The sequence below is a fragment of the Pinus tabuliformis genome, chromosome 9, assembly GCF_031772625.1.
Source record: "Pinus tabuliformis cultivar Carrire ecotype Pingquan chromosome 9, CPIR1, whole genome shotgun sequence".
NCBI lineage: Eukaryota > Viridiplantae > Streptophyta > Pinopsida > Pinales > Pinaceae > Pinus > Pinus tabuliformis.
In genome coordinates, this window is record NC_142307.1 from 1,594,338,333 (window position 1) to 1,594,410,421 (window position 72,089).

Consider the following 72,089-nt stretch of genomic DNA (forward strand, 5'->3'; position numbering starts at 1 on the left):
TTCTTCTCCCAAAACTCTCAAAATTAGAGGTTTTATTAAGCATTTCCATGTAATAGTCTTGATCGATAATGGTAGTATGCATAACTTTATCCATCAAAGAGTCGCTGAAGCAGTGCATTGTTTTGTTAGAGCAGTCTCCAATTTCCAGGTCCAAATTGCTGATGGGGGAAAAATGAAATGTGAAGGCCGTTGTGAAAATTTCAAACTTCAAATGGGGGATTATCAATTAAAGACCCACATGTTTTCCATACACATGGGAGGGTGTGACATTGTCTTGGATGTTGAATGGCTCCGCACACTCAGCCCAATCACAATGGATTTCTAGGAGTTATATGTGAGCTTTAAGTAGAACAACCACACACATACCCTCCGCAGACTCTAAGCGGGTGCTCCCTCTATCATTAGCTCGCATAGGATGGAAAAATTGTTAAAAAAAGGGCCACCATGGAGTTATAGCCCAATTTAATGCCATACAGGCCTTTGAACCCACTTCTCTTCATATTCATCCTGATATGCAACAGATCTTAAACAACCATCTGCCAGTCTTTGACAAGCCTCATGAGCTTCAACCCTCGAGAGGGGAACATGATCATAGCATTACTTTGGTCCCAGGGGCCCAACCACCAAATGTGCGCCCATATAGATATCTGTTCGCCCAAAAGAATGAAATTGAAAAAATCATCAAGAAAGTCCTGGAAGTAGGCGTCATTCATCGTAGCATTACTCCTTATTCATTGCCTATGGTCATGGTGCTCAAGAAAGGTGGGGAATGGCGTATGTGTCCAAACTTCAGGAACCTCAACAAGTTGATGGTCAAAGATAAATTTTCCATCCCGGTTGTCGATGATTTGTTGGATGAAATAAATGGGGCTCAATTCTTTACTAAGCTTGACCTTCGCTCAGGTTATCACCAAATTTGCATGAAAGAAGTAGACATTCCAAAGACTGCTTTCCGAACTCATGAAGGCCATTATGAATTCCTGGTCATGCCATTTGGTATTTGTAATGCCCCATCCACATTTCAGAGCCTCATGAACCACCTGCTCAAACCATATCTCAGAAAAGTTTTCCTTGTTTTCTTTGATGACATCCTCATCTACAGCCACACATGGGCCACACATCTTCAACATGTAGATATGCCCTTGCAACTACTTTGGAAGCATAAATTATTTGTTAAGATGTCCAAGTGCTCTTTTGGCATGGAAGAAGTTGAGTATTTGGGCCACATTGTGGGGTGTGAAGGTGTCAGCGTGGACCCCAAAAAGATCTAGGTAATGCAAGATTGGCCTAAACCAAAGACCTTGAAGAGCTTGAGAGGATTTTTGGGTCTCACTGACTATTATCGCAAATTCATCCGCAATTATGGTCGCATTGCTGAACCCCTCACTCACCTTCTCAAGAAAAAAACATTTCTCTAGAATGATGAAGCACAAAAGGCATTTATAGCTCTCAAACATGCCATCTGTTCCACTCCCATATTAGCACTACCCAACTTCACCAAATCTTTTGTGATTAAATGTGATGCTTCAGGTACGGGTATTAGGGCAGTCTTAATGCAGGAAGGTTGACCCTTGGCCTTCACAAGCCAACAACTAAGTGGGACAAATCTGGGACAATCTACCTATGAGAAGGAGATGATGGCCATCTTACATGCAGTAGATACCTGGCAGCCATACTTATTGGGGCGACGTTTCCAAATCCGCACAGACCATCAAAGCCTTAAATATTTTTTGGAGCAACGCCTATCCTCACCACAACAAAATAAATGGCTCGCCAAGATGTTGGGATATGATTATGAGATAATTTACAAGAAAGGGTGGGAAAATATTGTAGTAGATGCGTTATCATGCTAATTTGAAGAGGAAAGCACCCTACTCACAATCTCCCTTCCAATTCAAGAATGGATTGAAGAGGCTCGCAAGGAATGGTTTTCACATACTTTGCTCTCCCAACTCATTAATAAATTGCAAGCAGATCCAAGTTCCACAGCGAGCTACTCTTGCCAGCATGAGATTCTTTGCTATAAGGACAAAGTCGTGATATCACCAACATCCACTCTCAAAAGTCGCATTTTAGTGGAGTTGCACTCATCTCCCACTACAGGCCATTTATGCTTTCAAAAGACTTATGCTCGCACTCGACGTTCATTCTTTTGGATAGGCATGAAAAATGAAATTCTTACTTTTGAAACTAAGTGCGACGTATGTTAGTGCCACAAAGGTGAAACAGTAAAATCCCTAGGCACATTACAGCCATTGCCCATCCCGACCTCAATCTGGATGGAGGTTTCTATGGACTTCATTACGGGTCTTCCGAAGTCAGGCAACAAGTCAGTCATCATGGTGGTTGTGGAAAAACTTTCTAAGTATGCTCATTTTTGCGCCCTACCCCACCCTTTTACACCGAATTTGGTGGCTCAATCTTTCATGGACCAGATCTTCAAATTGCATGGCATGCCCATGTCCATTGTGTCTGATCGTGACCCAATCTTCCCCAGTAACTTTTGGCAGGAATTCTTCAGGTTGCAAGGTACCCAACTACAACTCAGTACTTCCTATCATCCCTAAACTGATGGTCAAACTGAAGCAGTGAACAAATGTTTGGAGACCTACCTTAGGTGTTTCACTTCAGAAAAGAAACATCTATGGGTACAGTGGTTACCTCTAGCCAAATGGTGTTATAACACTAACTATCATGCCACCACCAAAATTCCTCCATATGAAGCAGTTTATGGTCAACTCCCTCCTTCACCTACTTCTTATATCCATGGATGCTCAAAGGTACAAGTAGTGGATCAACTCCTATAGAACCGCACAACCATGCTAGCCGGCCTCATGGAGAATCTCCATCAAGATCAAAAATGCATGAAGCAACAAGCAAATCAACATCATTCAGAACAAAAATTTCAAGAAGGGGATCCGGTATTTTTGAGGCTGTAACCATATAAGCAAACATCACTCAAAGATAAGGGTTGTAAGAAATTATCTCCAAAATTCTACACACCATATCAAGCTTCAGCGCATCGAAGAAGTAGCCAACAACCTAGCTTTGCCACCCACTACAAAAATCCATCTAGTCTTCCATGTCTCATGCCTCAAGAAGGTGATTGGGAACCATTTCCAAATTAAAACCAATCTACCAGAATTGGATGAAGAAGGTTCAATTTGGCTCCAACCTGAACAGGTTCTTGACACACGAAAACGACACCTGCGCGACTGCACGATCAAGGAAGTCCCCATCAAGTGGAAAGACACCTCTACGGAAGATGTGACCTGGGAACCAGCCACTGTCCTTCAACAGTTTCTGCAGCTTCAGCCTTGAGGACAAGGCTATTTTTATGGGGGAGGGCATGTTAGGGTCCAACCCTAACCCCCTTGTTATAGACATTTTTGTGCCTTACAACTCTAAGCATGGAATGTCCATAAACCAAGGGATCTGAAGTCCCTAAAAGTGTTGTTCCGACCCCTAAAGGAACAAGGTCAACAAATTACAACTTCTCCCAGAAGTTCTCCACCAGAAACTGCTCAGAATCAGTCAAATCAGGATCATTTCAACTGCTCCACTGGCTAGCTGCGTTGTATAGCACCCAAATACACTAGCTAGGTGCGTTGCAACGCACCTAAATGCACTACCAGGGTGCGTTGAGCGGGAAATGACAAATGACAATGTCATTCTGCGAGGTGGAAAGACAATGGAAGCTTCCAGAATCTTCTCCAATGACACTTGCCTCACTGAGTTCAACCAAGGATGAGTAAGAGGCTCTCAGTCTCCAAGTGGAAGCAAGAACTGACAGAGAGAAGCCACTAGTCAAGTCATAAGCTGACTCATACTCCTTTCATACATCTATATATTGATCCCTCATCCCAGAGATCTAGAGGCTAGAATTTTGTACATTGCAGAGAATTCCTTTTGGTTTTGAGATAGATATCAGAGTATTGGGTGATTTATGCTTTGTTGGAGGTGAAGAGGGGGCTTCTTTGCTGGGAGGTTGATGTTGGATCAGGAATCATCGGTTGTAACTCCTCCTGGATCTTCTTGTTATATCAATAAAACTATTTGAGTTTCTCCTACATGCTTGTGTATCATTGATGTTTGTTACATTTGTATGTTTAGCTTAAATCTGATCCTAAGCTTTTTATGAATATAAACCCATGTCTTTGTATAGTTTCCTTCTTCTGTGATCTTGCAGGTACTTGGTGAAGCTGGGAAAGTAAGGGAGCAGGTAGCTGGAAGCTGTCAAAGAGGAGAGAGATTGGATCAAAGGACTAGCGCAAGACACAGGTTGGTTCATCCTATTTCTCTTTGTTTATAGTACATAAAGAAGAATACAAAAGTAGTTTTCTCTGTTTGTTTCTAAGGTCACTGTCACACCTTAGTGGGATAGGGTCGTTCTGAATAGACATTTTTCCCGTTAACACCCCTTATTTATTTAATAGGGTCTAGTCATTGTTATAGTTAAGTAAAGATTCAATAAAGCCCATATTAATAATTGTAAGTGGTTGACCCATATTTAAAGAAGGGACCACGGTTAGTTGCAAATGGGCCAAGGATAATTTTAGGGGCGAATGTTCGCCCTTTGGCGAAATTAAGGGGTTTTAAATTTTTAGTGGACGAATATTTTGTATCATAGTACATTTTTACAAATCACCTCAAATAGCCCACCTTATTTTAAGGGAGAGGGTAAAAAAGGTAAATTTAGCCCTTGAAATTAGGACTTACAACCTTCCATTCGCCCATTTTCAAGAATAGGTTTTATTTAAGTGAATCCATTCGCCCATTTTCAAGAATAGGTTTTATTTAAGTGAATCCTATGGGCCAAATACCATATTTATAAAAGAGGTATGGTAAATTAATAAAAATATAAATAAATGAGAGGTATGGTAAATAAATAAAACATTTTTTATATTTACTCCATAAGTCACCTTATATACATGTAAGGGTGTAAACAAATAAAAATATAAGTAAATTTGAGGTATGGTAAATAAATAAAAGTCTTTTTATACTTACTCAAAAGGTATAGTAAATAAATAAAAATATAAATAAACTAGACGTATCGTAAATAAATAAAACCTCTTTTTATATTTAGTCCATAACCCTCGTTCTATTTATGAAGGCTCAAGAAGGAGGTTTTATTTAAGTGAATCCTATGGGCCAAATACCATATTTGTAAAAGAGGTATGGTAAATTAATAAAAATATAAATAAACGAGAGGTATGGTAAACAAATAAAACATTTTTTTTTATATTTACTCCATAAGTCACCTTATATTTACGAACACTCAAAAAATGGGTTATATTTAGGTGAAACCTATGGCCAAAATACTATGGGACAAATACCATGGACTAGATTGTTATTAATACCATGCAAAAAACCATTATTAACCCTAATATTAGAATTAATAAAAATAAAAATGGCACATGGTATTGACCCATGGTATTCACCAAAATGGCACATGGTATTGACCCATGGTATTCACCTCGAATGTAGACTATTTAAATGGGGGAATTAAACCAGCATGTAGCCTATGCTAAGATTCACTAGGACTTTAATTGAGTAAAATATTCGCCATGCCTAGTGAGAGATTCGCCAAAAAATTATATATACATATTATATTATTGATAAAATCGCCTTCCATTTTTCCTATATACCATGGAGATTCGCCCATTTATTATATTTATAAATTTAGGGGGGGTTCTTAAAATTTTCCCTGAAATGGGCCATGGTATTATATAGATGGTATTAATAGGAACCATGGTATTGACCCATGGTATTGCATGTATGAATCTTATATAAAGGATAGAGAATCCCCTTGAGAAGCATCATTTCTTATTTTTTAATTGAGCCCAGCTCTATTGGAGGTTGCCCCCTTGAAGAGGAAAGTGAACATTGCTTCCCTTTCTGAATAATAAAATACTTGCTGTTATTTCTTATTGTTTTGTGTTCTCGGTATATTTCTTCGCATATTTGGTATTCTAGTATCTTCTCAGGTCAAGAGCATAACATAGATGGTTGGATGGTGTGGGAGACCCTTGGGAGGCTTTTGGTTACTTCCTAGAGGTTTTCCACCAACTTGGCCTCAAAATAGGCCATTTCAGGAAAACCTACAGGATGTACTAGAAACCTATAGGATGATCTTGTAGGAATTACAGTGAACCTACAGGATATAGTTGAGAGAAAAATCTGAGGTTTTTGAGGTGATGGTAGGCCTAGGAAAGGTGTGTGATGGGTGGAATGGAGTGGAAAAATTCCTAGGATCACTCGGAACTCAAAACCAAAGTTGGTGGATGGATGGATTCGCTCAAAAAGCTTGGAGAAGTTTCCTTGTGAAATGATGAAATTGGTGAGGGTTTAATGACCAAGAAAATCAAATCCAAATTGGATGGGACAATTTTTTTTATTAAATAGGATGTCTTAGGTCCCTATTCCAACTGGAATCACTCAAAAATACATATGTTAACCCATGAAAAAAAAATAAAAAAACATTACTAGTCGAAAATCTAGAAATTTTAGAACTAGTGAGCTAGTAAATCTAAGAAATGTCTAACCAAATCAAGTGCAAATGGAATGGGTTAATTTTTTTTATGAGATAGGATGTTTTTTTGATCTAATGCAGTTGGAATCAATTCTATTGAAGCTCATTAGTATGCTCTAAAAAATAGTGGAAATTTATTGTTCTTTGCTAAAAGGGAGGTCCAGCAATCTAGATTTGGGAATAAGGAGACTAATCCAAGCAGCTCAATGATTACTATGAAATTACAAAGCTATTCCAAGGATGAAATAATGCTTTTGATCCTGCAAAATAACTTACATCAACCATTTAACTCAATCCTACAACAAGAAATTATTAATCTTAAATGCAGAAATAGAAAAACATAAAAACTAGAGATGCATGTGAATAAGCAATGAAAAGAAGGAAAGAAAACGATACAAAAGGGCTATGAGGTTCTTGGGATGGCCAAGCCCAAGGAAAATCATAGACTTATGGAGGAGAACAAAATTTAGAAGCTGAACATGACACCAATCTTCATTACTTTCATCAATAGAATTACACCCCTACAAGAAAATACAATGGGGCTGCAAGAATAAAAGCTCTTTCCACAAAAACACTAATTAAAATCCCTCCTAGAGGAAAAATTAGACTTGGTATTTATACAAAATGATTAGGAATAATTCCCCATGAATGGAGGAAGCTTTCCCCACCAAAATCCCTTGATTAGTGGATCTAGTCCCCAATACTAGGAATTTGCATTAAATGGTAGGGAACACATTCCTAGATTTTCTCAATCATTCCCTAGAGGCAAATTCATCTTATTAGTTATAAAAAATGATTAAGAATCATTCCCCATATATGGAGGAAGCTTTTCCCACCGAAATCCCTTGATTAGTGGATCTTCTTCCTTGATTAGTGGAACACATTCTTAGATTTTCTCAATCATTGGAGTTCCACAATTTGTGTCATAATTCCATAATATCTTGTTGAATTATTATTTATTATTGATCCTCCAGTAGTAGGGAACAAGGCCCTAAATTATCTCCTCCTCCAACTCTTCATAATCTGCCCAATATTCTCATAATATTCCACAAAAAATATATAATACTAAGCACAAATATTCAATTATTCATAAACCTTCCTAATGAATATATTAAATCTAAAAATAAATTATATAATGCAAAAAGAGAGGTTTAATGTACTGAAGGATGGTCATGGGCCTTAATTTATGTGTAATTTAGAGGCCCGTCAATACCTCTTTATTTTTAATCACAATCTTGAGGAGGATACCATATGCTTGTCGTATAAGTTCATCTTTCGGATGAATCCATCCTAGTAAGTTTAACAAGCCCTAGGAAGGAGTAGCTCAATCTCATCATGGTGACAAGTCTTGCGTCATTTAAGTTTTACGAGTCTGACGGAGGGGTAACTCGACATATTTTTCATGTTTAAAGAGTTTGAAAAACAGGAGGAAAAGAAAACTCCAAAAGTTCCTTTTCGAAGATAGTCTGTCGAATCCGAAAAGGTAGAAAACAATATTCAAGAGAAACTCTTAGACATTTTTGACTAAGGTATTCCTTTCTTGCATCTAGTTTATCTCAGTCCAGAAAAGGGTTAAACTTAGACTGAGCAGATGTTCTTTCATTTACTTTTACAAGTTCAAAAAGACAAGTGCTCGAAAATATTTTCAGATTTTTGGAGTTTGAAAAGAGTTGAAAGAGGACTCCACCTGGAGGAACGAGTCGTATAAAAGGATAGAAACTGATTCCAGTCATTATGGAATTGCTCAAAACATGTAAAGGTCAAAAGGTTGGCTAATAATACCACTCATCGCAGATGTTCCCCAGGCAAGGATAAAACGATGAAGTGAAAATGTATGATCAGTCAAAGAGATGGTGATGATGGAATGGAAAAAACCAAGGCTCATATAGTAAAAAAAGTTTGATAAAATGGAAATCACAAGAGGTAAAAATGGAAATGGTTTCATTTTTACAAAAGCTTGAAACATGGGAAACTATGCTTGAGGATACTTGAAAATGGTTTCATTTCTTCACAAGCTTAAAACATGAGAAAAAACTATGCTTGGATTTGGTTTCATTTTTACACAAGCTTGAAATGGAGACAAACCATTCTTGGATTTGCTTTCATTTTTACACAAGCTTGAAACAAAGATAAATTATGCTTGAGATGATTTTGCATGCCCCCAACATAATGGCTCAATTTGAGGTACATGTCCCCCAAGCTTCATTTCATTCACCTAAGTAGACTACCGATTACTAACAGGTGGATGGAATGAAGGTTCATTTACGAGATCAAGTGAAAGAATCGACTAGGAATTTATGCGATCTAATCAAAGACTCTAATTGAAAGGTGATTTGTTTCTTTTTTTAAACAGGAAAAGAACCATGTTGATGACACCTTGTTTCATTTTTTAATGAGTTTGACACAAGTATGGAATTTTTCTCATGACACCTTGTTTAATTTTTTAACGATCTTGACACAAGAAAAGAACCATGCTCATGACAACTATTTCCTTTTTTGACAAGCTTGACATAGTAAAAGAACTATCCTCATAGGGACCTATTTCATTTTTTAACGAGGTTGACATAGCGAAAGAACTATCCTCATGGGGACCTATTTCATTTTTTAATGAGGTTGACATAGTTAAAGAACTATCATCATGACACCTATTTCATTTTTTAACGAGGTTGACATAGCAAAAGAACTATCATGATGACACCTATTTCATTTTTTAACGAGGTTGACATAGTAAAAGAGCTATCCTCATGAAACACGTTTCATTTTTAAACGAGGTTGACATAGTAAAAGAACTATCCTAATGACACATATTTCATTTTTTCATGAGGTTTACATAGTAAAAGAACTATCCTCATGACACCTATTTCATTTTTTAACGAGGTTGACATAGTAAAAGAACTATCCTCATGAAACCTATTTCATTTTTTAACAAGTTTGACATAGTAAAAGAGTTATCCTCATGGTACCTTGATTACAGCCTATAAGAGGTCATAGATTCCAAGAGGTTCTCATTAGATGGGAGAACAACACTCTTGAAGGGATACATGTCAAAGGATATAATGGAAAGGTTAGGTTCCAATGCCCCCCGTACGTGAGGCACTATATCACTAACTAAATCATTTATAGAGGTGGGCATGGAACATGTGGCCACATAATTAACCTATGGCAGGGGTGATACCACTTGCATACAAGGACTATTTAGGGAAAATGGTTGATCAGGAATCACATTAGAACCAACAAACGAAATTTGATCAATGGCCACAATTATTCCATCACGCAGGAAACATATGATAGAAAAAAGAGAAGAGACAAGAGCTCCCATGACATAAACATAGTCACAACCACAGATTAAATTAAAATCCAAAGGGCCTTGAACAACCATCACATCGAGATAGATGATTTTTCCTCCCAAAGTAATAGGCAACTTAGGAAGGATCCCTAACGGTTGATTGGTTCCTTTGTTAAAAGCTAACAGATTCTGGGTAATGGGCACAAGCCATGGAGAACCTAAAGATTTCCAAGTAGTTGATGATAGAATAATAACAGAAATACCTTCATCTATGATTATGCTAGGTAAATTTATATTATAAGAATGTAGTGTGATCTGAAAAGGCACATAAGAAGGAAGATGAAATCCTGCCAGTCGATTCCAATCAAAGAAAGTGACTAAACTACTTGGAGAGGGAGCCATCTGAATGGGACTTTCCTCTTTCATTGTGAGAGCATGAGGATAACCCCCATATATCGTGGGAATAGGAGGATCACCCCCATGTATCGTGGGAACAAGAGGATTGCCCCCTAATTCTTTGGAATCTGAAGAAACTAGAAGAACTTGAGTGGTATGAACTTCACTCTCTAAAGGATAGATATGATCAACCGACAATAGAATTGAGTAAACCACTTTCTTGACCAATGGTTGGTTAGGAACAGACTCATTGGATTCATTTTTAGAGAGAGCGGGATTGACTGAAGATGAGTTATGATCAATAACTTGATCAACTAGTGGAGGGTCAAGGGAAAGCTTCTAATAACTAGTCAAAAGACGAGGTTGAGAAGCAATAAGGTTATCCAATACTTTCGAGGCTTCATCCATATAAGGAAAAAGGTGAATAGGATGATTCCCTTCACATAACCTATAGGTAAAATTGACTTTTTCCTTTTTCCCATGGGCTTAACTATCACTAGTTGAAGGTTTATCACTAGTATGATCTCCAAATGATGATGACAAAGATCAATGTGAACTTTTGGACTATACTTCTAATGTCTTGGGAATACCAGGACATTCTCAAAGAATGTGGTCACCCTCACAAAACTTGCAATGGAATTTCACTTTACGGGGTTGATTGGAATATTTTTCAACATCAGTTGAATCTATAGCATTGACTACTTGCTTTCCCCTTTGCTTATTTGTCTTCTTCTTAATCTTCCTTTTCTTCTTCTTCTTATCCACCTGGTTACTAACTTGCATGTTTTCATCAGACAAAGAAGAAGAAGAGGAAGAATACCGAATGAGCGAATAAGGAAAAGGGTAAACTTTTAGATCAACCGGAGGTTGAAATGGTTCAAATAGAGGAGAGCACAGTTGAGGAGAAGTTTGGACATTCAGAACCATAGGGGTCAAAAATAACCAAACTGGTAGACCAATGGTAAATCCAAGAGGGGACAATGTTTCCATATAGGGAGCACCAACATTTCCAAAAGAAGGAAAAGGACTAGGATTCCCATCAGAGGGGTTTCCTTTGTTGGTAGATTCAGGAACTATTGCTATTAGTCTCAACCTCAAATCTATTAAGAAGAATTTCCACAAGACAGATGTTTTTTCCATGGTTAATTATTTGACTTTGGAACTTAAAAAAAATAAATCAAAAAGGGGTAACTAGGAACGAAGGTTTGCCAAGCAACCATGAATTGGAATATACACTTTGGCAAACCAAGAACTTAACATATGACAACTAATCTCCTTGAATGATGTGTTCGATGTATCATGGTATACAAGGCAGCAGAATCAGTTAACTATGGATGGATAACAACCTATTTGGGACTCCCAAAATATACACGACGGTACATGGGAGTGCAGTCTGTAGTAATGTTGTCTAATGCGTAACCATTCAATCTGAGCGTTCCCATATACTTACCATGTGTGGCGTTAGCCTCCTGCTGTAGCAGGTTAATCATCTTTCATGATCGACATTTTTACGTGCCAAATATGTCGTACTATGCATGCTGCAATGCTCCATATTTTCTACAGATGGCCAAAGAACTGTCCTTGAAAGTGTGCTAATCTAAGTGCCACTGCTGTGTTCCAATTTTGGTAAGCAATTCATTTTTAGTTTGAGGCAGTTTTTTCAGTTGGAGGATTTCAAGCGAGGCATGTCTAACTTCCCCTTCTTCCTCTTTTCCCAAATCTCTCACTAACTTCCCCTAAAATAGGTCAAGATCTACTTGATACCTCTTAGTTTCATCATTCTCCATATCATTTGCCTTGGTGAAGATCTGCTTCACTCAAGGAATGTACACACTTCTTCTATCAGTCATTTTCCCCCATTGATAGCCTAAGATATCATTCTTAGCACTTTTTCTCATCATTGTCATATTAATTATTAACTTTACTATGTAGCTCCCTATTTATTTCCCCTTCCCCTACTAAAACTATGTATATTACTCCCCTATATACTTATCCCCTCCCCCTGGTTGAAAGATAACCATATACATCCTCGAGAATTGCTAAGTTTATCAGGAACTCAACAAGAACCCACACTTCCCTCCTCTAACCATCTTCCAGATGCATTTCAGACTCCTTCTGATGCATAAAGCCCTTCATCACTCTATAAAACCCCTCTAGTGCTTTTTGATTCCTTCACAAAGCATAAATTCCCTTCATATGTATAAAAAACCATCTTTGGCCTTGTTTCTACCTTTTCCAAGGCACAAACCCTTTTAAAGGCCATTAAACCCCTCTCAAAACACATAAAAACCCTCCCAGGTGCCTTTGGAATCCTTCCAAGGCATGAATCCTCCCTTTTTGGCCATCGGACCCCTTCCGATGCCCTAGAAGTCCATTCCAAGCACTTAACTCACCCCTCCAAATTCATTTGCCTTGCCTTTTTTTATAATAAATTGCTCCGATGTAAAAAAGAGTCTTTCATACCCCCTCCGATGCAATATCACAGTTGGGAGGGAGGTCTTGTGTTGAAACAACAACAATGTTTGCATGTCCGATCAATGGCCGATGTGATATCGCTTATCGGCAAATCACAAATATTCGGGGTTATAAGGCATGGGTTATAATGGGCCGTCGATCGCCGATACAGTGACCAAATCACAGCCATCCATTTTTGGGCCCCAGATCAATGGCCCATATTTAATCGCATCACTCCCATATGGCTCCGACCAGCGGAGCCGAAAAGTAATAAAGCGCGGCATAAATATATTTCGGGTCCGATGGGTTTCGGTGTTTCTATGTGGCAGCCCTCATGTCCCCGCCGATAGCGAACCTCCGACTTAGCGCCAGCGGTTGGATCGCTCTCCTAGATCAACGACCCATATGTAATCGGCGGTCACCCCTTATGTTTGGCTCCGATATTCCGGAGCCGAAATATTATAAAGGTGAGTCTTATAAAAGCTATCAGGTCCGTAAGGTCCCCGGGCACAGCAAAAAGGGAGGTCTCCGATTTTCCGGAGCTGATAATTTATAAAGGGTAGTTTTGAAAGGGATTTCGGGTCCGTTGGACCCGTTTCAAATGTAAATCCGCCGATATGATGGGTTCCGATGGTTTGGACCCGATCTCCATTAAAATGGGCACAAAGGCATTTCGGGTCTGTAAACCAAATTTTTGTAAGTCCGCCGATATGACATCGCCGATGGGCCGGACACGATTCCAAATAAAAGGAAGGGCCTATAGCATATCGGGTCCGCGCAGTTTCGGCGATTGTTTATGTGCCACCCCCCGGTCCGCCCGACGCCGATATTGCGATTTAGCGCCAGCCATTGGATCGGCCCGCGCCGGATCCAACAGCCAGAATTTAATAAAATGAACAGTTGCCGCCTGCGCCCAAATTTCATGAATTTGCACAATTTTGAAAGCATATTTGTATTATAATAAAAGGGCCATTTTTAAATTTTTGTGTACAGCGCTCTCGCCCACCACAACTGCAAAGGAACGATGCTTTCCTTGGCTATTTTGAAATCGCTTCATGCCCATAATACATCCCAACGCATGGTTTTGCCTCAGCAATCTACTAGCATGCATTTCTCCTCCGTTTTGTAGCATTTTTTGAAGATTTAAGCATCATTTTTTATCGGCGAAGCGCGATAGCATCCCAAAGGCCACGGAAGCATTTGCAGCAGTTATTCTTGCATTAAATTGGCAGATAAAGGGGCGATTAGACAGTTAAGGAGTATCAGAGAGAGAAAGTGGCCTGATTCAGTGTCAAAGTGTATCAGAGGAAGCGTCAAAGAGTATCAGATCAAAATATCAGCAGCCCGAAGCAACAGAACATTAAAGAGGTCCCCATCAAAGTCAATAAAGTAGCTCAGAGCCATAAAAACCCGCAAAATCACAATTATGAGCATTAAAGCCACTTTGCAGTAGCAGAACCGCCTAAAGAGGCAATTCAAGTGTTTGAAGCCCAGTTATTGCCAGAACAGTTTATGAAGACACCTAAGGGCAGCGCTGCAAGTTCCCAAGGTGCAGTTATGGCAAATTTCCAGCGCAGAGCTCCAAAGGACCATATTAATTCATTCTTGTGGCTGTTGCTCCCTGCGTAGCTGTTAGATAGGCATTCTTTCATTTATTTGCAATAAATGTTAGGTTAGAAGCATTCATTTCTCCAGATCTGCTATCAGATCTGTTGTTGTAGATATTTTCTCTATTTATACCACCCTCTGGATAGTGTAAAGGGTTGGTTGGTTGTATTTTTCATTCCAGACTTGCGCTATAAGCTTAAGAACTTCTGTAATCAAAGATTGCTGGAATATTTGCATCTGAACTGGCTGGTTGTGTTTTCAATGGCTGAAGAGCTTTGATGTGGAATTCATGTGCTTTCTCATGGTTCAATAAGTCTTTCCTCCCTCTGTTTATCAGTTTATATGTATCTGTATCATCTATATATCATAATCTAAGTCGCAGGAAAAAGGAATAGATCAGAACTAACTTTCATGCCCTCTGTGCTCAATTCTTGTAACTTTTCTATGTTTTCCACTGAATTAGTGATGAATATGCATACTTAATTGAACATGTTTAAGCTATTTCCTTCATTATATGAATGCTGTTTAGGAATCCTTCATTGCTCCTACATAGTCTTCATCCACTTTCCCTCTTTGGCTGGATGAGAGATCCTTAATTGCCTCTCATCCCCTAACCTCCATTTCATCCTTGTTCCAGAATTTAATCATTGTTCCATGCGTAGCTATCCTGCTCCATATTCCCCTCTTCTGCCAAGGAAAACACACCCTTCAGTTCACATTCATTGACTCCATGCCCAAGGGTTTGAACTTATTACACTTTGTATGCCAACTCTTCTTAAATAGATCAACCATCCCACCAAACTCAAACAAAACCTATGTGCATCGTATCTTGCCTAAAATCATCCCTTAAACAAAGCTAAATCCTAAAGAGAGAGCCCTCTCTGACTGCAGGTAGGCTAGGACCTACAGTCCAAAGATTGGTTTGTGGTTACCTCAGCCGTATCCCTTTGGGAGTCAAAAGGGACAACCTGAGTGATAACATAATGGCGACTCCACTGGGGACCTGAAATCATTTGTTTATTACTGTATACACCCAATTTTGATCAGTTTGCCTTGTTTTCTGGAGAAAGTGTCCCTTTTCTTCAGAGCTTCTCATGTTTAGCTCTGATCTGTGACGGTGGACAGAGATCAGGCACTTAAAGGTTAATTCATCCACCTGGCGACTCCACTCAGAATAAAGACTCCACTGGAGAAATGAACCCAAAAGAGATATATGAGCAGATCAGGCTTTTGACCTGGATTACTATCCAAGAGGTCATATTTTTTCTCCATAAAGTTTTGCTGTGTATATTGTATTTTAAAGATGATTCTATATCAGATTTTTATGTTTTTCCTTTGGAAAATCTTGTTGAAAAGCCTCCTTGCACATTAGAGCAGCAGTATTCAAATGTTGTTGAAGATCATCATACAACCAAGGAGGAACCAAAAATAGAGCCCAGTCTTACAGTTCCTGTATATACTCCTGTGTCTCGTAAAGTTCCTGATAAATATAAGCCTCTCATTTTTCCTCCTGTGCTGAGTCCTTTTCCTGCAAATCATCCCGAGTATCTCCCTAGATTTGATGGAGAGAATGGTATTACTACCCAGAAACATATCCAGGCTTTTGAAGATTATCTTAATATATTTGAAGTGGAAGATGAAGATGTCAGTCTTAGACTATTTGCCCTTTCTTTGCAAAGCGAAGTTAGGACTTGGTTTAAAGCATTGCCTGAGGCCAGCATCTCAAATCTTCAGCAGTGTTCCAAGCTCTTCCTTGATAGATGGATGATCAAAGTTAGTTTCCTCTCACTCATTCAAGACTATGATGAGTTAAAAAGGCTTCCAAATGAATCTATTCAACAATTTTCTGATTGATTCAATCAAGTCTATCAGTCCATGCCTTTAAATATAAGACCTCCCCCTGATTTAGCTCTATTGCAGTATCCTAGAGCATTTGACCCAGAGATGGAATTCCGTTTGAGAGAAAGATGCCCGTCCACTTTGAAACAGATGCAGGACGTAGCCGTGGACGTGGAGGCAAATCTAAAGAGGAGGGAGGAACAACGCAAAGCAGAGCAAGAAGAGAGACTTCATAGTGTGTTACAAAGGACAGAGGAAATGATGCAGCTGATCACAATGAAAGTTGAATGCTTAGAGCACAAGAACACATCTGTTGTGCACGAGGAAAGTAGTGGCATTCACGAACAAACCTACCACAAATCAGATGACATATTCATAGAGCCATATGTGAAGGAGCAGTCTCCTGATATACTGTGTGAATATAATAGCTTCTCTTCTTTCAACTCCCTGCCAAAATATGATGAGTATGATGATGATTATGAGCCTAACGACCAAATCAGCCTTGCAGAGGAATCAGATCCTATTTTGGCAGGAAGCGAAGTTCAGGCTCAACAGCTTGAATATAAGGATCAGCTTGCCCAATTAAGCTATGAAGTAAAGGAGGAAAGAGTAGAAAATTTTGATTTCGGTGAAGGAACTTTACCATTTTGTTTTGAGTCTTTTCAATTTATCAGGGATAATTATCATGCTGTGTATGATCAAGTGTCACCTTGTGTTGCTATTGACTGCCTAGAGGTTAATCAAAATATTGTTCCAAAGGTATTGCCTCTAGTTTTGCAGCTCCAAAGAGCCATCGAATATCAGATTGAGGAAGACTTAGAAGCAACTGCATATGATCAAATGATCCAAGTGGATCCCTTGCCTCTTTGTTTTGAGCCATCTGAGTTATTCGAGGAAGAAGAAGAGGAGCAGCCTGCGCAGATCAGTCAAGTCCTATTCGGGCCAGATTGTAATAAATTGCAAGCACCTCTGCAAGTTTTGAATGACCTATCTGCTGGCAGGAAGAATGATGAAAGAGATCAGCGCTTTTCTCCATTAGTAGGCTGCAGGGCTCAATATCGAGTTGTTGATGATCTCCCGACTCCAAGGCATGGTAGCGATCCTGAAGCTTTGTAAAGTTCTTTGTTTCGGCCTAGCAATTGTACATATATGTTGCAGGACAGTTTTGTACAGTGTTTAAACACAGCAAAGGAGGTCAGTAGCTTCCTGATCTTCTCAAAGATTAACAAAGCCACATCAGATTGCAAGATCTCAGTTGGTCTTACCAGCAAGCACAAGCAGCAAATCCCACTCATGTTTTTATTGCTTAAGTGGCTGCATTGGTTATTTCACTTCACCTAACAGCAAAGTAAGTGCTGGTTAGGGTAGGTAGGTAGGTAGGATCAATAAGGCAGCCAGCCAAGGGAATTTTGTAGAACACAGCAACAATTGAATACAAGGCAGTCTGACCTGATGTTCTTGGCTTTTGATAAGGAAAAGTCATCCCCAAGTAGAGCCACTGTTAGCCTCCTGCTGCAGCAGGTTAATCATCTTTCATGATCGACATTTTTACGTGCCAAATATGTCGTACTATGCATGCTGCAATGCTCCATATTTGCTACAGATGGCCAAAGAACTGTCCTTGAAAGTGTGCTAATCTAAGTGCCACTGCTATGTTCCAATTTTGGTAAGCAATTCATTTTTAGTTTGAGGCAGTTTTTTTAGTTGGAGGATTTCAAGCGAGGCATGTCTAACTTCCCCTTCTTCCTCTTTTCCCAAATCTCTCACTAACTTCCCCTAAAAGAGGTCAAGATCTGCTTGATACCTCTTAGTTTCATCATTCTCCATATCATTTGCCTTGGTGAAGATCTGCTTCACTCAAGGAATGTACACACTTCTTCTATCAGTCATTTTCCCCCATTGATAGCCTAAGATATCATTCTTAGCGCTTTTTCTCATCATTGTCATATTAACTATTAACTTTACTATGTAGCTCCCTATTTATTTCCCCTTCCCCTACTAAAACTATGTATATTACTCCCCTATATACTTATCCCCTCCCCCTGGTTGAAAGATAACCATATACATCCTCGGGAATTGCTAAGTTTATCAGGAACTCAACAAGAACCCACACTGCCCTACTCTAACCATCTTCCAGCTGCATTTCGGACTCCTTTCGATGCATAAAGCCCTTCATCACTCTATAAAACCCCTCTAGTGCTTTTTGATTCCTTCACAAAGCATAAATTCCCTTCATATGTATAAAAAACCATCTTTTGGCCTTGTTTATACCTTTTCCAAGGCACAAACCATTTTAAAGGCCATTAAACCCCTCTCAAAACACATAAAAACCCTCCCAGGTGCCTTTGGAATCCTTCCAAGGCATGAATCCTCCCTTTTGGCCATCGGACCCCTTCAGATGCCCTAGACGTCCATTCCAAGCACTTACCTCACCCCTCCGAATTCATTTGCCTTGCCTTTTTTATAATAAATTGCTCTGATGTAAAAAAGAGTCTTTCGGACCCCCTTCGATGCAATATCGCAATCGGGAGGGAGGTCTTGTGTTGAAACAACAACAATGTTTGCATGTCCGATCAACAATGGCCGATGCGATATCGCTTATCGACAAATCACAAATATTCGGGGTTATAAGGCATGGGTTATAATGGGCCGCCGATCGCCGATACAACGACCAAATCACAGCCATCCATTTTTGGGCCCCAGATCAATGGCCCATATTTAATCGCATCACTCCCATATGGCTCCGACCAGCGGAGCTGAAAAGTAATAAAGCGCGGCATAAATATATTTCGGGCTTGATGGGTTTCGGCGTTTCTATGTGGCAGCTCCCATGTCCCCGACGATAGCGAACCTCCGACTTAGCGCCAACCGTCGGATCGCCCTCCCAGATCAACGGCCCATATGTAATCGACAGTCACCCCTTATGTTTGGCTCTGATATTCCGGAGCCGAAATATTATAAAGGCGGGTCTTATAAAAGCTATCGGGTCCGTAAGGTCCCCGGGCACAGCGAAAAGGGAGGTCTCTGATTTTCCGGAGCCGATAATTTATAAAGGGCAGTTTTGAAAGGGATTTCGGGTCTGTTGGACCCGTTTCAAATGTAAATCCGCCAATATGATGGGTTCTGATGGTTCGGACCCGATCTCCATTAAAATGGGCACAAAGGCATTTCGGGTCCGCAAACCAAATTTTTGTAAGTCCGCCGATATGACATCGCCGATGGGCCGGACACGATTCCAAATAAAAGGAAGGGCCTATAGCATATCAAGTCCACGCAGTTTCGGCGATTGTTTATGTGCCACCCCCCAGTCCGCCCGACGCCGATATTGCGATTTAGCGCCAGCCATTGGATCGGCCCGCGCCGGATCCAACGGCCAGAATTTAATAAAATGAACAGTTGCCGCCTACGCCCAAATTTCATGAATTTGCACAATTTTGAAAGCATTTTTGTATTATAATAAAAGGGCCATTTTTAAATTTTTGTGTACATCGCTCTCGCCCGCCACAACTACAAAGGAATGATGCTTTCCTTGGCTATTTTGAAATCGCTTCATGCCCATAATACATCCCAACACATGGTTTTGCCTCAGCAATCTATTAGCATGCATTTCTCCTCCGTTTCGCAGCATTTTTTGAAGATTTAAGCATCATTTTTGATCGGCCAAGCGCCGATAGCATCCCAAAGGCCACGGAAGCATTTGCAGCAGTTATTCTTGCATTAAATTGGCAGATAAAGGGGGGATTAGACAGTTAAAGAGTATCAGAGAGAGAAAGTGGCCTGATTTAGTGTCAAAGTGTATCAGAGGAAGCGACAAAGAGTATCAGATCAAATTATCAGCAACCCGAAGCAGTAGAACATTAAAGAGGCCCCCATCAAAGTCAATAAAGCATCTCAGAGCCATCAAAGCCTGCCAAATCACAGTTATGAGCATTAAAGCCAGCATTAAAGCCACTTTGCAGTAGCAGAACCGCCTAAAGAGGCAATTCAAGTGTTTGAAGCCCAGTTATTGCCAGAACAGTGTACGAAGACACGTGAGGGCAGCGCTGCAAGTTGCCAAGGTGCAGTTATGGCAAATTGCTAGCGCAGAGCTCCAAAGGACCATATTAATTCATTCTTGTGGCTGTTGCTCCCTGCGCAGCTGTTAGATATGCATTCTTTCATTTATTTGCAATAAATGTTACGTTAGAAGCATTCATTTCTCCAGATCTGCTATCAAATCTGCTGTTGTAAATATTTTGTAGATATTTTCTCTATTTATACCACCCTCTGGATAGTGTAAAGGGTTGGTTGGTTGTATTTCTCATTCCAGACTTGCGCTATAAGCTTAAGAACTTCTGTAATCAAAGATTGCTGGAATATTTGCATCTGAACTGGCTGGTTGTGCTTTCAATGGCTGAAGAGCTTTGATGTGGAATTCATGTGCTTGCTCATGGTTCAATAAGTCTTTCCTCCCTCTGTTTATCAGTTTATATGTATTTGTATCATCTATATATCATAATCTAAGTTGCAGGAAAAAGGAATAGATCAGAACTGGCTTTCATGCCCTCTGTGCTCAATTCTTGTAACTTTTCTATGTTTTCCTCTGAATTAGTGATGAATATGCATACTTAATTGAACATGTTTAAGCTATTTCCTTCATTATATGAATGTTGTTTAGGAATCCTTCATTTCTCCTACATAGTCTTCATTCACTTTCCCTCTTTGGCTGGATGAGAGATCCTTAATTGCCTCTCATCCCCTAACCTCCATTTCATCCTTGTTCCAGCATTTAATCATTGTGCCATGTGTAGCTATCCTGCTCCATATTCCCCTCTTTTGCCAAGGAAAACGCACCCTTCATTTCACATTCATTGACTCCATGCCCAATGGTTTGAATTTCTTACACTTTGTATGCCAACTCTACTTGAATAGATCAACCATCCCACCAAACTCAAACAAAACCCATGTGCATCGTGTCTAGCCTAAAATCATCCCTTCAACAAAGCTAAATCCTAAAGAGAGAGCCCTCTCTGACTGCAGGTAGGCTAGGACCTGCAGTCCAAAGATTGGTTTGTGGTTACCTCGGTCGTATCCCTTTGGGAGTCAAAAGGGACAACCTGAGTGATAACATGTGGAATGCCTCCAAATACCCAAAACTACTAGAGAATGGTCCTACACACTTCCATACGTGGAACAGGATTTCATCCCCGGGATACAACGCTGGCAAATAATGACATATCCTACATTTAACGACGCTAGAATACGTCTCTAGCCAAGACATCTAAATTTTTTCGCTAATGTTCCAAATTATCCTTATGTTAATTTAGGTCAATTTTAAGGTTGATCTTGGATTAAGTTTTGGTTTTAAGGCTCAAAACAATGTCACCTGAACACCTATGATGCAACTATAATGGGAAAAGGATTATTTCTATTTCGATGAAAGCTAATATCGTAAAGGAAGAGTTTCAAACAATGATGCAACAATGAATAATGAAACAAACAAATCTTCACTAACTAGATATTTCACTTTCATTTTCCAAATACAACCACCAAAAGAAAAATGATTTCAATTTTTCTTTCAATGAATGAGAATGCACTCGATGCACTTTTAGCTTTCAATTACTAAACAATATAACCTATGTCTAATGATAAATTTCAAAAAATTACTTTTCAATGCAATTTGATCTAATGCACTTTACGAAAATTAAATTATGAGATGAAAACTAAATGAATGCAAAATCAATTTCTTTATGGTCTAAAAAGAACTAGTAATGTGCAAACAACAACAAATCAATATTCCTTCCAAACATACAAGCAAAAAGCAACAATTTTAATTGACTCAAAGAATCAAAGACTCAACCAAAATTTACTTTCACCACTTCAAAAAATGGGAGGGACTTTTGCACACCACAAAGGAACTAACACAAATCAAAGAAAATTCAATGCACACAAAGCAGGAGGATGACCTTAGAGATCAAAACACACTAGGGTTTTTAGTAGAAACCCTAAAAATTCTCAATTTTAAGGATCAAAACTACTTTACATAGAAAAATCTGCGCTGATAGGGTTTACATAGTAAAATCCGTGCTAGCAACACTACTTTACACAGAAAAATCCATGTTGGATGAGAAAATGGACCAGCGCAGGCAAACAATGGAAGACAAGGTTTCTAGTATGATTGTACTGGGAAAAAACAATGTTGTCAACGTGACTGTAATTGATACAAATGCAATAAGAAAGGAAAATTTAGGAAAAACAAGTAGATCTAGAGAAAAACCCTAGACTTGATACCTTAAATGACTGCCTATTCAAAGTATAGACTTAAAGGCAATGAAAACCAAGGATCATTGAAAGGTCGCCAAACTAATCAAAAAGTCCAAATGAAAAAGGAGGGTTGAAAGGGCTATAGGCTCCCCAACAAAGTTTCCAATTTTTTATCTAGGCAATCCCTTCTATGGATATAAGCGATCCCTCTAGTCCAATGAATGGATCTACTAACAACTGAAACAAATACATGCAAAAATCTCCTAGTTTAAATTAGAATGACATGGGAGAGGAAAGATGGCCTACTTCACTCCTATGTAGTTTCTTTTCGATGTCAATATCGATCTCCCACTTCCAAACTTGATCCTTTATATTCTATTGCGAACGAATACTTGCAAGAGAGATCAAACAAAGACAACAAAGGAAAAACATAGCATATGCATTCTAATGTAAAACATATGACAAATCAAGTAGAATCATACTAAGCAGGTAGTCATTTACACTCTTATGGAAAGTAAACATGCAGGGTATTAATAATAAACACAAGAGGGAAGCATACAACCACTACCTCAATGTTGGAAGCCTCCTTCAAGATGGCTTTCCAACTCCAAGCCAAGACGTATCAAGCTCTCCTTTCTCCATCACAAATTGGCAATAATTAGGCACAATTTAGTAGCAACATTACCAATCTAGTCTGACTATTCTTTTGAGGGTGTAGCGGAATGCATTTATAGGGAAGGAGAGGGAGTTAGGGGTCCAAAAAAGGGGGAAGAAGGTCCACATATTAAGAGGAATATCCATAAAGGTAGGAACAAGGACTCAAAATGGGAGAACTCTACCATATCCTTATTAAAAAATGATCAGCTCACCATTCTTGAGGCTTCTAACAAGAGAATCTTCTGCTCTATTTTTGGAGAAACTCCCTTGAGAGGATCAGCATGGATTTTCCTATCCAAAGTCACGCTGCCAAAACTAGTCACTAGTTAGACAAAAGGGTACCAACACAGATTTTCTTGCTAAAAGTGGTGTTGGGATTGCAAATAGGGTTTTTGACAAGCTCTTCCAGAATTACTTCAAGGAATTTCTTCTTCTTTTCTTCAGGGATGCTTTGATCAATGTTTTTCAGGCATTAACAAATTTTGTCACTTTCCAATGTGTTGGGCAAAGTTTGACAGCTCAGGGTATGAGACATGGAGTGTGACAAATTATTGTATAATAGGGGGTGAAACTTCTAGAAGAATATGAGGATCAAGTTGAAATGATCTGAGCCATTGATTAGAATCTAATATGGGTCATTGATTACTCAACGAAAAGATTATAATGACTTCGATGGGAATTTGGAAAACACATCAAGTGAGAAATGAGAGATCAATTTTCTTAGGAGAGCAGCAAAAAAGTTGTTGGAGAAGTGATCAAGGTGATTTATTGTAGTGAGGGGTAGGGACAGTTTCCAGAGGAATTTTTCCTGATCTAGAGAGTACTAGGCAGAGAGGGCAGAAAGACATCCAGAGAGGTTGATGTAGGGCCACATAGAGCTACGATGTGGAAGCGCAGTGCTTCAGAGGGAGTCTAAAATTATTCTGAGGAACAGTTGAGATCTAGTGTCAGAGCTAAGGTTTGAGACTAGGAGTCCAAAGGGCTGAAGTTTTCACCTAACAAAGGATCGAGAGAAGGTGCAGTGTAGTCCCAACAACAGTGACATGGTGGTCGTGTGGGTATGACTCAACACTGTGTAGAGGCAACGCACATGCACATCTCCAACGAAGATTAGTGCTAGATATTCCAGTGACAGGGTGAGATCATGTCACTACATTTTTGCTCAGTTAGATCTATGTATAGGATTTCCAGTTTGGCCATTTGAAGAATTGTATTCAAAAAAATTTTATTTAATAATATAAATCCTCAACTGCCACACTGGTTTTCCCACAATGGGTTTTTCTGGGGATATTTTCCAAAAACAACGGTGTCCATTTTGTGTTGTGTTTTTATTCTTCCTCAGTTATTGTTTCCGCATATAATTTAATTAGTGAAGGCTACAATGTATTGGTTTTGATATTTATCATAGAACATAGTAAATAATTTTTTCAGTTATTTAACAAATAGAAGGAACTTAATCAGTTGTTATAGTAGAAATTTGGGTCTCCAAATTTTTGCATATGTTACAGGTCTATTTGGGCACATCACTCCTAATGATCAGATCAGTGTAAACAAGGTCTATCAAACCCTAATTCAATTTCTACATGCCCTAGACATGCCACCTCATTGAGTGCTTTCACCCATGAGAGTTTCCTGACTGCAAACCCTACTGAAGTGCTTCCTTGGGTCACCAGCACAGCCCTGGTCAGGGGTAAGTGCTCTGAAGAGTTGTATCCACATTCAAGGCTATGTTACAGAGCACCTAAGCCCACTCAAGCTTGTGATGGGCGAGAATCCTCGAAATGTTCATTGGATCCTGATTATATTCCTCCTTTCTAGAGTTTTCTAGAAGGAACCCAACTCCTATCGTATTAAGATGAGCTCAGCTTAGGATAGCCTTGGATCATCTAATCCTATATCCACTCATCCCTTTGAACATGGAAACTAATCATCCAATGATGGAAAACCATTCAATGCCAAATTAATGACAAAACCACTTGCATTCATCTATAAATTGGCCTCCCATTATAGAGCCAAGAGAGCTTGGATATTATAGAGAAATATTTTTGTTTTAGAGACTTGAAATCATTTTCAATTAATGTTATGCTGCTATATTGATGTTGCTATGGGTGTGATGAGGGCTTGGACTAAGCTAGATGAGTGACATGAGATCGAACCACATTGGGTGTAACTTCTCCTTCTATGAATCAATAAAGTTATTTGTTCCTTTTCCAATACTTTTGTCTATATCTATGATGAATGTATGTTCAAATGTTGTCGATTCCATTTGTTTACAATAAATAGATCATATGATTTGACTGTTGTCATATTTTTTTTATGTTGGCAGGTACCAATTGAGCGAATTCAGTTTGAGTGGGAGCGACGGGAGCAACTAAAAGGATATCAAAATAAGTGAAGGATCACAACTAGGTTCTTTTATCTTATCTGTTTATTGTAGGAAAAGGTTAAACATCTTTACTTCAATTGTTCTAAGTGTAACTACCCACTTAGTGAAGATATACTTATCCGTAGGTGTAAATTCCATATAACAAATTAAAGACCATATTGGGGACTGACCATCATTCCTGGTAGTTATCCATTGTCTTAGCAGCACCAGTAGACTTTGCTTGAGTTCCCATATTCAGTCATTTTGAAGCTTGTTTGGTCAAAATGTGTGCTTATTTATGTGCTAATAGTGCTCTCTAGCATCAACGCACTGTTGATCTTGACACAGTGCTCTGTAGAGTAGCCTTATCCTAGAGACAGCACTCTAGAACGCATTGTCTCCCACTTAGGGCTACGCTAGTCCCTGTCAAGCCAAAAATCCATCTTCTTGCTTGATTTTTTCCAAAATATTTCGCATCTTGTTTGTTGAATGGTCATTGTTTCTCTGTCTCTGAAGTCCAAATTAGCATTTATTTTCCATGCCAACTTTGACTTTGTTTGTTCAATGTTTCTTTATGTTTTCTTTATCATTGTTGAATCAATCCCAAGGTTGGATTATATCGATTAATCTTTACCTTTCTGAAAAAGAATTGTCCTAAAGTCTTCATTTCTTTGAAAAAGAAACTGTCGTAAAGTCTTCGTTTCTTGTGAAAATCATTGATTGATCGTTTATGCATTTAGTTTCTTTATGTTCATCTAAACATTAAAGGAATGAAAAGAAAAACATGCATAATGCATTTAGAAGTTTGTGTGTGCTTGTAGGAATGGTATAGGGAAAGTTGCATTAGATGTGCTCTATGCTCTTTGTTTAGATATTTTGATTTCTCTATCCCTTTTAGTTATAGTTTTCATTGTCTAAATCAAATGAAAAGAATATTTTTCATGTTAGTTGCATTCTAAGAGTTTCAAAAACATCACACGGTGAACCAGAAAGGAAAACTTTTAAACAAGATCAACTAGCATTTATCTCAATTAACCTAATGGAGCATTGTAACTTAACACATAACATTTAGAGGTCTAAGCTAGAGATGTGTTCTGGCCTCATTAACATAGCAGCTGTCGCTAATGGTCTATGATACATAACGAGTGTGATACCTCATTCCACATATGTAAGTATATTGTAGCTCGTCCACATACTTTCGGGTATATCGGGCGGTGTTATAGTATGGAAAGTACGAAGGAATGCTCTCACTGTGTGGTTTCGCATTAGACAACGCTAACACGGATTGGGCCTCCACGTACTTTTAGGTATATTTTGGAGGACTACATTAGGTTGTTATCCATCCATAGGTAACCGAGTCAACCGCCTTGTATATTGTGATACACGTAAACAACATTCGGGGAAATTACCTACACGTATGTTAAGTCCTTGGCTCCTCCAAGGCAGTATATTGCAGTTCACAGTTACTTGGTAATTATTTTTCCTAGATTACCCTATTTTTGTTTATTTCCTTTTATAATAAAATCAATCAGCAATCGTGGAAGAAAATCTACCTTTACCCGTCATTCACGTAGGACAGCGAGTAAACCACCTTTACCGCCTTAATCTACACCTATTCAGTGAAAGCATTCTCATTTAACTAAGTCTAGTACATCACAAACTTCTGGTTCTTCATCTGATTTACCAGAGTCACCTATACCGGTACATACTGCAATTCCAATTACTCCCACTATTACTAGTTTATCTGCTACTGAAGTGGAACATTTACAATTACCTGAGGACACTGAAAGTGAACTTAGTGAAATGGTAACTGAAGTTGTCCAAAAAGAAGTTGATCCTCAACCAGAAGTTTTTCAAGAAATTCATCCTGAACCCATTGTTCTTTTACCAGAACACTTGGATCCCAAATATGAACAACTAGAAGTTGTTCAGGTACTGGAAGATGATCGACCGATTTATCCTCAGACATCTGTAATTGTTGAGACTTCTCCTTTATCGTAGAGTGAAACACTGGAAATTTATTATAGACCTGAGGGTGAAATCCTTCCACCCGGTTTGATTGCTATTGAAGAGGAATTTGAAGAAGAAACTTCACCTAGAACTCTAACTCGTTTTTGACCAGGGATTTATCTTTATCCGTCTTTTCCTCAGTTAACTTATACTGCTCCTCTTGATCCTATTTACATTCAAACTCCCGTAGATTCATTAGGACATTTATTGGGTGATTTGACTATGGCTAAAACAACATCCCAGATTGTATCATTTGTTACAGCTATGAAAACATCTACTGTCACGACTTCTTCAATGTTTACCACAACACCTGAGTCACATCTATATGGTGGTCCATCCATCCCACTGGGTTACCAATCATTATCTGTAACTCACTCCGATGTTTCTTCTAGTACATGGTCTTCACCCATGTCATCCACAATGATTTTACTTGGTTCTTCACTTACAAATACTAAATAGTTTGATCCATCAAGTCAATATCAAGCTGGTCCATCTAGTTACCATCCAATTTATCCACGTAACACTGGATTACCTCCATATGGAGAACAATATGGCCAATCTACTTATTCTCCGTACTTTGGAGGACCACCATATGGCAGTATACCGTCATCTTTAGGTCCAACTTATTCTGGAATGACTTTTTTTCAATGGCATCCTACAATACCTATTCAACCAAGGCTTGTGTATTCATCACAACCAATACAACCTGCTTCATCCATACCTACTACGCCTATCATTATGAATTTACCACAGTCGCAAGCTCAGTTGATTGTATATCAACCTTTGCAAGCTGATCCTTTAACCTCTTACCCTGAAGTTTCAGGTCTACAGACTCAGTCTTCTCATGCCATTTTACAACAACCATTTGTGTCTGGAATCTAACAACCTGAGGCCAATTTACCATTAACTAGGATGACTCATACTTATACTAGTCCAATTTATCCACATCCTAGTCAAACTTATACTGGTGGGCAACAACCGTGGTAGCCACAATACCAACGACAACAATTCCAATAGTACCAAACTTATCCTAAACTTCAACAAGCCTATGCTGGGTTTGGTCAATAGCAAGTTTACCCAAGTTCTAGTCAACAATCTTATGTTGGTTTTGGTCAACAGCAAATTTATCATGGTTCCAAACAACAATCTTATACTAGATATGCTCAAAAAACCTACCCCTATCAAGGTTACCAGAAGTAGATTCCTTATGTTGGTATGCAAAGGCCTATTTCCCAGGAAATTCTATCTTACCCTGGTTATGCTCAACCCGACCTAAACTGACAATTGCCTTTTGTTGCAACACTTGAATTACTAGATTTAAGTCGGCTTACCAATGATCCCATTCTTTATTCAGAGTGGTGGCTGGTGATTCCACACAAATTTCCTTTTGATATTCCTAAGTTCAATGGAAACCATGGAGAAGATCCGTCTAATCATGTTATGAATTTTCATTTATGGTGTTCATCCAACTCCCTAGATGATGATTCAGTAAGACTATGCCTTTTCCAGCAACTGCTCACTGGTCCAACTACAAAGTGGTATATTGAATTACTATGAGCTTCATTTGACAACTTCACAACCTTAGACACTACATTTTTAACCCATTTAGATTTAACCATCAGATATGAAATTAGAATAGAACTGTTGGCCAACTTTAAACAGACCACTGCTACTCACATTTCTGATCATATTCTTGAGTGGCATCGTTGTTGTCGAATGGTCAAAAATTTTGTTCCTGATCAGCTTTTATCCGAGTGGTTTATTAAATATTTGTTTCCAGCTATCACCGAGGATGTGGCTAAAGGAGGAGTTGTTACCGAAAAGAAAGTAATTGCTTGTGCCCAATACTTAGGCTTGATTTACACCCAGTCTGGCACGCTCTATGATAAGATTCCAAATGCACGTAGACCAGCTTTTATTGTTCCACCACCTCCATCCAGTAAGGACTCTCATGTCAGTGATGGTGTGATAGGTTATTCAAGCACTCAAACAGCAGGTATACCATCTAGTCAGGCACTTGTTATTTCAAATCAAACCTCTAATACACATGATAATACACTTGCTTATGAAATAAATGTAGTGTCATCTGACAAAGGTAAAAATGAAAAGAAATCTAGAAGCAAGAAAAAAGGGAAAACCAAAAGGAAAAAACAATTCTCCCCCTCAAGAGAAATTATATGATTCCTCTTCTCCAGCTAGGAAACCTCGTTACCCATGTCTAATTTGTAATGAGGAGCACTTTACGTGAGACTATCCTCACCACTCCGAAGTCTTAAAACTTCTTAATACTTCTAGTACATTCGTTGTGTTCATAGACCCTTTTCCAAACCTAGAGACTCAATTAGTTGCTGCAGATCATGCTTCCACTTCACAAGTGCTTATGTTATCAACCACTAAGCCTAAGACTGATGTTTTGGTGACTACACTGTTAGGTTCCTACACCAATAGGAGTCATAATTTTTGAACAGCTGAGATTAAACTTGTAATATGTACATACCTTTGCTTGTTGTAAATGTTTTCCATATTCAAAAGATTAAAAAATGTAAAGAGGGTATGTCATAAAAGAATAATCAAAGGAAAAAAATAATAAAAATGTCAAAAAAGATAAAAATATGAACCCTACAAAAAGAAAAAGACAATGAAAGTGAGCAAGTCAAAATGCCACTACTATTTACCTTTTCTGCATAATAAATGATTGTGTGTAGTTTGTAATCTTTTCCACAATCCATGATAGTCAAAATGTTTAAACTTGGCTATTTCATGTTTCAATTTCATGTCTATAGATAGAGAATAAAAATCGGGCCAAATAGTGTAACCTTGGCAGATAATTAGATAGGTAGAGTAAGTAAAAGGAGCTCAACTATTTAATCTGAGCCCTTAGATGTAATAAGGTTAGATTTAGTCAGTTTACTATTGTAAAAAGAAATAAAAGTGTTTGATAAGGGTTTGCTAGCTCAAATGCACCCTAATAAAGAGAAGTAAAAATGGTAGGATGAGTAGATGGGTAAGTAGTAGAAAGGTTGCAGAAATATGATGATTGATTAGACAAAAGCATATTTATTATTCTCATCATAAAAGTTCCAAATGTGAATGACCACTCAAGTATGCAGATGGATATCAAAGTCAATTAATTAACTTCCCTCATTCATTTCACCTTTCACTTAACTAATTTCCCACAATAAATTTCAAAGTGCCTAAAAACCCTAAGTCAATGAGGCTCAGAGCATTTCTCTGACTTTTGGAGGGACCGGAGCCTCAGCTCAACGAAATATATGCAATAAGTACTAAGACCCCCTCATAAAAATTCATACCCCCCCCCCCCCTTCAGTTCTTTCATTTTCCCTAAATAATACTCTTTTCCTAAGGTTAAATTACTTTTACGTAGGAAAAGTATTTATTCCCCCACATAACTCATTTTCATATCAAAAACCCACAAAACACTATATCCTAAGTTTTTATGTTATTATCGGAAAAGTATTAAAACATAAAATATCATATACATAGGGTATTGTTCCCCTTTCCACTCATTTTATTAATTACTAATTTATTTATTAAATCCAAAACAGAAACCCATTTCCCGTATATATTTAACTCCCGCAAATATTAATTAACCCTACCCTAGTTTAATTATATAAACTATGATTTTCTACCCAAATCCACTAACTAATCAATCCACGATTAAGTTAGTCAAAAAACCCAATTAAACCCTCCGCTAATGACCCTAACACCTTAACCCTACCTTAATCACTCATTAACTTAAAACTACCACACTTAATTACCTGTTGGGCCCCCCCACTACCCTCGGTGCAACTCCACTGCCTGATCATTGCATGATCACTCCCCTCGACATCGGGAAGCCCACATCCATTTCGGACGGGCCCCAACGTCCAAACATTACCCACCCAAAAAGAGTTGTTTTCCACTGGGCCCTTGACGATACATGTCACTCAATGTATGGAATCGGGCAACATCCCCCCAGTACCACCAAATTCCCAAAAGTGATGTGATGGAAACCACTTACCACCCACCTGCTATGCGCCAAAATAGCCACTATTCACCCTGCTACACAACAAACAACCACTATTCACCCATACCCACCAAAATTGACTTTTGCGCATAAAACCAAAAAAGCCCCAAATCATTTTCTTTATCATTTTTTCAACTAAAAAGCTCCATGTATGCACCTGCGAACGTTAAAGTTGTCAACCTACATTAAATTGCACCCTAAAGATGCCACAGAGCACCCAGTTTGCTCTCCAACCTAGTCAAAACCTTTTCAACCATTTGCAGTTGCCATTTTCCTTATTCAGAGCCAGTTCTCCTAAATTCCAGGTATTTAAGCCATAATTCACTGGAAAACCTCTCAATTTTAGAACCAGTTACTAAGTTTGTTAGTTAAAGTAAAAAATTAATTAAAGAAACTCAAGTGACTTAAGCTTACTCTGACTCAACCACCATTGCCCTAAAAAACTGAAAATCACCTCCCCCATTCTCAAATCCACAAGAACTGAGAATGGCTGCCCCAATTGCCATGGATGTGAGACCTATTTCCACTCCTCATCTAGACCTAGACCATCTCCCCTTGGCAGACAAGGATTTCTAGATAAAGGACACCTTTGTCCATGAATCCCATCTCAAACAATATTGCCGATACAGAGACCAATACCTAAACCATGCTGATAAAAATGGTTTTTGGGTGTCCAATATGCCCATGTACCAATTCCCTAAAGTTCACATTTTCCCATAAATTGGCCATTCCTACCATTCAAACTATATCCCCAGCCAAAGAGCAGTGATGTCCCCTAACCAGACTACACTTTTCACCGTCATTGATGAATCAATAAATGAGATGCTGCAACTTAAACCTGGCCAAAACTTGACTCCCCTCTCCATTGGAGATCTATTGGACTTATTTCCCAAGCTTAGCCCTACAATATTGGCCCAAATAATCCAAACCTACATTGTAGAAGAGAAGTATAACCCCAAAGAACCTCATCCATATGTGTATACCATATTTTCCCCATTTTGCCAAAACATTGTAGCAATGATATCCAGTGTCCTAGGTTATACCACTAGTGGGTATATAGATGAGATCATCTTGGCTTTCATGTCCATATACACTCTAGGATAGCCTCTTGATGTTATTTATGATTATGTCAAGTTTATAGCTGATAGGATGCATGACTAGTTCCTTAGGATGAGTAATGAGTGAGTCTTCAAGTACTCCTCTGTTTTGTATCACCTCTTTCTATACTACCAAGTTGATAAGTTCCCATTTACTCTTCAGAAGCTTGACACAAAAGGTCACCCTAGATCAGTAATTTTCTGGACTCCATTGATCCATAAATATGACTCCCCATATTCATATATAGACTTCATAGACCTATTTGTGCATCCCATTGTGACAATGTTGATAGGCAGCCCTCCTCCAAGAATCAGTTCAGATATAAGGAGGATCCTGCAACTCTCAAAACAATCCAAAGTGGGGGATTGGTACTTGTACCAAAACCACACTGAGATTAGAATTTATGGCTGTGAGATGGCCCCATATAAACTACCCAAATACCTCCCAATGAGGTTATTTTCTCTGGAGTACTACAAGCAGATAATCAATTCAGATGAGGTACACTTTTCAAAGCCAAAAAGAAGGCCTAGCTCAGGATCAAATACCAATTAGGTCCCTTTATTTGTAATAGCTGCGAAGATGGAAAGGAGGCAGACCAAATCCTTCAAAGGTTAAATCTAAAACAAAGCTTCATATGGAAGTATGATCCCTTGGATTTCATCTGTAACAGAAGACAAAAAAAAAGATGGCTCCCTACGTTCATCACCGTATCCCTGAAATAGAAAAGTATGCCAACCAATTGGAATGGGTGGAAAAGACTTTAGAAAAAGGGGATGGCACTGAAGTTGCTATGGAAAACACTTTAATTGATCTGTAGAAATAGCTTGATGAGGGTTCTTTCTTACAGGTGCCAAAAGAATCACAGGTCCAAGAAGAATCGCAAGTACAAGAAGAATCAAAAGCATCAGACCAATCAGATATACCAGAACAATCAGAGAAAATAGACAGACCAGAGGCCACCATGAGTACCCCCCTAGTCTTACAAACTCCTCTAAATGAGGAGGAAAACTTCAAGAGAAACAGGGAAGGGGCCACTCCTTCAGAAAGAACAACATCTCAAGCCTTTGTAGAGACAAGCCAGGCAAAGAGACAAAGAATGAATCATGTCTCTAAACAGGAATATATAGAGGAGGAGATAGCTGAGGTTACTAGCATATAAAGAGATAGGAGCAGGCATGCCACTCCATCTAGAGGCATCCTAGAACCTTCCACGTCACACGCTCAGATGTTGGAAAGGAAGAAAACGTATTGAGGTATCCTATTTCATAATGCCAACAGATAAAGGCCAAGACATCAAAGAGAGATACAAAGAAATAAAAGCTAGGAATGAGAGGCTGAAAGCCCAAACTTATGCACAGTATTTGAAGATGACCCCTACCAATTCGACAAGGTTTATGTCAACCTATGATGTTAAAGAGGGGAAAATGAAAATGACCTTCATTAAGCCATCCACTCAGCATCCAAGGACAACAACAGATTTTAAAAGAGTGGATTTTGAAGTACTAGAAAGGGATATTCATCCCATTGACTAGATTTAGCTACATAAGCAAACTGGTGAGATGATTTATTCTACATTGACATGGAAAGCCATAGCATCCCACCACTTGCATAACTCCTTAAACAATATGTCAGCTCAGTCTCAGTTGGAGAATGCCTCTTCACAAGCCAAAGATACAATAATCAAGTCCTTATAGGACTTAGTGATAGGATTGGGACATGATCCCAAGGATGTGAAAGCAATAGAGCAGCTGATAAAAAAGAAGAATGATGACATTACTGCACTGAAGAAGTAGCTCAAAATTCCTTAACTGCATCACCCTCAAACAATGGAAGTCCTAGAAGCACAAAAATGACATGAAGAGCTTATGGACCTAGTCCTAAAGCTAAATGATCAACTTAAAGAAACAGAGAAGGAGTTGGACATTTTGATTCAGTCCAAGCAAAGTGACTTGGCAACAACTTCCACAACTGCCATTCCCATAGTGACAACAACAGTTCCTTCCACAATGGTAGCATCGTTGGCACCTACAGCTCCACTTGCCACAACACTGCCAATTTCAACTGAGTCCACTATAGCAGTAGGCACTTCAACTTAAAAAATAGCAGAACTGGTAAAAGCTATGGAGGATATGTCCATTCAAGCTACAGAGCTCAAAATATTAAAGGAAAAAGTGGCAAGTTTAGAAACTGACTGTAAACTTGCCCAAATTTAGCAAAGAGAAGAAACACAGAAATCCCTAAGGATGGGTGAGAAAATCAAAGTCCTAGAGAAAGATTTGACACTGCAGAAGCCACTAGGACAGACTAAAATAATGCTCTAGGAAAATATCATTGAATCTGTCAATGATATTTGGCCATCAATTCAAGTTACATTTGAGCAAACTGAATTGGTGAAGGTAGCCACTGAGGCTATCCAGAAAGTAAGGGAAGAGTTAGGAGACCAACCTGAGGATGCAAGTCAACTCATCCACCTCCTAAACAGTAAGAACAGGTATGAGCTCCATGAGATTGGTGTAGAGGATAGGACTGAAGCCATGCTAAAGATTAAAAAGGTTCTTTCCAAAAGAAAACTTATGCTCAACTTAGAAGAAAAGTTCCACAACAGGCAGGTGGCCATTAACAAGTTTATGGCCAAATTTCAAATTTTGAGGGACAAAGGCCTTCTCAGTCCTATGGTCATCAATGATAAACTCATGACCCAATTGGACTATAGTGATAGACTTCGGAGGCTGGCCAAGGAATAAGCCATCTCTTCAAGGATTAAAGCTTTGCATACTGGAAAAGTACTGTATGATACATTAGAGAACCTCTTTTTCTTAGAACATGAGGTGAAACATCTGTTTCTCACCAAGCCCAATTTTGCAAAATACACAGAGGCAGATGAAATTTACAGGAGAATTTTAAAGGTGGGATTGCCTGAAGTAGAATGGTGGTAAAAAATCACATATTTACTTTGAAAGAATTTTACATCAGAAAGTTACCATAGTAAATCTGAAGGCAGCCAGGTGAAACAGGTGAAAGACAAATAAGTATGGTCAAAGAGTAACAGAGTCAAAGAGTATCAGTGAAAGATAAAAAGTAAAGAAGACTCCAGCATGGAAATACCACAACTATCAACCAGCTTAAAGGGCTCAAAACTCAACAGAAACAGCCAGCAACACCACAATAAAAGGGACAACAAGAAGCAGTTTCACATCTGTCTCTATCTTCATGCATGAAGATATTTTATTTCCTAGATTAAATCTCAAACTGTTATGAGATATTTTGTAATTATTTTTTGTATAAATACTTCACATTTCGAAGTATGTAGGGTGGATTCAATGACATTTCTATAGACTTTTTCTCTCAAATCAAAATTCTATTGTATCAATGACTGGATTGGCTAGCTGGATCAAGGAATAAAGATTAGATATTTTACAGGATTTTTGTGTAAATCAAAATAAAAATAAGTATTCTCTCATGTTTATTGTTGTTTTTTCTTATGTTTCTTCATAATCTTGTTTGTTTCTCTAAAACCTAAATGTATAACAAGGAATGATATTTCAGAAATTGCTTGAATGCACTGTGTCTTGACTGTTTACATTCTAAATGTTTTCTACTAAACTATCTTAGTTAGGGATTTCTTAACTGCTCCTCAGTTTTCGTACTTTCTCCCCTAGTCTATAGAAAAGGATTCTTAATTTCCCTTTGTTCATGATCATCCTCTGTTCTCCATTATGATCTCGGTCCAAGGATTCTTAAGTGCTCTTTTACCCTCATTAGAATCATTTCATCCATTAGACCTGAAGATTTTCCTTTTTCTTTTCTAGCCTACCCTGTGAACATTCCCTTTAATGATCTAGTCCAATTATTCTATCCATTGATTGACTCCATAGCCCAATGGCTTGAAGACCTAGCTCTATCCATCTGTTCTCAGAATTCCACCACTCAACCTTCAATTCAAAACAAAACCCTATGAACACTAAGAACTAGCCTAAAATCTCATAAAAACAATGCTAAATTATAAAGAGAGAGCCCTCTCTAGACTTAGGTTGGCTAGAAACTAAGCCTAAAATATTAGTTTGTGGTTACCTCGGATGATTCCTTCTTTTGAAAACTTCTAGGGAAAACTTTTGAGTGATAACATAGTGGCGACCATATTAGGGACTCAAATCCTCAGTCTTAATAAACCTTTGAGAAAATTTCAAATCTTTATTTCAAGCCTCTTGAAGGGTTTATTAGAAGTTATTTACAAAATTTCATAAAAAGAAAGTAATTAGAAAAGCTCGAAACTCTGGCTTCAAGAAGAACTCACTATACTAGGGCCAATCTAGATCCAAACCCTGCCCCAGTAGTGGATAATCCCAACCTGATTTCGAGAAGATCCAAAAGACAAGAGAGTTCAGTTAGTCCAACACCTTCAATCAAAGCAGATTCATGCCCTGATGAGTGGTTTTTTTTAGAAGACCTCCCCTTTGATGAGTCATTTGACCTTTCCCTATTCAGAACCAGGTCTGAAAGTGCACTTGATGACATAGTTATAGATCCAGAGTTTATTGCAAACCTCGAAGTCCAAAAGGCAAACAAATCAATTGATGAGTATATTCTAAATTCCCCTTAGTCATCCCTTACTACTGCTAAGATCCTTGAGCTTTCTGAACCAATGTCAACTACCCTTAGTTCACCGTTACTCATTTCCACATCTGAAGTTTATTCCTCACCTCCATTTATACCTTCACTTCCCTACCAGCCTACCATTACCCATCAATCACCTATTACTCGTAGTTCTCCATCTACTAGTGTATCATCTCCTCATACCTCAACCCCACTTCTTAGCCCTGCCCAACTTAGAGCCATGGCAAATAGATATGCTCCTCTTGAGTTACCTGCCCCACTTGGTCCCATGCCATAAGATTACCAGAACAAAATTGTCCAATTTGATGGCATAGGACCTTATACAGCACAAAATCATGTAAACAAAATGACAGACTACTTTGAATTACGTGAAATTGATATTAGAGATGTTCAGATGAGATTTTTTGCTCAGACTCTAGTTGACAATGTTAGGAAATGGTTTAGAGATTTACCTACTAATAGCATAGATAGTTTAGAAATATTTTATCAACAATTTTTAAATAGATGGGAAAAGAAAAAAAAAACTTTGCAGATCCTTTCAGAATATGAAAACATCAAGAGAGGACAAAATGAAACAGTCCAGGGTTACTGTACCAGATTTAACAATATATACAATGCAATACCAGTCAATCTTAGACCCCCACCTAGCTTAGCTCTGATAAATTTTCCTTATGGGTTTGATACTGATATGGCTTTCCAACTCAAAGAGAGAAATCCTCCAACTTTAGAAGATATGCAAAGTGTAGCAGTTAGTGTAGAAGCTAACTTTCTAGAAAAAGGAGCCAAGGTTAGCAATGAAAGAAGAGAACCCGTGAAAGATGAAGCCTCACCCTCTGACCTTAAAATAGATGTTCTAACCAAGGGTATGGAAAAACTAATGAATAGGATAGAGAACATTGATAGGAAGCCTCAATGGGATAATCAACAGGCACCTCTAGTGAGGAATCCAAATTTTAGAAAGAATCAAAATCAAAATACTGGAAAAAATGGTCCTGATCAGAACATTAGGCCTCCCTTTCAAGAAAACTATGCTAAAACATCCCATCCAAATGAACCTGAACAAGATACACACATTAACTTGATGGGATTGGATGATGAGGAAACTGTCTTCTTGACCCAAGATGAGAAGGAACTGCATATGCTGCAGCAATTGCAGACCCAATCTGGAGAATCATTTGATTATAAGCAAGGGTATGATTCTGCCATTTTTGAGGTACATAAATAATACAACTTGAGGAGTAAAAAGAATTCTGACACTCCTGACCAGACCAAGAAAACAGTGCCAAATCAACCCAAAAAGATCAAAGCAACTCCAATTACTAAAACTCTTCAAATTCTCCCTAGACCAAATGAGAACCCTCCTGGTCCCACCATTGTAGATATAACCCATGACCAACCCCCTAATGATCAACCATCCACTTCAATCCCCTCCAAGGAGATAGTAGAGAAGTCTCCAAACACCATATTAGAAAATTCGTAGAGAAAGACTTCAAATGCAGAAAAAGAAGAGAAACCTACTCCAATTCCTGCTATGAAAGTTCCAGGCACTCAAACAGAAAAAGGCCCTTTTGCTTTCAATTTGGGAGCAGAGGTAGCTAAAATGAAAATTTTAGTTCCCCTAACAGAGCTGATTAAAAGTGAAACCTATAAGTCTCAAATAAACAAAACCTTAAACTTTGTTGAGAACGAAGACTCTGTCAACTTGTTTTATGATCAGCTTGAGCTTATATTCAGTCCTAATGTTAATGGAAACCCATTAGATGGAGGGATACCACCCTTTTATATTAGCCTTAGCATTCATGATAAAATCTTACACAATGAAATGTTAGATTTGGGAGCTTCACACAATTTAATGCCTAAATCAGTTATGGAAAAATTAAACTTGGACATTACTAGACCTTACAAGGACTTATTTTCATTTGATTCAAGTCAAGTGAAATGTCTAGGGTTAATCAAAGACCTGTGTGTTTCCTTAGTACAATAGCCTACTTAGAATATTCTCATAGATATAATAGTAGCTGACATCCCACCTAAATCTGGCATGCTATTGTCTAGATCATGGGGGGCTAAACTCCAAGGATCTTTGCAACTTGACATGTCATATGCCATAATCTTAGTCTTTGGACAACCTAAAAAGTTGTATAGGGAGACCCTAATGAAATATGTGGTGAGTAGTCGAGATAGGCCTCAAAACTTCCCTATCTACTCCTTGCATTCAGACATTAATTCTTTTATTTTGTATAATGCTGAAACCACTTCAAATGGTATTATTTCAAAACCAAAAGAAATTGCAGTTACAACTGAAAATGAAACTGTCCAAACTCAAGAGATTTCCAATAAACAAGATAATCAAAATGTAGCGAACAAGGAAAATTTTATTCCCCCTGACTGTGAAAATTATGAATATGAGATATTATGGCACCTTGAATTTGTTGGATCAGTGAATAAGTTAGGAGTAGGAGCAGGAGTGTGGATATATAATCTGGAGAATGATCACTCAGAGGGCCATGCTTACAGACTGAATTTCAAATGCACTAACAACATGGTTGAGTATGAAGCACTTCTTTTAGGTCTTAAATTAGTTAGAAAGTTAGGAGCTATAAGAGTTTCTATCATGGGAGACTCTGAATTAGTGATAAATCAGATTAAAGCTGTATATATGACCAAAGACCCTAGATTAAGTTGTTACAGAGGAACCATTATAGAAATACTAAACACTTTCCTAGAAACCAAAGTTGTTGTAATTCCTAGGAAGCATAATATGCAGGCTCATAGTTTAGCAATGTTTGCCAGCACTTGTAAGTTACCATTTCAACCTAACCATCAATACACTGCTGAGGTCAGGCATAGACCTGCTATCCCAGATAACTTGAAAAACTGGAAAGTATTTGCTAATGACCAACAGATAAACAATCTTTTAACCTTAGAGGAGGAATTTTCAAATAGAAATATAGATACTGACATAACATTATATCCTAATTTGAAAGATGAAATATAAATTGATGAGGTAGAAGATGAAGAGATATATAGATTCAATCCCACTAAATTTACAAAATTAGATGTACAAAACCTAAAGCAAGTTGAAATTGATGAGATAATTAACGAAAACTCTGAAATCATTAATCTCAAAGACAACTTTTTGCCCAAAGGATTAACCCCTTTGGAAGACTTGTTTGATTCAAATGATGTCCCTAGAAAACCAAAGATGGAACCCTTAAAATCTGATATAGAGGAGTGTAATATAGGCACTAAGGAAAATCCAAAATTGATCAAACTTTCAAAGTCCTTACCTCCTACCAAAAAAGTGAAATACCTTGAACTATTAAAGTAATTCCAAGATGTCTTTGCTTGGAGTTATGAGGACCTCAAATCCTATGACACCAACATCATACAACACACTATCCCCATAAAAGAAAACTAGAAACATTTCATGAAGAAGCTTATGAGGATCAATACCATCCTATTTCCTTTTATTGAAAAGGAAATCCGAAGGATGTATGAGGCCAAGATAATAGCACCAATTAGATTCTCTGATTGGGTTTCAAATTTGGTGCCAACAAGGAAGAAAACTGGTGAGATCAGACTTTGTGTTGATCTCAGGAACCTTAATAAAGTTTCACTCAAAGACAATTACCCTCTCCATAAAATGGATCATATATTACAAAGGGTAGTAGGGTCAATCAGAATCTCATTATTGGATGGGTTTTTTGGTTACAATTAGATTTTAGTTCACCGAGATGACCAGGCTAAAATTGTGTTTACTACTCCTTGGGGCACATTCATATATGTGAAGATACCTTTTGGTTTAAAGAATGTAGGGGCCACTTTCCAAAGAGCCATGGACATAACTTTTGCTAAGGAAATTCATGAATTCCTAGTAATATACTTAGATGACATCACTGTATTCTCAAAATCTAATAAACAACACTTAGATCATCTAAGGCAGGTTAGGTTCCATGCTATGATGTGGCCTCTGGGGATAGGACTGGAACCTAGCCCACGAATGGGGTGTCTCCAACCAAAAATGACAACTGACTCATCATCAATCAAGAGCCCAGATGAGAAATCTATCGACTGACCTAATTAAGAGGCTCTAGAACTTCGCTAAAGCCCATTTTAGGAAGGTTAGAGCTAATGGAAGCTAACTAGGTATTCATCAAATGTAAGAAGTATGGGATTTCCTTGAATCCTAAAAATATTTTATTTGGGTTAGAAGAGGGAAATTTATTAGGCCATATAATATCTAATTGTATCCAAATAGATCCTGCAAGAATTGAAGCCATCTTATAGATACAACATCCTAGGAGCATCAGGGAATTACAAGCCTTTTTAGGGAAAATTAACTTTCTTAGGAGATTTATTTCTAACTTAGCAGAATTAATTAGGTCATTAAACAATATGTTAAAAAAAGATTCGACCATAAAATGGACTGTTGAGGCTAAGAAATCCTTTCAAGACATTAAGCTAGACTTAACTAAAACACCAGTTTTGATCAGTCCAAAGTTTGACAGGGACTTAATTTTATTTTCCTTTACCTCATAACATACAATTGCTGCAATTTTACTGCAAAAGAATGATCAGGGTTATGAACAACCTATTTCATTTTTTAGCAAAGCCTTGAGAGATGCCCCCTTAAAATATAACATAATGGAAAAGCAAGCCTTTTCTTTGGTCAAAGCTATCAAATATTTTAGAGTTTACATTTTATATTCTCATATAATAGCCTATGTCCCCAATTCAATAGTCAAGGATATCCTAACTCAGGATGGTCCAGATGGAAAGAGAGGGAAATGGATTGCTACTATATTAGAATATGACCTAGAAATCAAACCAACAAAGTTAATCAAAGGACAAGGTTTAGCCAAGCTCATGGCTGAATCGAACTGTCAAGCCTTAGATATAAATTTTATTATAGAAATGGATAATGGGGAGGATATGGCAACTCCACCAATCAGCCAGGCCTTTATTGAATCACCATGGTATGCTGACATCATATATGTGTTACAAAATCTACAAGCTCCTCCTAAATTATCCAAGACCAAAAGAAGATTTTTAAAAATGAAATCTTTAAAATTTTTCATAATTGACAATGCTTTGTTTTGGAGGAATCATGAAGGTATCCTTCTTAAATATTTATTAAAAGAAGAATCTGACAAGGTGTTACAAGAGTTTCATGTAGGTGACTGTGGAGGACATCTTTATTGGAAAACCACTACTGACAAGATTCTTAGAGCTGGTTTCTATTGGCCTACTTTGTTTTTTGATGTAAAGAAATTTGTATCCTCATGTCATAAATGTCAGATTTTTAAAGGAAAGAAAAATCTTTTACCCCTGCGCCTAAAACCAATCTTTGCTAAAGCACCTTTTCAACAATGGGGTCTTGACTTCATTGGTGCAATCCACCCACCTTCCTCTGCCCAACAAAAAATGGATGCTCACTACTACAGATTATTTTACCAAATGGATAGAAGCCATACGATCAAGGAAGGCCACTAAAACTGTTATAATAACCTTCATTGAGGCCAACATCCTATCTAGATTTGCGTGCCTAACCAAAATCATCACTAACAATGCAAAAACTTTCAAATCCAGAAGAATGATTGATTTCTGTAATAAGTATCATATAACTTTGGGTCATTCCATAGCTTATTACCCTCAAGGAAATGGATTAGCAAAGTCCTCAAACAAAATTCTGGTAAATATCATCAAAAAATTGTTGGATGATAACAAGAAAACATGGAACAAGAAGCTAGTAAATGCCTTATGGGCAGACAGGCTAACCACAAAGAAATCCATTGGTACTAGTCCTTATCAATTAGTTTATGGGATGGAAGTTTTTTTCCCGTCTTCCTTAGGAGCACCAATGATGAAGCTACTCCAAGAGTTTCATGTTGAACCAAATGACATCCAAAGAAGAATCAATCAAACAATTCACTTATGGTAGACGAGGGAAGAAGTGTACATCAGATCTCAAGTTGTGCAGGAAAGGATCAAGAAGATTTTTGATAAAAGGACTAAGGCATAAGATTTTTACTTAATGGACAAAGTGCTTAAATGGGATTCAAGAAGAGAGGATAAATATAAACATGGGAAATTTGATTTCCTATGGAAAGGCCCATATATCATTTATGATTTCAGAGGTAATAATGCTTTCTTCCTATTGAAGCCTCGAAAATTGCTGCAACAACATGGGGGATGACCACCCAATCCAGAACTTAAAGAAACTCTTTTTCCATTTGGAATGGTGGTTCCGACTCGTTCAACTAGGTCCAGTTACCTTCTCTCAATCGCCAATGGCTTTAAAATATGACTTTCATTCACCAATGGAAAAGAGACATGAAATCAACCTTCTTGCTGATCGGGTAAGAAAATGACCCTTAAGCTGATTTGGGTTCAGCTAAACCACAACTAAAATTTTTCCTCTTTCAGAAGAGGACTTAAAATAATGTAGAATTTAATCTAAATGCAAACTTATTCTATAATGCAAGCAAAAGAAACTCATCCTAATCCTATCTCAATTAGGCAAATATAGATCTAACCCAGCTAAGAGAATGATAATTAAATGATAGGGATTTAAATATGTCTGGATTTTAATTAATATCAAGCTAACGAAGTAGTTCAATTAACTAACATTTGTGAATACCGAAACACATCCTATTGAGACCTCTTAACTGAAATAATCAACCAACAACACTCAGGAAGTAGTTCACAAAAATGATATTGATTGTCAAATCAGTAAATCCAATAATTAAACAATAATATGCGGAAATAGTTCACAACATATCACTATTTAATAAACTAGTTTTATAAGACATATTTCTGAGTAAATAGTTACTCATAAATCATAATCTAATCCATAAGAGTAGAGATGAATAATAACAACATTGAGACAAATTACCCATATTGACAAAAGTGCACAAACATGAATAAAATGACACATTCCTGTTATCATAAAATGAAAATAGTATTTGAAACAATAGTATTAGAAATACCAATTTATTGAATCCATTTCTCTGGCCTTGGTCTCCAACAGTCCTTTACATTGCTTAAACCCCTGCTTTCATAACTAGAGCTACAATAGTGCAAACTCTGCCCATCATACATAATTCAAGATGCAAAAGAAAAATCCTCAATAATCCCTAGATCTGAGATTTTCTTTCCTCCCTCCTACAACTCTAAATTCCTATTACAGAAGTGTTTTTAGAAATCTAGAATTGTAGAGGAGAGCAGCCCAGATTACATTCTGCAATCTACTATTTATAATATTTCCAAAGGTATTTTTGAGAAGAAAGTTTGTTGAAGAATAAATCTGTCCAATCAATTTTTATTTGATCAAAATTTCAATCTTTAATTGCTGAAGCATTTTCACTGATTGAGATTTTTTTCTCCATATCTCTTCTATTTTTTCGTGCAAAAAGAAATCAAAATAAATTAAAATGCAATAATAAAATCAAGATGTCATTTCTGGCTCAGATTGGAGATTTTCGGATGGATGGGGAGATGTGGCGCTAGGGTTTGCAGGCTAGGGTAAGCCGTCGGCGCATCGCTTTGGAGCTGCAGACAAAAAACGTGGAGCAGAAGTCGAAGAGAGGCATGGCAGGCGGATTGAGCTAGATAAGCTCGCAGCATAAAACGAGTTAAGTGATAAGTCTTCAAGCTAAGAAATGAGGTTAAGCATTAAAAGTATCAGAGCTGAGTAGGAAATGGAAAATCGGCAGGGGAGGGGAGAGATCCCCTCCTACAAAAATGTTGTAGCAGGTGAAACCAGTGCAAGTGGGATGCAGCGAAATCTGAAGGAAAACTATGCACCAGTGATGGGTAACCTATGGCAAAAGAGGATGGGTGGGAAATGCCTTCCAAGGGCACAAAAACAACCTAGATATGTCATTCCCTGCAACAAACTTGAGGAATATAACTGCTACATGAAGGACCATGCGCTGATTTGCAAGTTTGTAGGGTATTGGCCAACTGAGAAAGAACTGCATAGGTGGATCTATCAAAGGTGGAGACCAAAAGGACATATAGATCTGAAACTGGGAGCAAAAGGGTTTTTTACAGCCATCTTTGCGAATCTGGAGGACAAAGAAAGGGTTTTTGAGGAAGGACCGTATTTTATGAACAATGCGGGTCTGTTTATGAAATACTGGGAAGAAAGATATAACCCTGAAAAAGAAAAAATGCTAGCCGCTCCTATCTGGATTAGATTGTTTGGTTTACCAGTGGAATTTTGGGACCCTGAAATACTAGAGGGGATTGGGAAAACAATCGGGGGCTTTGTCAAAATAGCAGAAGCAATGAAGCGAGGCAAATATACATCATATGCAAGGCTCTGTGTATACATGAATATAGCAGAACCCCTTCCAGAATATATTGAGCTGGAATATCATGATGAAATCTGGCAACAGCCAATAGACTATGAACATATTCCATTTAGGTGCCGAAAATGCCATGAATACGGCCATTTATATAGACAATGTCCATTGAATAAGGAGGAAGGGTTAAAAATAAATCAAGAAGAATATCAAAGAGAATCAGGAAAAATGGAAGAGGTAGATAGGGACTTTCAACAGGTTACAAGGAGGAAGAAACAAGGCAAAGATGGCTCCAAAACTCAGACACAAGAAGAACCCCTTAATACAGCGAGTCAAAACAAATTTCAAATTCTCCAGAATGAAAACAAGGATTATGAAGTGAACCTGGAGAATGGCGAAGATCCTGGAAATACGCCAATGGAAATAGTTAAAGATATAAAAGGAAAAGAAGCAGATATAGGGAAAGCAGCTGAAGAAAGACCTGTAGGAGAGTCAGAAACAGTAACAAACCAAACCCAGATGGAGGTGGAAGGCCAGACGGAAAATGAGGTGGAGGAGGAAAAAATCATGAAACAGTTAATTCAGGAATGGAAAAACCTGGATAGCATATTCATACCAGAGAAACAGAAACAACTATACAAAGAAGCATTTCAAAAATACAAAGAAAAAAAAGGGGAGAACATGGATAAACAGATAACCATAGCAAGCGAACAGGAGAATGGTCAAATGGGAATGGACGGCTCTGGCAAAAACAACAGGAAAAGAGGACGGAAAACGTTGAGTGAAACCATTCAGACTGTGGGAGAAACGTTGATAAACTCAGGTAAAGTGATACCTCTGTCAGAGGTATTCTTCCCCTCCTATCAAAAGTTTTAAATGATTATTATCAGCTGGAATATTAGGGGTTTGAACAGTAAAGGGAAACAGAGGTACATGAAAGAGAAATTGAAAAAGGACAAACCGAGTATTATGATTCTTCAGGAAACGAAAATTACAGTGCAGCAGCTGGAAGTAATAATCAACAAGAATAAGCTTCAATACGAAGTTATGGGGCAAGATGCTATTGGATCTGCGGGAGGAATTGCAATTTTGTGGAACCCAAACGACATAATCCTAGAAGGCTGGACTAGTATGACCAGAATCCTTACAGGTATGGGTAGAATAGTAGGTACAAATGAAAAGGTAGTCATTTCAGGGGTTTACGGCCCACATACCCCAGGAGAAAAAGAAAGCTTTTTGAAAAATATGAAAGCCATTCGCAGAATGTATCCAGAGTCTGCTTGGGTTATAGGAGGCGATTTTAACCTAATCCGATCCCTAGGGGAGAAAAAGGGAGGGATAAGAAAATCAGATCAATACATGGACAGTTTCAATGATGTAATAGATGAGTTAAGACTTGTAGATATACACACTATCAATGGAATCTACACCTGGAATAACAGGAGAGGGGGTAAAAATCAGATAGCATCGAGACTTGACCGCTTCCTGGTTTCAGAAAGCATTATGAATAAGGATGTTTTTGTTGAAGCAAAGATCATGCCTTCTCTTGGTTCGGACCATTGGCCCATCAGATTGGAGGTGGATATTAAACGGAATCTTGGAAGAAGACCTTTTAGATTTGAAACCTTTTGGTTAAGGGATCCGGAATTTATAAAGAAAATGGAAGAATGGTGGACGCAAAGTACAGTGAAGGGTAAAGGAAAAATGCATACCTTCCAATTGAAACTTAAAGAGCTAAAAGGAAAAATCAGAAAATGGAACAAGGAAGAATTTGGTAATATTATGGAGGAAAAACAAAAACTTGAAGGAGAGATGGAGGCTCTTCAACAAAAAATTATAGTAGAAGGAAGGACAGTGGAGAGCATTCAGGAAGAAGGGATAATTCTTGGGAAATTGGAGGAAAGGAGGAAACAAGAAGAAATCCTCTGGAGGCAGAAATCAAGAATAAAATGGCTAAGGGAAGGTGAAAGAAACACAAAATTTTTCCATCAGGCTATGGTTCAGCACAGGCAAAGAAATAGGATATTGTCCATCAGAGACCAAAATGGTGAAAGAATAGTGGATCAGGAAGGAATAGAGCAAGTGCTGGTGGAATACCACAAAGACATTGTAGCGGAACCCTTAGTGGATAGAACAGAAGCAATAAAAGAAATATGCTCAGCCATTCCTCGACTAGTTACAGAGGACCAAAATAACGCATTGATGCGAGCAGTCAATATGGAGGAGTTAGATGAAATTGTAAAATCCATGAAAAAGGGTACAGCTCCAGGTCCTGATGGTTTTACGATTGAATTCTACCAAGCGGGATGGCATTTCCTGAGAGAAGAAATTCTGGATCTGATAGAAGAATCTCGGATGAACCAAAAGGTATGGCCTGCAATTAACTCTACCTTTTATGCTTTGATTCCTAAGAACGAAAATTTGGAAGATGCTAAGGGTTTCAGACCCATTGCATTATGCAATGTAATTTACAAGATAATAACAACTTTAATAGCCAAAAGATTGAAGCCCATGCTGGACAAGTTAATTTCCACGGAACAAACTGGTTTCGTTGAAGGAAGACAAATCCTTGATGGGCTGGTAGTGACCCAGGAGGTTATCCATTCTCTAAAAATGAAAAAACAGAAGGGTATGATGATTAAATTAGATCTGTCGAAGGCATATGATAGATTGAGCTGGAAATACTTAGAAGAAGTCCTAGAAAGTTTTGGTTTTTGTAAGAGATGGATTAACTGGATTCACAGTCTAATCTCAACTCCGAATTTTTCGATCCTTGTAAATGGCTCCCCATCAAAAGCCTTCAATGCTTCTAGAGGCATTAGACAGGGTGACCCGATATCCCCATTTCTTTTCATACTGGCTGCAGAGGGCCTGGGTAGATACATTAAGAAAGAAAGAGCAGCGAATAACATTAAGGGATTGAGACTTTGGGGTAATAATCTGCCAATAACTCATCAACAATTTGTTGACGATATCATGTTATTCGGGGAGCCAACGGTAAAAGAAATAAGGTAGTTGAAGAGGATTTTAGACTTATTTGCAGAAGCCTCGGGTCTGGAGATAAACAAAGATAAGTCATGTGTGTTTATATTTAATACTATAGAACAAATCAGAATCCATCTCATAAGATTGCTGGGCTTCAAACAAGGAGAGCTACCTACGAAATATCTGGGGAATTTACTAGACTTCACTTCCAAAAAGTTGAAAAATTGGCAAGGAGTGTTGGATAAATTAAAAAATAAAATGATGAATTGGGCCTTCAGAACTTTGAACATAGCAGGAAGGGTAGTGCTGGCAAAATCGGTTTTACAAGCCATTCCCATCTATCCACTGTCAATAATGGCAGCCCCATCAGGAGTTTGTGCAAAGATTAGGGAGATCATGAGAAAATTTATTTGGGGAGGGACAGCCCAACGTAAAAAATGGGCCTTAGTTTCCTGGAATCACTTAACAGAAAGAAAGGAAAAAGGAGGTCTAGGCCTGCGGGACCCAGAAAAGCTGAACAGAGTGTTAGGTGCAAAGCTCTGGTGGCGATGGTTAAGAGGGGGCAACGACTTATGGAAAGCTATATGGACACACAAATACAACATGCCGAATACAACTGAGGACATTCTGAGATTGAAAGAAACTCCGAAGGGGTCAACAATTTGGGATTTAGCTTGGCAGAATAGAGATATAGTTGAAAGACATGTGTTCTGGGAAATACGAGGAGGTGAAGAAGCCAACTTCTGGGAGGGGAGATGGCAGCAAAAGGAAAGGATGAATAGAATTCAGAATTTCCATCAGTTACAGGACAAAATAGGGAGAAATCGAAAATGTGTTAAAGACTATTGGAAGACGAATGAATTAGATGGAATCTGGAAGAAATGGATAGATCCAAAAGAATGGGACAATGATCTAAATGGAGAGCAACAAGAAGCTTTCATGAAAGAGGTGAACTCCAGGAAGATAAAAGCTAGAATAGGAAAAGACATTCTGAGATGGGGAAACTCTGTGAAAGGATCCTTCACAGTCAAAGAGGCATACTACTTAACTGACTCCCAGGTTATAAATGAGGAGAATCAAGAATGGATGATAATCTGAAAAAGCAACTGGTGGCCGAAAATATCCTGTTCACATGGCTTGCAGCCAAAAATAAGATCCTAACATGGGACAAAATTCAAAAAAAAGGTTTTAGCGGTCCTTCTAGATGTTGTCTTTGTAAAAAGGATGAGGAAACGCGAGATCACCTCCTTATTAATTGCATGTTTACCAGAAAATTATGGCTGGACACAAGAAAGATATTCTGTAAAACCGAGCTATTCCCCGACGATATTAAGGCAATAATCTTTCAATGGCATAAGGAGAAATACCAGTGTAGAGTGGTGCGCAGAGCTTGGGACCTTATTGCGGGATTTGTGTTATGGATGATATGGAAGGAAAGGAACCGACGGATTTTCCAGGACAAAGTGAAGAAGCCGGAAATTGTATGGAGAAGAGCGATTAATCTCATGAGAGAAACAATCCTATCGGAGAAATGGGAGGCGGAAGATTGGAAGACTGATCCAATAGAGGGAGTAATCCTAAACAATTTAAGTTTAAATTATGAAATGGTTTATCAGAAGCAGGAAAAAAGGCATGGAGAGCGAACTCAGAGTTCAAACAAATTCAGTTATCCCAGGGAAAATTTTATCAAATTGAACTTCGATGGTGCTTCAAAGGGGAATCCGGGTAATGCCGGATTCGGAGGAATTTTCCGCGATGACAAGAAGAAGGTTAGATGGATTTATGCTAAATGGGGCGGGGAGATGACAAATAACGAGGCTGAACTCTGGGCGATTCATCAGGGGTTAAGGATCGCAATCAGAAATGGCTATAAAAACGTGGAAATTGTAGGCGATTCGCAGATGGCGATTGAGATCATGAAAAAACTAAATAACGGTAGAGACTGGGAACAAATTACCAGCAGTTGGAGAACCGCCGGAATTGTCCAGGATATAGCGGAACTGCTAAAACGACTGGATTACAAAATTCTCTACCATGTCAGAAGAGACGGGAATCGTGCGGCCGATTACCTGGCGAACTGGGGCTGCAATGGTCAGGCTAGCTTGGTGGACAGCCAATGGACAGCGGTGCAATACAAGAGGGATTGGGCGGACCTGGCAAACATAATTAAAGATAACCATGATCAAGCCATGAACGAGAATTCTGGGGGTAATCAATTGGATTGATGACTGGGTTGGGAGGTCCCAGATAATAAATGCAGGTAGGTACAGTCAGAGGAGTGGTATGATGAAAACGCAGTGGACATCACCCCGGCGGCCCGTGCGAACGGTATTACCGGATCAGCACTACTGCACAATAATTAAACAGTGCGATCTGAGAGGGTGGTCGAACGGCTTGTCAGAGCCTCGAATCAGGACAAGAAATCTAAGTAGGATGGATATGAAAGGTAACAGCAGGGACAATAAATGGCGATGGTACAGCACCAATATAGAAACTCACCCCGAAATCGGAAAGAGAATAAGTATTCAGAGTGTAAAGGTAAGACAACAATTCAGCCTGTTTGACACCCAGCGAGACGAGATTAGAACAACGCAGAGGTTGCGATACAAGAGAGCTTCTATATCGCTGTGGTATATTCCTAGTGACAGAATTAGAGCCGACATGGAAACCCGAATGAAATCCAGGGTGACGGAAGAGCAGACGCTAGCTGATGAAAGAAACAGAGATAGGAAGGGTAAAATGACTGCAAAGGAGGAGGGGCCGGTAGAGATCTTTGAGATAACTGACGACTCGGAAGATGAAAATCCTTGTCGGGAAAGGAACAGAGCCTATTCAACAAAAGGCAAAGCCACAGGAGGCTCGGTTAATGCTCAGATGGCGGGAGATTAGCCAACATTACTAGTTGAACGGGTCAGGCGGTATGGCAGAGGAATGGGTAATAGAGGAATGGGTGGTAGAGGAATGGGTGGCAGAGGAACGGGTAACAAAAAGGTCGCGAGCGGCAGGAGAGGCCGGGGTTAGATCAGAAGCGAAGGGGGCAGAGAAGAAAAGACAGAGCATGAAGCGGGGCCCGCAAAAAAAGCCAGAAGGTCGATGGAGAAAAGGATTCGCCAGGCGGAGAGAGCCTACCAGCATAACACTAACCCACAAGTCAGGCAATTCATACAGAATTTGGAGGAGGAAGCTCTGCAGGGCCAATCTGACTCCGAAATGGAGGATTGGGAATTCCTGCTGCATGATCCCGGAAATACCAGAGGAAGGATGTCTCTGTTTAAACAATCTCTTCATATTTACTGGGTTATGAAATGGTTATTAGCGAAGGCCCTTGAACAAGTTGCTACTGAAATGGAGGATATAGCTCAGGGAGGCCAGGAACAGAAAAGGGAACTGAGATTCATACACATCTCCTTAGAGATGCAGGAAAAGAAGTTGGATGAATTACAACAGATGCTGAAGGGAGAACAACGGGGCGCAGATGGAGAAGCTAGCCAGCAACCAGGAGCCGAAGACGATTGAGGAAAGATATGTATAATCTTGAGAATGAATCTACATAGCTTAGTTAATTGCAGGTTTTTGAATGCTTTAGATAAGGAAAAATGTTATCTGCAAACTAGTAGAATCAGGAACTCTCAGGACTGTATAGTTTATCTTGCTGCGATATTTAGACTTTGGACTTTTTACTTTTGGTCTGCCATAAAAAACTTGAGATGGAAAAATACTCGGTTTCCCCAAGAGGGCGAGTTATTATTTTTTTACAACATGTACTGCTCTGATTTTATATAAGTAATAGAAAGAGAACCACCCCAGCTTACAAAAAAAAAAAAAAATGTCATTTCTGGCATTAAAATAAATCCAATCAAATGCAATTAATTAATTGAAAAGGAAATATGAGCTTTCTGTTGATGCATATGATGATTTTAATTGGTCAAGGATATCATTGACGAATGGGTCTGCATTTAGAAGAGGCTTGGGCAAATGAAAATGCAAAGAATAAAACTCAGAAAATTGATTTTGTTTCAAAATTCGGAGCTTGATTTTCTGCCTATTTTTAGACCCAATAAATGATAAATCATATTAGTGAAACCTCCTCAGAAATGTTCTCCTTAATTTTATCTATCCAATGAGCTGTCTCGGGCCTCAATTGGCCAAGTAAAACTCAATTTATGAGCTTCCAAATTTGAGGATTTGAAATTGCCAAAAATCTGGAATTTTTGTTGCTTGGACTTAAAATCATAATTTTAAAATAAAAATCTAATCCTAAATTAATTAAAACTATTTTAATTAATTAATATTAATTAATTGTAATTACATTATTAATCTATATTAATTACAGATTAATTATTTAACAGAATTAAATTGATTAAAAAAATAATTTTAAATATTATTATATTATATTAATATTATAATTTAAATTATATTAAAATTATAATATGAATTATAATTATAATATAACATAATTATAATATAATATATGTTTTTTGTAAAATCAAAACTATATTACCTACCAACTAAGTCAAAAATAAAATGGAACATTTGTTAAAGAGGTGTTTAAGGGATTATCGCATATCGCAAGAACTAATTCATCGCATTTTTTTGGAATGCCCTCATATAAAACATGCGATGTGAGAAATTGTGCGATGTAAGAACATGAAATTAGCTTGAGGTCACGAGAGTTATACGGAGTTCAAAACTTTACATTAAAGTTTTTAACACGCTGTATAAAACCAAATTCCTCATTGCTCATCCATTATATAACTTTCGATGCCTTTAACTCATCATTAGTTTATTATTTCACTATTATATGAAAAGGGAGAGAGGGCTTTATTCATCATCGCAAAAAGGCTTATCGCATTTTGCAACAAATAATGATCAAGAAATTTTTAAATATGCACTTTAAGGTTTTTTGTGATATGGTTTTTTTTCAAGAAAATTTGTTTTTTAATAAGTTTTTTGTGATCTGGGTCTGGGTGCTATTAAAAGAAAAATGTATTTACAAAATAATTTTATATTTACAATTTGAAAATTAATTATTTGCAAATGAATAAATTTATGAAACATAGGTAATGTACAATTTATACATTTTAATAGGTCAAGGGAGTGAAAGATATCCAATTTTATTTAGGCATCATTTACAAATTGGTTGACCAAATGAGATGAAACAAGCATCGATAGAAAACTTGCTAAAATTTGGACTCAATGAAACAATCAAAACATAAATCTGATGAAAATAAAAATGATAAAATTGTAAGACAATCTTAAATGAAAATAAAGAAAATAAAAATAAAAAACGATTCTTAGTCAAAAATTTATAAAAAGGGTCCCCAGTATTTAAGTACATAAAATATATAAAAAATGGGGGTGGGGTGGGCGGGGGTTGTGATTTACGAAAACAATGGTGACACACGGGAGAAGAACCAGTTATCTCTATTTGATATGAATGAGATTTCCCTAAAATTAAAGTAAAAATAATTAAAGAAGAGAAAATTATCTTTCGAATGTTTGACTAGGTTCATTAATCTGAATAGAAACAAGAATCATCTAACTGTAATTTTTCTTAAAATTCCTCATAGATTAAAATATTTCATAACTCTATATCAGTCCTTAATTAGTTGTAAAGATAAAGCAGGGGGCACTTTAAAGTTTAGCTTAAAATATACTCATTTGTCATAGGTAGAGTCACTGCTACCAGCGAATATCTATAGTCTCGACAGGGTTACCTTTTAATCATCAACAATTCAAAATCCCACGTATTTAAGAATTATTGACCTAAAAATAAATCCATTTATATATTTTTATTTTCTTTGTATTTGTTTTTATTTTTTAGTTCTTAAAAGCCATTGTCCTGGTTTGGTAGCCAGATAGTTGACAATGTCATTCACTGGTTATAATTGGGCTGAACAAGTTGGCTCATGATGAAACCCCTTGTCTTATAATTGTTTCCAATCATAAGCCATTACCCTGGTTGGTTTAGCAGTGTTGGTAATGTCAACTTATTTTTTCCCTATGATCATGGTAAGCGAGCTCATGATGAGACCTCTTATCTTTTAAGTTTAAATATATTTTTGAATTACACTCTAAAAAAACAAGACTTTTTTGGATGGGGAGAATTATTGACTCTTTAAGAGTTAAGAATGACAATTTCAGAGTTAATGGTGCTTAATTGTAAAGTTTCTTTACTTAGTTAAAAATAACTTTTCTTGACTGATAATAGAACTTTTAAAGATCTTAATAAAATATTGAAATCTCAAAATATTTACAATTTGGATGGAAAAAGAAATTTTCAGATTTTATGATAGTTTGTCAACTTCTTTTATCTTGTAATCTCTTCCCTAAGTATGTCTACCTTTATAATAAGAAAAACAAACTTTGTTAAGAGATTTAAGAAAAAACCAATAGTAGACTATTAACATTTTTTTCCTGTGTATGTTGACCATTTGTCAGGTAAGAAGAAGTCCTTCCGTATAAATCAGGGCAGAGTCACCAAAATCAAAACTAAAAACAAAAGGAAAAGAATTCTGAGAGCTAAAATGAGAAAAAAATCAGCAAACAAAAAAAAAATGAAGAAGTTGAAAAATGAAAGGAAAATCCTAGTTTTAAAAGATAAACTCTAACAAAACTATTTATACCAATGTCTCAAAAAGATGAAGTAAAAGAAAATAATCATATAACCATTCCTTCTTATGTCGAGATTTAGATAAATTTTACCTTGTTGGGTTATAAACGTTTTAGGCTTCAGATAGCAATGATAATAAAAATTCAACCGCAATGAAAATTTCTATTTGTTGTCAATCGTTTTGTTTCAAAGCAAAATAGTTTCTAAGAAAATAAATATTTAATGAAATAAACTAAAGTTTTAGAAACTTCCTAGTGTAGCTGTTTCAACGAAGATTATCACTGCTTCCTGAAAGAAAACCAGGAAAAGAGTATAGGACTTCAAATATGATCTGGTGGAGGATTGAAAACTTTTATTAAGAGTTGCAAAATAGATTTATATATCAACAGCATTTGAAAACAAAACTGAAACTAAAGTAACGAAATGAAAATTAATGAAAGTGGATACATGAATCTTACCATTGGATAATTGTATTTTGATCTTACCTGAGAGGTATCAGTTTCTCCAATACTAGCTGACTTCTTCTTTTAGTTAACATTAAAAAAAATGAAAAAGTCAAATTAACCAAAATCTTATAACCCAAAATCATTATTTATTTTATTTAAACTAAAGCAAGCAGTAAAATATAAAAAAAGGGAATGCTTTGTGTTCAAGGGAATTGAAATTAAAACAAATCCATCAGAAATGAGAATGAAAATATGCAGTGATGAATGTTCTCAAAATATTATAAGTTTCATATAAACTCCATGATTTTTATAAATTGTCCAGAATTAAGACCAAATCCAAGATAATGAAATTTAAATGTGAAGATAGAGAGGTTTTGAATTTCATATTAATTATGGAATTATATATTTAAAACTAAAATATATGAGAAATCGAAATGATTAAAATATATTGCAAATTTGTTATCAATTGCTTTAGTACCATAGTGGTTACCCAAGATTGCTTTAAAATATTTCATACAGCACAACGCCTTATCGGATAATTCGCATTGCAAGTTTCTTCACCATGCTTAAAGTTCAATCTGCAGAATTTTACCTTTGCTGATATGCCATATATTGATTAAATGTTAATGGCATAGAGGCATGCATTGGATTCTATCGCATCAGAAAACCTTTAGATAAGGCTTCATTTTAATTTTGCGATGCGATATATTTGTTGCAATGGAAAATTTGTGATATGAGAGCATGCGATGGGAATATATGCGATGAGATGGAGCGATCACAATATTGAAGAATTGTTATATCGAGGATCGGGGAATAGTCACATCGCAAATCACACATCGCACATCGCGATTTGCAGATCGCACATCGTGCTTTGTACTTCACATATCGCACATCGTAGATTCGGAATTGTGATATGAGCATATATAATAATAATAAAAATGTGATGAAGCGATTGTGATATCGACATATTGGAATATTGGAAAATAGTCATGTTGGAAATGCCAATATGATTCTTGCGATAGCGAGAATGCGATGGATGACGTGGCTCTTAGGTGGGACCGACTTTGGATCTCAAAAGAAATCGGTGATCGGCAAACTTAAGTACAGGATGTAATATTTTTGATATGCCGATATGCGATGAAGAATGGACCCGATAAATTTATTATGAGAATTTAATATCATATCGGATCCAAGACATCTGTACTTTTAAACTTATGCCCCTACCATTATTGCGATTGAATGGATGCGATATTTTTTATGAACTTGATTTAAATTTCATATCGGGTTCAGAATTGTGTGAACATCACAATATTGGTAAAGTCATTTTATCGGAGAATGAGCGAAAGGAACATTGGAGATGTATGGACTTTGTAGTATCGGCGATATGAAATGTTTCAATACGAATCTTTCGATATTGTTTTAAAGGCCTATTAGGTTTTTAATGAATGAAAGAAAAATTAAAAATGCTCTAATTCTAATGAACAACAAATAATAATTCCCTAATCATACTGCAAATCTGAAATGAGTTTGCTACTTACTTCAAGTTTGGAAAATGAATGAAAACCTGCAAATGAAACAAAACAAGACTAAGAAATAAACTAAGGAAAAAGGAAACTAATAATAGATGAAAATGAACTTATAAATGCGTACCTGGAAGGAAATTGTCCATAAATTTTACCTCATGAATCTTCAAATTCTTCTGTGGTTTTTTTAAAATTCAAACTTTTTCCAAAATCATCTCAATATTTATTCTAAATTAGAGTGGGCAATCAGCTTAAGGGAAATCATTTACTCATGTTCAGGGAATCTGAAATTTATAGAATTCAACAGAAATGAAAATGAAAATATGCTTCCCATTGAATTGCAACAGTAATTATTACCTCTGCTCATTCTGAATTAATCTTGACTGAAGTCTGTATTGTTATAGAGGCTGTTCAATAATGTCTTTAGTAAAATAAATATGATGCATATTACAACATCAAATAATAAACTAAAGATCAGAATAGGATAAAGCTACTAATTATGAAAGAATATCAACACAGATTTAAATGTGTGCATATAGCAGCATAGACACCCTTAAGGTCATTTTAACAAATTCTGAGGAAGATAACATGAACTTCATGTGATTATAGCGAAAATTTAGACTGACTAATAATGATTGAATTGGCATTAAGCTTGTAATATATAGTCATATATTTCATGGGACAATGAGATCATGAAGCTTTGTATCCTCAAAACCTTTAACAAATAAATTTCAGAAGAAAATCTTATAAGGACATCTCGAAATGGAGAAAATTGGCTTTGAGGTGATGGGTGCCAAGTGCAAACTCAATTAAATTTAGTCAAGACATTATTTGAAATAGCTAGAGATGTAGTCATGGGTAAAGGTATTGCTTCAAGAAATTTTTTATTTAAAGATGGGAAGCAAAAATTAAAAAGTTTTTGATGAGGGGAAAATATTTTTCTAAACATGAATATGATAGGAGAATGGTTGATCGCTTGCTTTATTTTTATCTGCATAATTGAAAAATAAATTAACTATATAAGCAAACTAACTAGATTAATTCTACTCCTATCCTAACTATATACATGAAAATGACTAGGTATAATCATATTTCCAACGTAACCACTCTCATTTTAATTCTTGCATATATGTATAGTTCAAACATTAATAATAGAAATACAAATCTAGTTAAAGGAAGAAAGCTAAATATGAAAACAGAATGTACAGTTATTGTTAGCAACTTATTTGTCATTACCTTCTCTTGGAATGCCCTTTCCAACTGAATTTCCATTGGATCATAGAAATCTAAGTGAATTTATGTTAATGATTGGAAAGGATTAGAAAGAGAAGATAACAAGCCAGATTGTGGAAATGAGCTTTTAAATTCACAAGCCTGAAAGAAACTATTAGTGTTATATGTGAGTGATAAATTATTAATAATATTCCTTGAAGAAATATTTTCCAAATAATTTTCAAATGAGTTAATGAAAAATGGATGGAAATCTGTTAGACACAATGGAATATTATTAATTAAATTAGATTGCTGGTCAGATTGTAAAAATACACTTCCTTGTTCATACTTCCTTTGAGAAGGTAGAAGCTTTTGATAAAAAACTAGCATCGATTGAAACTAAAATATTGATAGCTTTTGATGTTCATGATTATAATATGAGACTTCAATTTCCCAACAGGGCAATGTATCAATTGAGTGTTTGATAGTGCAATTTTCAATATACCAGCGTAAAGTATCAAAAATTTGAAAAATAAAATCAGAAGTTAAATCTGATTTTAAACAAAATAAGTGAGGAAACAGAAATAAAATAAGATCACGAATGGTACAAATAATGTGACAACACAATTGGGATTGTTTTGAAATAATTTCTTTTTCAAAAGATTTGGCCAGAATAATGAAATTTGAATGATTGCTAATTCCAACTTGTGAATTAGAAGGAGAATTATTATCATGAATAGGAATGAGAGCTTGATCATGATATGAATCATAAATTGGAATATTTTCTTGAGTGTAGAAATCATGAATATAATTTGCTGCTTGAGAATGAGGATTAGTTGGAATAATTTTTGAATTAAAGCGTTCATCATCTTCATATGTGTTTGGAATTTTCTCATGAGTATTGACTTGAAAAGAATACAAATCAACATCTTCATTTTCAGAGTGATTATCATAAATGACTTCACGATATTTATTAGAATTACTTTCGATCTCATCTAATGTATCAAAACAAGAAGGAATATAAAGTACATGTTTATTAATGCCAAAAGAATGATCAATTATTGTTTCTCTATCTTGATAAGAACTAATTGGCATTTCATTTAGATCGGCCTCTGTATTTTTTGAAATATCATTAATACCAAGAGGGGAAAAATTACCATCAGTAAAAATATCAAGATAAAGGGAAAAATGAGAATCATAAATAATGAACTTAAAAGTTTCTCTATTTGAGAACTCTTGTGCATTATGTTCATTATAAATTTTAGATTCTAAATCATTCCTTTGTGTACTCATGCTTTCTTGAAGAAGGTTGCTTTGATACTCTAATTTTGGCATTTTCTCATCATGAAAGAATTTAGAAATTTGTACAACATTTTGTGTGTTATTGGTTACTTTGATTGCTGCTTGTATTTGTGATATGATTTTCTGAATTCAATGCAAAGTAATTTTTAGATTTCAAGGTAGCTCTTTTTCCAAAATTGTTGTTGTTGTCTTCTTTCATTTGGATAGAAATATTTTCCAAGATTTATGGGACCACTTCATCATAATTTATTTGCACATCCATGCTGAAATTCTCATTTATTTTGGAAGGGGATGGAACAAAGCTTGAACTGATTTCATATGGATTGGGAATGGGAGAAAATGAACAAATATGTTCAAACCAATCTAATGATTCTTCTCCCAGAGGTTTATCTTCGACTTTAAATTTTAAACAATTCAAACGAAATCGAATATTAAAATCTCTAACAGACTCATTTTCAAACCTTCGTAGATATTCAATTTCATCACATACCTGTTCATAATCATAGCCATCAAATTTATAAATGAAAATTGTAACAAATTGATCCCAGCTGTGAATTGAGGCAACTAGAAGCGTTCAACACCAGTTGCTGGCTTTTTCCGCGAATGTGAGTGTTAGGTCCCTATAATACTATTGATTACCCCATTACTATTGTAGTTGTATCCATTATTAATATTTTTGCGCCCCTATTTATCCCCATATTGTTATTACTATGCCCCATAAAATCCCTCTGTTGTTATTTTTGTGGCTTTATATTATTATTGTTAGGTCGACTGGGTTATATTGTGACTCCTTAGACTCCTATATATAGAAAGGAGGTTTTGTCATTTGAATCATCAAAGAATCATTCATTTGTGTAATGTAAAGAAGGTTGCCCCCTCGAAAAGGCTGAATTCTAAGGCGTTGATCTATATTTTCTATCTTTTTGTGAGTTGGTTTCATAACATTTGGTATTAGAGCTTTGGATTTTAGGGTTTTGCTGCTCCAAATAGGTCATCGTGGCATTTTCACTATAAATGTTTTCTACAACGTTTCAGAAGCAGAAAAAAACCATTCGAGATGAAATCGCACTGAACCTCGGGTCCGAATTTCAGAGCTTTTCGCACTATATTTGCAGAGATATGATCTAAGGAAGTTGGTCTTTTTGCAGACTCCTGAATTACATTCCAAATAGGTGACCTGGGAAAAATTGTCATAACTTTCTCTCTGAGCATCAGATTTAAATTTCATAAGAAGGTATAGAAAGAGGATGGATTGTAGTTTGTTGTATATATTTTCTAGAGCCAAAGGTCAAAACAAAGACACGTGGCACGTCATACAATTTCTCTCTACTGAACTAGTTTATAATCATATCATTGTGGGAGATTTGGCATAACTCTTCCTTGTAGAATCCAATTTGGATGAGACTAGTGGCATTAGAAAGACGACACAAAGGGATACTGCAAATCACAATTTCAGAACTGGATGATCCGAAATTACAGAGATATATCAGAAGCAATATCGAGCTCCTACAAAGTGAAAAAAGGTGTGTAGATTTTTTCAACAATTTTTGCTTAAGCTTGGTTTGAAAAATTATTTTGAAGGAATTCAAAGGACATAGTAGAGAACTATTATTGGTAACTAATGCTCCGAGGAAAGAAAATGCAAACACCTAGTAAGCAACTTGAAAGCTCTATCATGATTCATGAAGAAGAGGAAGAAATGCTACATGATATATCAAAATTACAAGACCAAGTGCGACAAATGTCACTCTCACAAAAGCTAACAGAAGTTAAGATAAATGGCGTGGAATCTAAGATAAATGGCATAGAAGCTAAGATGGACGATTTGAAGATATATTTGAAGACAAATTTGACAACAGGCGTGGCAGATTTGAAGACAGATTTGACAAATTTCCTACAAGAAATACTTACTAATGGTGAAAGGGTAGTAAAGGAAACTCATGATGTGAACAAAAGAAATGTTAATCATGATTTCATAGACTCTAATGTTGGATCGAAAACCCACCATATTCTAAAAATCAATATGAGGAAGTTTGATGGCAAGGATCCCGCAACATGGATATTACAAATGGAGCAATTTTTCGATCTCAATAATATGAAAAACACACAAAAGGTACGTATTGCAACTTTATATTTGGAACCATTTTAGTTTGTATGGTATCAATGACTTTGCTCTCATAAACAAATTATCACTTGGGCAATTTTTACGGAAGAATTGGCAGCACATTATGAGGATACAAAAAGCAATACTTTTTTTAGCCAATTGATAAGTCTCAAACAAAAGGGTTCAATAATGGAGCACATTGAGGAGTTCCAAAAATTGAACATAAGGGTAAAAGATATTTGAGAGGAGCATAGGATTTATGTGTTCATAGGGATTTTAAAGGATAATATCCAACATGATGTTCACCTTTGGGAACCTGATTCATTAGAAAAGGCATTCAGGTTAGCAAGAAAAATGGAAAGCAAAATTATGGCAACCAGGAAGCATACCACTCACAACTATAAAGATGGAAGTGTTGTTGCCCCTAGTCTTTCACAACCTATAATATTAACACCACAACAATTGGAAGAAAAAATAGCAAAAAGGTTTTGTTACAGTTGTGATAGCAAATACACTAAAGGCCATAAGTGTGCTGAGAAGAAATTATTATACATAGATTGTGAAGAGGAAGAAGAAAAGGAGAAAGAAAGGTCAAAAGAAGAGGATATAATCTAGGAACAAATCTTAGATAAAGAAGAAATGAATCCAACCATATCTTGTAATGCATTGGCTGGAATTACCACTCCTCAAACCATCAAGATAGAAGGACAAATCAAGAAGAAAAAGGTAATAGTGTTGATTGACTTAGGAAGTACCCACAATTTTATTCATTGTAAGGTAGCAAAAGAATTGAATTGTTTCCTATATCCAGCAACAGAGTGTCAAGTGATTCTTGCAAATGGAAGAACAATAAATTGCTCTGGAAAGTGCCATAATATCAAGCTATCCATGGGAGAATATGTATTGACTAGCCCAATGCTTTCCATTCCAATGGGAGGTGTTGATGTTGTACTAGGAGTCCAATGGCTACAATCCTTGGGTACAATAGCTTTTAATTTTCAAGAACTTTTCATGAAATTTTCTGCAGAAGAAAGGAAGTTGAATTAAGGGGTATTGCAGGGAAACTGGGAAAGATAATCAGCTCTAACGGTATGACCAAGCTTCTAAAAAAAGAACAAAGAGGTGTAATTGCACAATTATGTTCGCTAGATGTTTCCACATAGGAACCATATATTTCTCCATATCTCCAAAAAGTCTTGGACAATCATTCCAAGGTATTTGAGACTCCCAAAGGTCTCCCACCTATTCGTGATCATGATCATGCTATTCATCTGATTCCAGGAAATGTTCCTCCAAACATCAGGCCATACAGATATCCCTATGCCCAAAAGAGTGAAATTGAACGTATGGTTGCAAAAATGCTAGAGGCTGGTATAATTCAACCTAGTCAAAGTTCTTTCTCTACTCCAGTAGTATTGGTGCACAAGAAGGATGGATCATGGTGCATGTGTCCGGATTATAGGGAGCTCAACAAGCTCACTATTAAAGATAAGTTTCCCATTCATGTTATTGATGAATTACTAGATGAATTGCATGGATCAATTTACTTCACCAAGTTGGATCTTCGTTCAGGATATCATCAAATAAGAATGAAGACTGAAGACATTCCGAAAACAGCATTTAGAACTCATGAGGGTCATTATGAATTTTTGGTTATGCCTTTTGGCCTTACCAATGCACCTTCTACATTTCAAGGTTTGATGAATTCCATTTTCAAACCCTTCCTTAGAAAATTTGTGTTAGTATTTTTTGATGATATACTAATCTACAACAAGTCTTGGAAGGATCATGTTGAACATGTTGACAGGGTACTACAACTATTGGAGGAGAAATAATTATATGAAAAAAGATCCAAACATTTCTTTGGAGTACAAGAGGTGGAATATCTAGGTCATATTGTATCTCATGAAGGAGTTAAGGTAGACCCTAGCAAAATTAAAGCCATTAAGGAATGGAAAATCCCCACATCCATAAAGCATCTGTGAGGATTTCTCGGGTTGACAGGGTATTATTGCAAGTTTGTTAAGAATTATGGGAGAATAGCAGCACCTCTAGCAACATTATTGAAGAAAGATGCATTTTCATGGACTCCAAAAGCAACAAAGGCCTTCGAACATCTTAAAGAGGCAATGTGTGGAGCACCGGTCTTAGCTACACTGGACTTCACAAAAACCTTTATTGGGGAATGTGATGCTTTAGGAAATGGAATTGGTGCTATTTTAATGCAAGATGAAAGACCCATTGCTTTTGAAAGTCGTCCAATCAAGGAAAAGTTTTTACACAAAGCTATTTATGAGAAGGAAATGTTGGCAATACTACATGCACTTAAGAAATGGCGACCCTACCTAATGGGAAGACACTTCAAGGTAAAAATGGATCATGATAGCCTTAAATACTTTTTAGAACAAAGATTATCCTTTGAAGAGCAACAAAAGTGGGTCACAAAGATGTTGGGTTATGACTTTGAAATCATCTACAAAAAAGGAAAGAAAAATGTGGTGGCAGATGCACTCTCAAGAAAGGATGAGGATGTGGAAGCATTGTTGTGCACCATTTCTATTATCCAACCAGATTGGATAAACGAAGCAAGGGAGGAATGGAAGAATGATGAAGAAGTGTGGGCACTTATTCGAAAGTTACAACAAGATTCCAGTACATCTGATACATTTAGCTAGCAAAATGATTCGTTATGGTACAAAGATCGCTTATACCTCTGTAAAAATTCCCAACTCAAACAAACATTCTTATGGAATTGCACACTTCTCCCTTAGGAGGGCACTCAGGATTTTTAAAAACTTACCACATGGCAAAGAAGGAATTTTTTTGGGATGGCCTTAAATTAGATATTTAAAAGTTTGTGGCGAAATGTTTGGTTTGCCAACAAAATAAAGTTGAAACAATTAAGACCTCAAGTCTATTACAACCTTTATCCATTCCAAGCCAACGTTGGGAGGAGGTTTCAATGGATTTTATCACAGGTTTACCCAAGTCTGAGGGAAAGAGTGTCATCATGGTGGTAGTTGACAGACTTACCAAGTATGCACACTTTTGTGCATTATCACATCCATTTAAAGCCAGTACAATTTCTACTGCATTTATGGAAACAATTCAAAAGCTACATGGAAACCCAAAGATTATTGTAAGTGACAGAGATCCCATTTTCACTGGAAATTTTTGGACAGAATTATTTTCTTGTCTTGGTACTCAGTTAGCTCATAGCTCATCTTATCATCCTCAATTTGATGGGCAAACTGAGATAGTAAACAAATGTTTGGAAGGATATCTTCATGTTTTTTATCTGATAAACAGACAATGGGTCAAATGGTTGCCTCTAGTCGAATGGTGGTATAACACTTCCTTCCATACAGCAACAAAAATGACCCCATTTATGGCACTTTATGGATATCAACCACCATCCATCACATCATATTTACAAGAAAATTCTAAGGTTCAAGCAGTGGAACATCACATCGAACATCAACAACAAGTCCTCCAACTCTTAAAGGATAACTTCGTGTTTGCACAGAATAGAATGAAACAACAGGCAAATCAACATCGCAGCGAAAGAAGTTTTGATGTAGGTGATTGGGTATTCCTACGACTACAACCATATAAGCAAATGTCCCTCAAGCAAGCTAAGAAGGATAATAAATTATCACCAAAGTATTATGGTCCATACAAGGTGTTGTAAAATATTGGTACTATGGCATACAAATTAGAGCTTCCTGCAGCTTCTCGAGTGCACCTAGTTTTCCATGTTTCATGTTTAAAGAAGGTTATAGGTGACAAGCTCTCAGTTCAAACAATATTGTCAAAACATGACGAGGAAGGAAAAATTATATTGGAACCGGAAGTAGTCATAGAAACAAGAACTCGACAGCTATGAAATCGATCAATTTCAGAGTATCTCATCAAGTGGAAGAACTTATCCGCTGAAGATTCCACATGGGAGGATGAGAATTTTATACAGAAGCATCCAAAACTACTCAAGCATTGAGGACAACACTTTTTTGAAGGAGAGGGGCATGTTAGGTCCCTATAATACTAGTGATTACCCCATTACTATTGTAGTTGTATCCCTTATTAATATTGGTGTGCCCCTATTTGTCCCCATAGAATCCCTCTATTGTTATTTTTGTGGCTCTATATTATTACTGTTAGGTCGGCTGGGTTATATTGTGACTCCTTAGACTCCTATATATAGAAAGGAGGTTTTGTCATTTGAATCATCAAAAAATCATTCATTTGTGTAATGTAAAGGAGGTTGCCCACTCGAGGAGGCTGAATTCTAATTCATTGATTTATCTTTTCTATCTTTTTGTGAGCTGGTTTCATAACAGTGAGAGTAAAAATTCTGCATAAAATACCTTCATCAATTCCTTGAAAACCATAATTTAAAACTTTTTGAATAAATTCAAAGACATGATTAAAAGCGGAAGAATTTCTCTTACCATTAAATTGTACCTGAGATAAGAGTCTTACCACTTTGGGTGGAGTATTGGAAGATGCACGTCTATGGATACAACTCCAAAATGGAAGTTTAAGAGGAGCCATTTTGATAAAATAATAAGATGTTAGACTACAAAGACTCCACTTAGACAACAAGTTTTAGGCCCTCCTTCTAGCGCCAAAATGTTGAAGCCTCGAAAATCACTGCAACAACATGGGGGATGACCACCCAGTCCGGACCTTAAAGCAGCTCCTTTTCCATTTGGAATGGTGGTTCCGATTGATTCAACTAAGTCCAGTTACCTTTTCTCAATCTCCAATGGCTTTAAAATATGACTTTCATTAACCAATGGAGAAGAGACATCAGATCAACCCTCTTGCTGATCTGGCAAGAGAATGACCCTTAAGCTAATTTTGGTTTAGCTAAACTGCAACTAAAATTTTGCCTCTTTGAGAAGAGGACTTAAAAGAATGTAGAACTTAATCTAATTGAAAACTTATTCTATAATTCAGGAAAAATAAACTCATCATAATCCTATCTCAATTAGGCAGATATAAATCTAACCCAACTAAGAGAAAAATAATTAAATGATAGGAATTTAAATATGTCTAGCTTTTAATTAATATCAAGCTAACAAAGTAGTTCAATAACTAAAATTTGTGAATACCGAAACACATCCTCTTGAGACCTCTTAACTGAAATAATCAACCAACAACACTTAGGAAGTAGTTTACAAAAATGATATTGATTGTCAAATCAGTAAATCTAATAATTAAACAATAATATGCAGAAATAGTTCACAACACTTCACTATTTAATAAATCGGTTTTATAAGACAGATTTCTGAGTAAATAGTTACTCAAAAATCATAATTTAATTCATAAGCGCAGAGATGAATAATAACAACATTGAGACAAATTACCCATATCGACAATAGTGTACAAACATGAATAAAATGACACATTCCTCTTATCATAAAATGAAAATAGTATTTGAAATAGTAGTATTAGAAATACCAATTTATTGAATCCATTTCTTTGGCCCGGGTCTCCAACAGTCATTTACATTGCGTAAACTTTTGCTTTCAAAACTAGAGCTACAATAGTGCAAATTCTGTCCATCATACATAATCCAAGATGCAAAAGAAAAATCCTCAATAATCCCCAAATCTGAGATTTTTTCTCCTCCCTCCTACAACTCTAAATTCCTATTTCAGAAGTGTTTTTAGAAATCCATAATTGCAGAGGAGAGCAACCAGATTACATTCTGCAATCTGCTATTTATAATATTTCCAAAGGTAGTTTTGAGAAAAAAGTTTGTTGAAGAATAAATCTATCCAATCAATTTTGATTTGCTCAAAATTCCAATCTTTAATTGTTGGAGCATTCTCATTGATTGAGATCTTTTTCTCCATATCTCTTCTATTGTTTTCCGGCAAAATGAAATCAAAATAAATTAAGATGCAACAATAAAATCAAGATGTCATTTCTGGCGCCCACGGGGCTTTGGATTGACGGTGAATGGGTGCGCTGTTAAGGCACTCTTTGCGATATATCACCGGTTCAAATCCCCCGTGGGTACTTAGGTTAGTCTTAACTAAGAAAAAAAAAAAGATGTCATTTCTGGCATTAAAACAAATCCAATCAAATGCAATTAATTAATTGAAAAGGAAATATGAGATTTCTATTGATGTATATGATGATTTTAATTGGTCAAGGATATCATTGATGAATGGGACTGCATTTAGAAGAGGCTTGCGCAAATGAAAATGCAGAGAATAAAACTCAAAAAATTGATTTTGTTTCAAAATTCGGAGCTTGATCCTCTGCCTATTTTTAGACCCAATAAAGGATCAAATATATTAGTGAAACCTCCTTATAAATGTTCTTCTTAATTTTATATATCCAATGAGTTGTCCCGGGTCTCATTCGGCCAAGTAAAACTCAATTTATAAGCTTCCAAAGTTGAGGATTTGAAATTGCAAGGAATCTAGAATTTCTATTGCTTGAACTAAAAATCAAAATTTTAAAATAAAAATCTAATCCTAAATTAATTAATATTAATTAATTGTAATTACATTAATAATCTATATTAATTACAGATTAATTATTTAACAGAATTAAAAAAATAATTTTAATTATTAAAATATTATTATATTATATTAATATTATAATTTAAATTATATTAAAATTAAAATTATAATATAATATATGTTTTTTTTTAAATCAAAAATATAAAACTTACCAACTAAGTCAAAAACAAAATGGAACATTTGTTAAAAGAGTTAACAAGAGGGAGGTGTTTAAGGGATTATCGCATATCACAAGAACTAATTCATCACATTTTTTTTGGAATGCCCTCATGTAAAACATGCGATGCTAGAAATTGTGCAATGTAAGAACGTGAAGTTAGCATGAGGCCACGGGGGTTATAAGGAGTCCAAAACTTTACATTAAAGTTTTTAACACGCTGTATAAAACCAAATTGCTTATTGCTCATTCATTATATAACTTTCGATGCCTTTAACTCATCATTAGTTTATTATTTGACTATTATATGAAAAGGGAAGAGAGGGCTTTATTCATCATCGCGAAAAGGCTTATCGCATTTCGCAAGAAATAATGATCGGAAAATTTTTAAATGTGCACCTTAAGGTTTTTGTGATATGGTTTTTTGCGAGAATATTTTGTGAGAAATTTTGTTTTTTAATAAGTTTTTGTTATCTGGGTCTTGCGGGCTATTAAAAGAAAAATTTATTTATAAAATAATTTTATATTTACAATTTGAAAATTAATTATTTACAAATGAATAAATTTATGAAACATAGGTAATGTACAATTTATACATTTTAATAGGCCAAGGCAGTGAAAAATATCCAATTTTATTTAGGTGCCATTTACAAACTAGTTGATCAAATGAGATGAAACAAGCATCGATGGAAAGTTGGATTCAATGAAACAATCAAAACATTAATCCGATGAAAATAAAAATAATAAAATTGTAAGACAATATTAAATTTAACAAAAAAAAAAAAGGAAGAAGAAGAAGAAGAAGAAGATTCTTAGTCAAAAATTTATAAAAAGGGTCCCCATTATTTGAGTACGTAAAATATACAAAAAAAGGGGGGGGGGTTGTGATTTACCACAACACTTCCTCAGAGAAATGGATGGCACAAAAGCAAAAGGAGGACCAATTAATGGTCGAATGCTCAAACACTATATTGAGCCTAGTTATTGATTTTACTAATAATTTGTACATAATTTACTTTCAAAAGTCTAGAGTGGATTGGATGTTGATTTTTGAAGTTGAAGCCAAAGAGAAAGCCCTAAGCTTCAAAAGTTTTCTTGTCATAAATAGTAATAATGCAAGAACATGAAAAAAAAAGTTGCAGGATAACATCACAACAATTCAGAAGGCCATTGGTCCACAAAGTTCTTGACATTTCACCAGGAAATGCCATCCCCAAGTGGAGCCACAGTTAGGTTCCTATACTAATAGGAGTCATAATTTTTGAACGACTGAGATTAAACCTGTAATATGTACATACCTTTGCTTACTGCAAATGCTTTCCATATTCAAAAAATTAAAAAATGTAAAGAGGATATGTCCTAAAAGAATAATCAAAGGACAAAAGAATAAAAAGGTAAAAAAATATAAAAATATGAACCCCAAGAAAATAGAAAGACCATGAAAGTGAGCAAGTCAAAATGCCACTACTATTTACCTTTTGTGCATAATAAATGATTATGTGCAGTTTGTAATATTTTCCACAATCCATGATAGTCAAAATGTTTAAACTTTGCTATTTCATATTTCAATTTCATGTCTATAGATAGAGAATAAAAATCAGGCCAAACAGTGTAATCTTGGCAGATAATTAGATAGGTAGAGTAAATAAAAGAAGCTCAAATATTTAATTTGAGCCCTTGGATGTAATACGGTTAGATTTAGTCAGTTTACTATTGTGAAAAAAAAGAAAAATGTTTGATAAGGGTTTGCTAGCTCAAATGCACCCTAATAAAAAGAAGTAAAAATGGTAGGATGAGTAGATGGGTAAGTAGTAGAAAGGTTGCAGAAATATGAGGATTGATTAGACAAAAGCATATTTATTATTCTCGTCATACAAGTTCTAAATGTGAATGGGCACTCAAGTATGCATATGGATATCAAATTCAATTAATTAACATTCCTCATTCATTTCACCTTTCACTTAACTAACTTCCCACAATAAATTTCAAAGTGCTTAAAAACCCTAAGTCAATGAGGCTCGGATCATTTCTCTGACTTTTGGAGGGACCGGACCCTTGGCTCAATGACTTATAGGCAATAAGTACTAAGACCCCCTCATAAAAATTCATCCCCCCCTTCAGTTCTTTCATTTTCCCTAAATAATACTCTTTTCCTAAGGTTAAATTACTTTTACCTAGGAAAAGTATTTATTCCCCCACATAACTCATTTTCATATCAAAAACCCACAAAAACACTATATCCTAAGTTTTTATGTTATTATCAGAAAAGTATTAAAACATGAAATATCATATACTTAGGGTATTATGCCCCTTTCTGCTCATTTTATTAAATACTAATTTATTTATTATATCCCAAACAAAAACTCGTGTCCATTATATATTTAACTCCCGCAAATATTAATTAACCCTACCCTATTTTAATTATATAAACTATGATTTTCTACCCAAATCCACTAACTAATCGATCCACAATTAAGTTAGTCAAAAACCCTAATTAAACCCTCTGCTAATGACCCCAACACCTTAACCCTGCCTTAATCCCTCATTAACTTAAAACTGCCACACTTAATTACCCGTCAGGGCCCCCCACTACCCTCCGTGCAACTCCACTGCCCGATCACCGCATGATTTCTCCCCTCCACATCGGACGACCCACATCCATTTTGGACGAGCCCCGACATCTGAACATTACCCGCCTGAAAATAGTTGTTTTCCATTGGACCCCCGGGGCTACGTGTCACTCAATGTATGGAATCGGGCGGCCTCCCCACAATACCACCGAACGCCCAAAAGCGGTGCAATGGAAACCACTTACTGCCCACCCACTACATGCCAAAAAATCCACTGTTCACCCCGCTACATGACAAACGACCATTGTTCACCCGTACCTGCCAAAATTGACTTTTACGCATAAAGCCAAAAAGCCCCAAATCATTTGTTTTAACATTTTTTAACTGAAAAGCTCCATGCACGCACCTGCGAACGTCGAAGTTGTCAACCTATGTCCAATTGCACCCTAAAGATGCCATAGAGCACCCAATTTTCTCTCCAGCCTACTCAGAACCTTTTCAACCATTCGCAGTTGCCAGTTTCCCTGTTCAGATCCAGTTCTCTTAAATTCCAGGTATTTAAGCCATAATTCAATGGAAAACCTCTCAATTTCCAAACTAGTTACTGAGTTTGTTAGTTAAAGTAAAAAATTAATTAAAGAAACTCAAGTGACTTAAGCTTACTCTGACTCAACCACCATTGCCCTAAAAAACTGAAAATCACCTCCCCCATTCTTAAATCCACAAGAACTGAGAATGGTTGCCCCAATTGCCATGGATGTGAGACCTATTTCCACTCCTCATCTAGACCTAGACCATCTCCCCCTGGCAGACAAGGATTTCCAGATAAAGGAAACCTCTGTCAATGAATCCCCTTTCAAACTCTACTACCGATACAAAGACCAATACCTGAACCATGCTGATAAAATTGGTTTTTGGGAGTCCAATTTTCCCAAGTACCAATTTCCTGAAGTTCACATTTTCCCAAAAATTTTCCATTACTTCCATGCAAACTATATCCCCAGTGAAAAAGCAATGATGTCCCCTAACCAGACTATACTTTTAACCATCACTGTTGAATCAATAAATGAGATGCTACAACTTCAAACTGGCCAAAACTTGACTCCCCTCTCCATTGGAGATCTATTGGACTTATTTCCCAAGCTTATCCCTACAACATTGGCCCAAATAATCCAAAACTACATTCTAGAAGAG